The sequence below is a fragment of the Zootoca vivipara genome, chromosome 3, assembly GCF_965207765.1.
Source record: "Zootoca vivipara chromosome 3, rZooViv2.hap1.1, whole genome shotgun sequence".
Classification (NCBI taxonomy): Eukaryota; Metazoa; Chordata; class Lepidosauria; order Squamata; family Lacertidae; genus Zootoca; species Zootoca vivipara.
Window position 1 is genome coordinate 59773722 of NC_142586.1, and position 72089 is coordinate 59845810.

Sequence of the window (72089 nt, forward strand, 5' to 3'; positions counted from 1 at the left end):
ATATACAGATAATGGTTCATAGATATAATGGCATAATCCTACAAGGAAAATGGGATTCCGTAAACGGTAACTGGCCAAAATGTAATGGCTGATAATTGCTCCTTTTGTACAGTCAATATTTTCTAAAGCCTAGGTGCCACAAAATACCCATGCCCCCCCCCACTCCCCAGGCTTATCTATTGGCAAGAGTGGGGAGTTTCTGAGGAATGGCACTTTTGTTTTGCATTGAGGATTAAAAAATTATGTGGGCTATCAGCCAAAATAAAACGATTGGCAGATGGCTTTGTCCAGCTGATAAAATGAATGCCACCTAGCCAGGAAAAGGGACAGGGCCGAGAGGATGAAGCAAGCCAGGTGAAAATGGCATGGGATGGAGAAAGCATCCAGGTAATCATTATTGCTAGATCTGTCCAGATTTGCCTCCTCTCCTATTATTAATTAATTATTTCTGCTTATAGCCCTTGCATCAACCCAATCATCCCAGAGCAGTTACAAAAACGTCGCAATGAAAGCATGTGCAATTTACATTAACCTTAAAACAAAACCATAAGATTGACCAATGATGATGTTGACGTAACAGTCGCAACCAGGTGCAGCAATGCACAGCAATGCGGGAGGAGGGAGAGCAGTCACTCCACCAAAACCCTGGGGAAAGAGCTGTGTCTTGAAAGCAGACAAAGATGGTGCAAGATGTATCTTGGAAGATATATTCCTGCACCCTGGGTACCACAACAGAAAAGGCAATCTCACACACCGCTACCCCTCTAACCAAAGAGGGAAGTGGTTTTCCCTGAAGATCTTAACACGGGATGGTGTGGCATGCCTTCAGATATTTGGGGCCAAGTCATTTAGGGCTTTAAATGAAGAATCCCTCAAGATTTATTTGGAAAAGAACTATAAGTTAAAAAATGGACAATAAGGGTTGTGGAAGTACAAAGATGCTATAGAAGCAATAGTTTAAAGAAGTAAGGGGTAAGATCTGTGATTTTTAGAGTGTAAGAGTTAATGTATAAATGCATAGATTTAAAATAAGAACTGGGTTGATAATAGTTATAAGAAGTTTGGTATTAGAAGAAGTTAAGAATGGTGAAAACGTGAGCGCTGAAATAGTTATTATTAGAAACGTGAATGGGGGGGGGGGGTGGAGGAAGTCACCGATACAAGAATTACATTAGTAAATATTGTATGGAATTTTTGTTTTTCCTTATTTTTTGTCATTTTCTCATGTTGTGTTTTTCTTTTTCTTGTGTATTTTTCTATCTTTATTTTGTATCTTTTTTGAAAAATCAATAAAAATAATTATTAAAAAAATAAATAAAAAATAAATAAATGAAGAATCCCACCAGCACTGCTAGAATTAAGTGTCTCCATAACTAGGTGCTTACCTCCCTCCAAAAACAGTGAATTTCCCCGTTTAGTGGCTTGCATTCACCCTGCCCACACCAACATGGCGTAGACAATAACTTTCAAGGATCCTTGCCCTAGTGCTAGCAGAGGCAGGCTTGTTTATGTAGATGTCTGCTTGGATGCGGAACCATGCAAGCAAACAGATTCTGCATATATAATTTCTCTACAAAGGCTAGATATCAGTTCAGAGCATTGTTAGAAAGCTAATCATTAGGGCCAGCCCACCCCAAGGAAGGCTGAGGAATCCCATGGGGGCAGTGCCTTTGCATGTACTCCACTGCTTGCTACTGCTGAGGTTGCACAAAAAGATGTCAAAAGAGTTCTGATGGGTCTCTGGCCCATGAACAAGAGCTTTGACATATCTGTCCTGAGCCTGCTGATAGCAGTCTGTTGAGAAGTCTCAAGCTGCTATCAGCAGTATTATGGCTGAAAAAGGAACCAGCGGTCTCCTCTGTGGCAGCACCTGCTGTGTGACATGAGTGTGCTGATAGAGGCAGACACCAAAAACAGTTTGGATCCATCTCTGATTTGTATCCCACTTCCCCCCAGGCACCACCAAAATGCCCCCATTCTTTGTTCTAATGTGACATCTTCATAAGGAGGTAGCTGATACATCCACCTAGCTCCTAGTTTATCAGAATGTGACCCTGGGGTTTTGAGAATCAGTCTCACCAATTGTTTCCATCAGTAAACTGCGGCTGAAACATGTCAAAGCCTGATGGGAGCTTAACTTTCACACCTAAATTAACATTAGTTGACTGATCAGTATGGGGCATATTCGAATCTCATTCCAATCAAAATGTAAAATGGCTCTAGGCTGCAATTCGCGATCCTAGACCGTTAAACCAGGTTAATATGCAAATGAGAGCTAAAAGATATTGAGACTGACAGCCAAGTGACAAGAATATTTCTCAACTCTTTTTATTTCTCCTATATTGGTGATTGGGTCATGATTGAGAAAATCGTAAGAGATGAGGAAGACCCTGAAAGCCACTTAGTTCAACCCCTTGCCTGAGTGAAGGTGCTGGAGCAGGCATCCCCAAACTTCGGCCCTCCAGATGTTTTGGACTACAATTCCCATCATCCCTGACCACTTGTCCTGGTAGCTAGGGATCATGGGAGTTGTAGGCCAAAACATCTGGAGGGCCGCAGTTTGGTGATGCCTGTGCTGGAGCATCAACAGACTCCCTGAAGAATCCCAGTGAGAAAAAGTCCACAGCCTATATAAATAATTGGTTCCATTGTCCAACCACTCTTATCATCAATAGTTTTTACCTAATGTTTATCTGCTCTCCTGTAACTTAAGTCTCTTAGTTCTGTTTCTGATGTGTGACATTTTGCCATTAAGTAGCCTCATTGCATACATTCAGATCACCAGGTTGGAATGTATGTCTTCATCATCCCTGGAACATTTTTCCAATGAAAATAGGAATCCTATTTAATAATCCTATTTAATAATAATAATAATATTTATACCCCTCCCATCTGACTGGGTTGCCCCAGGCACTTGGGGCACCTTCAGACACATAACAGCATAATAAAACATTGAACATTAAAAAGCTTCCATATACAGGGCTGCCTTCAGATGGCTCAGTGGTTGGATAACTCCATACCTTCCAACATTCTCCGATGAAAATAGGGACGTGTTAAGGAAAAGTGGGGCACTGCACGATCAAATCAGAAACTGGGATTGCTTCTGTAAATCCAAAGCTGACCCTTGAAAAATGGGAAACTTGGGAGGGTCTGTCATGCTATGGTGTATTATTGTCATATTAGCCGAATTAAGCATGAATACCTTATTTTCACATAGTTGTGATTATGAAACTGGCCTGAGGTGACTTTGATAAATCAAACTGCAGGGCCTAAGTAGTCATCTGGATAGCTAATTTGCTGTTGTTGCCTAGGCCTACTGTGGAATGTATGTTAGGTGTTCGAAACTGGGGACAGTCAGGGAACCTAGCAGTGTGAGAGGCAGATAAAATAACCACGACAGCAAGTTAGTTGTGGAAGATGGGATGGAACAGGTGTAGACCATAAAAAAAAAATCATAATGGCTGTGCTCTCTTTTGCTTCTCTTCTTGCCCTTGATGTCCTTCACAGATAGCCCCTAATTGTTCTTCCTGAACAGGCATTGTATTGGGAGCACTGAAAACCAGCTTCAGGAATTTGTGCTACCGTACTAAGGGCTGGGAGGAAGGTTTGTTAGTTCCATAAAATGCTTCCTTTTGCCCGATCATAATGTGTGTTTGAAAGAAAATGGAATTCAAATAAATAATTAGTTAAACTAACAGAAACCAATGCAGAACACAGTGTTGGCCTTTGCCCCCTTTTTGCTGCTTTGGTTTAAAGAGACCCTGCTTGGAGGAGTGGGGGAGATGCAATTCAAGCACTTTCTTCTTACTCTCTCCTGCTGTGCTGTGACCATGATTCAGTCCAATTCATCTCCCATCCACAAAGCGACTTTTAACACCTCAGTGCTAAGTAGTATCACCTCTCTCAGTGCATTTAGCCAGCAAAGAACCCTCCCTCCCTCTTTCCCTTAAATAGGAACAAATGCTGAGCTGACAGTGTGGGAGGGACAGTGCTCTGGTTACACAGGGCAATTCTTCTCCATGAGATTTTCCAAACAGCCATAATGATAACAGAGGGCATTGTTTTGTAGGCTCAATAGATACTTCTCTTGCACAGGACAGCCTGCTATTTTAAAAGGCTAGTAGAGGGGTCAGGAGGAGGAGGAGGAGGAGGAGGAGGAGGAGGAGGAGGAGGAGGAGAAACCAAGCCACATTTGGAGTAATATAACCAAAGAACCCTATTGCAATATCATGAATCAAACTGATGTCTTATTAAAAATTAGCACATCTTCCTTACCGGTTCTGCCTGAAATATGTAGCCAAATAACATAGTTACCATCTCACTTACTTTAAGGCATCCTTCTCCAACCCAATAATAACAACAACAACAACAATAATTAAAGTAATAATTTATTATTTATACCCCACCCATCTGGCTGGGCCTCCCCTGCCACTCTGGGCGGCTTCCAACAAACATTAAAATACATCAAATATCACAGATTAAAACTAAACAAGGCTGCCTTTAGGTATTTTCTAAATGTCAGGTAGCTGTTTATCTCTCTAACCTCTGATGGGAGGGTGTCCACAGGGCGGGTGCCACTACCGAGAAGGCCCTCTGCCTGGTTCCCTGTAGCTTTGCTTCTCGCAGTGAGGGAACCGCCAGAAGGCCCTCGGCACTGGACCTGAGTGTCCGGGCAGAACGATGGGGGTGGAGACGCTCCTTCAGGTATACTGGACCGAGGCCGTTTAGGGCTTTAAAGGTCAGCACCAACACTGCTCTGGTCATCTGCCCATCTGCTCTGGTCAGCACTGAAAAGGATTGGGGATAATGGGAGTTATCCATAGGATATATGGTAAAGTTGGGCAATGCTGATCTAAGGATTGGTTCAGATATTAATCTAATTTCTATCCATCTACCCCAGGATTTGGGTATCTGGGACCCTCCAGATGTTGTGGGACTCCAGGTTGCATCATTCCAGGTAACTGAAATGTGCACATATGTTCCCTATCCCTAGTCTATATGCAGATAAATATGGAAGCATTCTGAGAAAACAAAAATGGAGTCTATCAGAAGAAGGGAGACTGCAGGAACGCTGGTAAGTTTTCCCCTCCCCTCAACACCATAAGTTGCCTGATGGGGAAAAAAGAGAGCTGGCAATGCCACCACTCTAAACTCGATAAAAATTATTCTAGAACAGGTGTGGGAAACCTGTGGACCTTTAGAAGTTGCTGAACTACAATTCCCATCATCCTCCTCAGCCATTGGCCATGCTTGCTAGGGCTGATGGGAATTGTAGTTCAGCAACACCGGAGGGCCACAGGTTCCCCACCTCTTTTCCAGAGCCTTACACTGAGGCCTCCTTGTCATGTTTCTGAAATGTCTGTTTAGGAACAAATAAGGCTTTGCACACAATGTGTAAATTTCAAAACAGAAGCTGTCTCTTTAAAAAATGTCCTTTCACCCATAAAAAGCTGAGCCAAGCCAAAGAGGTTTTAGATCATGCTGGAGAATTGCCTAGCCAGGCATTCTGTTTTGCTTTGTTGTTTCAGTGGACATCCTGCGTTTCAGAATACTTTAGCTGCCTTGTCCTCTTCCGAGCAGAGCACTATTGTTCCATAATTGTCCCTTATCTTTGAAATTTGATGCCCACTTGCACTACCCAAGTACAATCATTTAAAGTACAATCATTTAAATCATTTAAATTTAAATCATTTAAAGTACAATCATTTAAAGGAAGAGCGTGAGAATGCACACAGTGCAGCTGAACTCCTGGAAAAGTGAGGATTTGTCAAAGCTATTGTAAGGTAAGAGCTTCTATTTATAATCTCATTTAAAATAACTCCCGATGAAAAAAGAAGACGACAAACTTTCCATCACTCCACATCATTCCTTATGCTCTACACTGAATTCTGCCCCCGTGGAATCCTCCTCTGTGTTTTTCACTCTTCCAAAGGACAGGAGCTTCTAGTCTGACCATTAGTACATTTTCCAGAAATAATTTACTTTGCTCTTGCTTGTGCTATTTAGCGATCTATCTGCCATGTTGCAATGAAGTTTACAAGCTGTTCTTTAAGCCTACAGGGCACATTTTGACCTTTATTTTGTGGAGTGGGAGAGAGGGCTGGGCCAAGGAGCCCCAGATTTATGACCCTACAACTCTGAAAAACATATCCATTAGCGTCTATGCAGCTGTTTATCTGTGAAGATCTGCAGGCTGTATACTGTTTACACAGGAGGGGAACAAAACCTTATTTACCATCTCAGAAGGTGCTGTGTGTAAATAACAAAACCATGACACTGAATCCCAAAGATGAGTGAGATAAATAAATATCCCAGGGTGCCGAAGAAGGTGCCATTCCCATTTGCAGCTGTCCTAGTTGAAAACCTGGAAGGCCACATAAACAGTGTAATAGGGCACATGTTTACAAAGCTGGGAACTGGGAGACATAGCAGATTGACTAGCTGGCATATTTTTAGATCACTGCTTGTGATCTAATGATCATAGGAATGCTAGCCCCCTTGGACAGAATAAACTCATTTCTATTTTCTTCTTGCAGAAATCCAGTCATTTCAGGACACCCTGTTTTCCCCTTGCAGAAATTCGCCACAGAACTGTCCTCCCCAAGCCCAATATTCTTGTGAGTGGGGCAAAACTAGGATTATGCGGAGTCCTGACGTAGTATATTCTCTTTGCAAGAAATTCTCAACAGCTGACATGCATTTTTTTTTCATTAGGCTTCATTCAGGCATCTGCCATAAAATCTTATGCCATCATTCCATACATCTTATCGGTTTCTTATTTATACTTCCGTTTCTTCTAATTGTCATAATTTAGATTGTGGGTACGGATCTGTTTGTGTACAGACACAATCCTATCAGTCTAGTCTGTCCCTCAAACTGTATTTGCCATAATGTTCAGGATAAATCATTTAACTCTTTCGTAGCTTTGTTTAGCACTCTTTCCTCACAATGATTACTTTTTCTACAGATCCATGCATGTAAATGGCACTTAGAGCAGGGGTGGGGTACCTGGGCCCCTCCAGCTGTCATTAGACTGCAACTCCCTCCATCCCTGACCATTGGCCATGGTAGGTGGGGCTGATGGGAGTTGGAGTCCTGCTTGGCAGGGGGTTGGACTGGATGGCCCTTGTGGTCTCTTCCAGCTCTATGATTCTATGGACACCTGGAGGCTCAACGATTCTCCCTTCCTGCTCTACAACAGTGGTTCTACAAGGATACTTCTCAGCAGAAGAGGCTTCACAACTCTTTGCTGAATCCTGTGTGAATAATTCATTTGTCTTATATGTAACCTGCCCTTCATGCTTACAGCAGGCAGGAAGAAAAGCTAGTGATTTGATCAAGGCTACCAGTGAGCTTCACAGGAGAGCAGAATATCGCTCTCCAGCCTGGAGGAACGCTAGAGGTTTGGGGATTCGAACTAGGATTTCCCATATTCAAGCACAACATTCTTCAGTTAAGAAGAAATGTATAGCTTTTCTCCCCATGTTGGGTACACACACACACACACACACACACACACGGGCAATGGGAGTGATTTTGAGCAGGCAAATGGCTGGGAAGGAAAGGGTTAAGCAACTGTTTCGTAATGTCTTGATATCAATCTGGGCTGCATACTCACCAAACATTAAAAAAAAAACACCCTCCTGGGACCTGTAATTTGTTAAGGCTGCTGGGGATTGTCATTCTGTGAGGAATAAACTACAGTTCCCAGGATTCTTTGGAGGTAGGGGGAAATGTGCTTTAAAGCACATTTGTGTATTTGTATGTAGGCCTGGCAGGGACCCAGGTGGCACTGTGGGTTAAACCACTGAGCCTAGGGCTTGCTGATCAGAAGGTCGGCGGTTCAAATCCCTGTGACGGGGTGAGCCCCCGTTGCTTGGTCCCAGCTCCTGCCAACCTAGCAGTTTGAAAGCACATCAAAATGCAAGTAGATAAATAGGAACCACTATAGCGGGAAGGTAAACGGCGTTTCCATGTGCTGCTCTGGTTTGCCAGAAGCGGCTTTGTCATGCTGGCCACATGACCTGGAAGCTATATGCTGGCTCCCTTGGCCAATAATGCGAGATGAGCGCGCAACCCCAGAGTCGGTTTACTTTTATGTAGGCCTGGCATGGTTACTTTACCTAAAAAAAGATAACATTTTGGATATCTCACTACGTGGTAGGTAATAAAGATACATGCACTGTGTATTTTCAAACTAGGGATGGTGGGGGGAGATTTGATTCAGTTTGCATTTAAAGGCAAAATTATATAATTCACACTTTCATAAATAATACATAAACCAAAATGCAGTCATCCTTTAAAATCCACACTTTTCTGAATTTTGCAATATAGTTTTCCAGCCTTGCAATGTGTACAAAATTGCATATATTAGGGTGATGTGTACAGTGGTACCTCGACTTATGAAGACGATCCGTTCCGCGGTGCTCTTCGTAAGTCGAAGTCTTCACTCTTCTGCGCATGCGCGGGGCCGCACACGCCGCTTCTGCACAGGCACAGAACGCGTGTGCGGCAACAAGACTTCCAGGTTTGCTGACTTCGGAAGTCGAAACCTTTGGAAGTTGAGTCATTCGGATGTCGAGGTACAAGTGTACTTATACTGTAAATGCCTATCTTGATAAAAAATGACATACAAAGATGTGCTCTCTTTCTCTGTCTATATATATGGCAAAAAATATACCAAAATGTGCATATGGGGAGAAATTTGCACTACAATTTTGATGGATTTTCATGAGGACTTAAAAAAATAATAATCACAAACTAATTGGGAACATGGAGAACTGAACTTAAAGACTGGAAAAATGAGAAACTGAAATAGACAGATTTCCCCATCCCTATTCAAACTTTACGTCATTCATGACTTGAATATTTAAGCTGGTATTGAATTAGTCATCCCAGTTTCTCTGGTCTCAGTTTTTGGTTTGACTTTCATAGCATTAGGCCTACACAAGATCCATGAATTTCAACATGGAGAGCATTTATGCATTCCACTTAAAGGGGGCACTGAGTTGTGAGCCAATGCCACATTTTGACAAAACAAACAAACAAACAAACAAACAAACAAACAAACCTCAAATCACATATTCTGAAGCCATCTGATTCTGGAGTAATTGCTCTGGGAAAACCTCAGATCACATATTCTGGAGGAATCTGGAATAATTGCTTTATAGCTGCAGCCTTAGTATATTGCAAATATACTCACTTGACACTGAGTATCTGTGGAGTTAAAATAAAAAAACATCTGCAGATTGCGGCACAAGCTCTTTTCACCCTTGCTAACAAATCACAAAACAATCCATTTCATTCCTTTGTTTTGCCTCTTTGCAGTAGGTCGGGAAGGTTGGGGAAGATTGCACAGAGTGACAGCATCTCTCATGTTCTGTCACATTCCTGAAATAAGAATATATCATGCACTTATGAATTGGGGACAGTGTCTCATTACCAAAGGAAGCAAACAATTCCCGAGGTTTGAATAATAAAAGAGGATGAAGCTGCCACGGCTGCCAAGCGAGAGAAAAAAACCCGCTAATATTATGCCCAAGTGGCCTGACTTGCAAAAAATGTAAACACCCGCCAAAGCTGGTGGAATATGCAGGTGCTCTGTATCTCTGGAATTCAGGCCAATCTTGATTGACATTTTAAAAGTTCTTCTTATTTATATTCACTCACCCCCCCGCCACAGAAATACACAGCTTGCTTCCTTCTCCACCCCCTCCCCTCTGTATGTGCAGTATATTTGACAGAATGTAAAGTTGACAAAATGCCCATGAACTTTGGGCTTGCAATTAAATTCTTGGTTAACTCACAGTGTATAATATATCCAAATGGGTTATAGAAATAGACCTCATATGCAGTGTTGTGTATGTATTTGTGGAGGAAGGGATTCTTTTTACAAATCTATGCTACGTATAGCTAGGACACTGAAGAGATTGACATGCATGAATGTCAACCTGGTGCCCTCCAGATGTTGTTGGACTACAACTCCCATAAGCTTCACCAGCTTCGCCAGTGGTTAGGGATGATGAAAAATGGAGTCCAGCAACATTTGGCAGGTACCTTGTTGGCTTTCAGTATTTGAGGTAGTAGGCAGTTCCCCTCAAATAGTACCGTTAGGCTACTTGAACAGTATTGATTCCTTTGGAATCCTACCTAAGGTGGGATGTACTGATAAATTGCAGCATTTCAAGCTAACTGAAGAGGGTTGAGGGTTCAGAGTCCCTCATGACTTAAAAGTATGTCTCTCTGTGTGTGTGTGTGTGTGTGTGTGTGTGTGTTGCATCATTGTGAAGTCTTGCCACTGTCCCTCCTAAGCCAAGAGCTTTGGGGAGGATAGGTGAATAACAGGACTTTAGCTTGTTGGTTGGTTTGTATAAGTTACTGTATACTAGCTGGCCCTGCCACATGTTGCTGTGGCTCATCCATGGGATTCCCCCCACCCTGTGCCGATCCATGACATATCCCGCCCCCTCCTCCCCCCACCCCTGGCTTATCCCTGTGATTCCCCCCACCCTGTCCCGACCCATGATGTATCACGCCCCCTTTCCCCCCACCCCCAACATGCCTGTGGCTGGCCCCTCCATGTCCTGATCTATCCTGTTCCCTCCTCCCCCAACCCCCACCCAGGCGAGTCAGTACCTCCATTCGGCCTAGTCTGTAAAGGCTTCGGCCTAGTATGTAAATGGGAGCCAAGGTGCTGTTGAGAGAGAAGGTTTTATAGGTGCAGTACCTGTGTAGCCGCCACTAGAGGGCACTGGTTTGCACCCTGATTCTTTTCCCAGCATGCATTTTCGACTGAGTGGTGTGTTTTGAGACACAGGGTTTTAGGGGTTTTACATGGCACAGGTGAGACTTCTCTCTTAGCAAACTTTCCTATAGCCTTCGGACATTCGCATGTGATGTTGTGTCAAAATTTCACCTCAGTCGGTCAAGCGGTTTTGTTGAACATTGGACATGACGGAACATACCCAGTTTACATTTTTATATATAGAGATACTGCTTGTGATAACATTAAACTAATAAAATAACAACCAAAAAATGCGTAATAGCAAAGTACAATAAATATCCATTGCAATGTTAAGCAAAATATTAACACAGAAATATCAAGCAGTGTGATAAAAAAAATGTTCTTCATGTTCTGGCAAACAGAATGGGCATTCTTCATGTTCTGGCAAATTGTCTTAGGCAATGCATAGGAGACTGTAGTCACACTAAGGTTCTGGTTATGGGTTTCCCCTGGGCACCTGCATGGTTGCTGTGAGAGCCTGCTGGATCAGGCCCTTCTTATGTTCGTCTGTTTCTCTTTCCACCAGTCCCCCAACTTCTGAAGAAAACCAAGAAAAGACTATTTCCATTGCCTAGAGAACATAGTCAAGGCTATGGTTTTCCCAGTAGTGATGTATGGAAGTGAGAGCTGGACCATAAAGAAGGCTGATCGCCGAAGAATTGATGCTTTTGAATTATGGTGCTGGAGGAGACTCTTGAGAGTCCCATGGACTGCAAGAAGATCAAACCTATCCATTCTGAAGGAAATCAGCCCTGAGTGCTCACTGGAAGGACAGATCCTGAAGCTGAGGTTCAAATACTTTGGCCACCTCATGAGAAGAGAAGACGCCCTGGAAAAGACCCTGATGTTGGGAAAGATTGAGGGCACAAGGAGAAGGAGACGACAGAGGACAAGATGGTTGGACAGTGTTCTCGAAGCTACCAACATGAGTCTGACCAAACTGCGGGAGGCAGGAGTGCCTGGAGTGCTCTGGTCCATGGGGTCACAAAGAATCAGACATGACTAAACGACTAAACAACAAAGAGAACAAAGGGCAAAGCAATAATGATAAAAAAAAAATCAAAGTGAGTGCTTCAGAGAATTAGCAGCTATTCTGCAAAACATTCCACAGGAGCCAGATCCATCAAATGTAACCATTATGTGAGTGCACATCCATTTATTTCCACTAAAGGTTAATTGCAAAAAAAGAAAGAAAAAAGTTTTGCATTTGAAAAGTTCAAGGTGTAATAATTAGTTAGCTATTACTGGTTGGGGAAGTCACACAACACTGGAGTTGTTCCAGAAGAGGATAAGCATAAAATATTTGGCACTCTGAGGAGTACAATTTACATGTGAGAATGCAGACACATGGATTTCTGGACATGGCTTTCTGCAAATCTTTATAGGAAGTGCAGGGGGCAGAAATGATTAATTAGACAGTGACTCTTCTACTCTTCAGAGGAGGTTTATTGAGAAGCTAGAGAAAATTGCAACATGTTGCAACACAAAGTCAATACAAAAGCAAGAAAATGTTATTTTCTTTAACAATATAACACCTGATTCTCAATGCAAAACGAGTTTAGACCTTGCTATATGCTTTAGTAACCTTGCCAAACTTTTTAATGGCTAGGCATTTTCCTTATGATTGGCTTTTCCCCACACTAATTGTTATATAAGCATTTCAAATCACATTTCCCCATGTCATCTTTTGCTTCATGTTACATAAGTCAATTCAGGAACAGACTGGTAAGCCACTAAAAGCTTCACTGACACAAAGTTAAATGGAAACTATTTATAAGGAGACATGCATACATACATCTATTGAGAGATTTCCGAAGTGGGCCACTGGGGGGTGGGGGGTGGCAGAGAGAAGCAGCCTGACCAAAATCCCACAAAGAGCTCTGATCAGTATCCAATAGAGATGTCTAAAACCTGCTTTCTAAACACTCCCACATCCATATTGCTGCTGCCTTTTCCCAGTCCAGCCGCTAAAATCTTGCAGAAAAATAAAACAAAACCCTGCCTTTCTCTTAAACTTCAAGAATTTCAAATGCACTTCAGAGTACAGTAATATATATCTGCCCTGTATTGCGTTCCTGTGGGCTTAAATAAACAATAAATAGGGGGGTGTAAATGTGGGTGGGAAATGTATCCGGCACTGTTAAAGAACTCGATAGACCCTTCTTCCCTCCCCTCTCAGTAATGCAGATCTTTTTTCAAATAGCCATTAGGGATTGCACAACCAGCTTGAGACATTTTGCTGAAATTTTGCTGAAACTCCTCTGTCTCCCCTCCAATTTCCGCTTGTACCATGTCATTAAAAAATCCAGTGAGGTAACTAAAGCACAGAACTAGAATAAAGATACATCTCACCTTTAGTTTGGGATTCTTTCTCCTTGGATCAAACCTCAGCACCAGTTCCTATTTTGAAATGACATCTGTGAGCTCATGGGCTGCTTTTTTTTCTGAACCAGGGATATCTCTTGACAAAGCTCATTGATCATCGCTGCTCCATTGACTAACAGCTCATCCACACTGCCACTTGTTATGTCACCTTGCTCTTTACTGCTGAATCGGAGCAAACATCAGTGAGGTTTTCTGTGGACTGGCATTTGCTCTGATTCAGAGGTAAAGAACGGGTTTCCCTGGGGGAAACGGTGGGGCAAATGAAAAGCCACTTTGATGGAAGGCGCAAATGTTATGCCCCACCGTGCAATGAAAAAGTCTGCCCAGGCCCTCCTTGGATTGGATTGACATTTCCCCTGCTTGCCCTCATCGAAACTGGGGTGGGCAAGTGGGAATCTGAAGCCAATCAGATTGGGTAAGGCAATTCTGCTTCACCCACCCACCCATACCCCACCAAAGTCATTCATACCAGCCTCACAAACACTCCCCTCTTCCACTTACTTAGTGCATTGACTGGGAAGTAGGAGCAACAGTGGGGGTCACTGCAATTTGGGAAAACTCCCTGTACCTTCCACCAACCCTTCTAAGCATGCTTCTGAATACCAGTTACCGGAAGCCTAGGTGGGGAGAGCACTTGGGCCCTGCTTATGGGCTTTCCATAAGTCAGATGACAATGAGAACAGGATGCTGTCACAATGAGAACAGGATGCTGGGCTAGATTGGTCACTGGTCTGATCCAGAAGGCTCTTACTAGGTCAAGTGACAAGTGTACTACAGGAGGGTAGTTCTTGGTGTTCTTGCAACTGTAGTGCATTTTACCAGAAAGGGTTTCTTTCCCTTTTTCTTTTAAGAAAGGTATTGTTTTCTGGGTACTCATATAGTGTTTCATTAGAGGACATGGAAACATTCATAATACTCATAATCTGTTTTTAGATTAGGATTGCCCCACATTGCACATTTTAGCTTTATTTCTACCTGTTGCAACAAATGTCATGTATATCCTATGTCGGCACTTGATTTTTGGAGCATGTGTTTCAGTTGGGAATTGACTGTGTTTATCTAAAAAAATATGTGGTGTGTTAATCAATTAGGGCTTTTACCCAATAAGTGGAAACTTTATTTAAATATTGCTGAGTCAACAGCCCCATTCAGAAAGACTATATTGATTTAAGCAGTTCTATTGATCTCTTTCGTATCAAATCTGAGCTGCTAGCAAACTCACAGGTCGGTGATGTTCTCTTCAATTGATCCATGCTTGGCTCACTGCAAATGCTTTTCAACAATATTTTAAGTAACATCTGGTAAAAATCAATGTTTCAACCTTAGGGGGTTTAAAACACCAAGCGTTCAAATATTTTAGAACTTTTTGGTGCCATTCTAAAAAGTTACTTGGCAACTGTAATCCAAAGGGCCTATCCATATAATTCTAATGTAGGGGGTTAAAAGTACCAGTTAAGCATATCCTATCTCTGAATTTGGGTAGTATACTTTTCTCTCCTGGTCTAAACTGCCAACTGGGACCTAGTGTTCCTTCCTACTTAATACTAATACTGTCTGACAGGACAGTAAACAGCTGTCCTGGGTGAGGAATTCAATTTTTAATTCCAGTTTCCCAACCCCAAACAGTTGATTTCTGCAGAAAATCTGTGCGTTTGGATTTAGTCAGGATCCATTTACATTGCAGTTCCTTCAGTATCATGATGGAATTCTTCTACAGCTAGAATGGAAAGCCTATAGCCTTCCTGATACTGCTGAATTCTATCTCCCGTCAGCCCCAGCCAATATAGCCAGCAGTCAGGGACTAACGTAGCAGTAGCAGTTCAATAACATTTGGAGTGCCACAGATTCCCTCTCCTCCATTTTCCATTTTTTTTAAAAAAATACATTTTATTCCAATTTTCCAAATTCAACAAATTAACAAAACCAATCTTTTATACAAAATCTTATATTCACATCTTTTACCTTGCTCCGCCGAGCTATGACTTCCCCCCCTCCCTTCATGCGGGTTTCTTGTTAATTCCCTTTTTTGCAGTTCCTTTTTTGACATATTGGTCAATTCGTAAGGTTTATTTTAATCCTGCGAGAATTTTTAACGATCTACAGTTTTTCTCCATATAGTCCACATATTTACTCCAGTCCTTTTGAAACCTTGTCTCCCCCTGGTCACGAATCTTGCATGTCAATCTAGCAAGTTCAGCATAGTCCATCATTTTTGTCTGCCACTCCACAATTGTAGGTAATTCCTGTAATTTCCATTTTTGGGCTAACAAAGTCCTAGCCGCGGTTGTTGCATACATAAACAGTGTTTGATCTTCTTTTCTAATCTCTCCTCCCATTATTCCTAACAAAAATGCTTCTGGTTTTTTTGGAAAAGTATATCTAAACATCTTTTTCAATTCGTTATATAAACTTTCCCAAAATCTTTTAACTTTTTCGCATGTCCACCACATATGATAAAATTCACCATCTTTCTCTTTACATTTCCAGCAACTTTTGTCACTCATTCTATACATTTTAGCTAATTTAACTGGAGTTAAATACCATCTGTACATCATCTTATATACATTTTCTTTCAAGGCAGTACATGCTGTAAATCTTAAAGTTTGATTCCATAATTTCAACCACGCATCATATTCAATATTATGCCCCAAATCTTTTGCCCATTTAATCATCACTTCTTTTGTCAACTCATCTTTTGTATAGCACTCCAACAACAAATCATACATCTTTGCCAAAAGCTTTGTTTTGCCTTCTAGCACTTCTATTTGAAATTTGGATCTTTTATCCTCAAAACCTATTTTTCTATCTTCTTTAAGCACATCATTTATTTGATGGTATTCTATCCATCCTGTTAACACTCCTTTAATGTCCTCAAAAGGTTTTAAACTCCATCCTTTTTCAGTTTTCGTCAAGATTTCCTCATACGTGGCCCGCCTCTTCTCCATATTTACTTTCTTAACTGTTAATGCCTCTGCTGGTGAGACCCACCAGGGTGTTTTAGTCTCTAACAGCCTTTTATTTCTTTCCCACACCTCGTATAGAGATCTTCTTATCACATGATTCGTAAACCCGGTATGTGATTTCTTTTTGTCATAACATAAATATGCATGCCATCCAAATCTATTGTTAAAACCTTCCAAATCTAACAAGTCCGTATTCTCTAGAGTTATCCATTCTTTTATCCAACAGATACAAGACGCTTCATAATAAAGTCTCAAGTCTGGCAGGGCGAATCCACCTCTTTCTTTCTTATCTACCAAAATTTTATGTTTTATTCTAGGTTTTTTCCCCTGCCAGACAAATCTTGATAACTCTCCTCCATTTTCCAGGCACACATATATGTTGTTGCTGTTACTGTTGTTTAAACCTTAGATTTAAGCAGCAAGATACCTGTGGAAGAAGTAACTGACTTCACTGGGAACACCTTAGCTCTCCTAAGGTGCAGTCATGCTAAGAGTGAACATGGATTGACTGGGGTTGCAGGAATGTGCATTTAGTTCTGTCGCAGAGGCCATGTCATGTCTCCTGGCCCCTCATGTGATAATGTGAACTTCTACAGGTCAGCTAATTTGAGGCCAATCAGACACTTGCTAACAATTAAATTTTAAAAAGAGAACATTAGTAATTTTGTAAGATATCAAATACATGTGAAAATTTCAACTGTTTGATGCTCATTAGTCACATCCCTGGATCTCCATGTATGTTGAATACCACAATGTTCAATAGCTGAGACCCTAATAATGAAGTACCCGTGGCTAAAACTTTGGCTCTACAGTATCTTCAACTTATTTGGCCTACCAACAATGATAATGAATTGGTATTGAGCCCATATGGATAGGATGTGTGATAGATGTACCATTTATGTTCCAGATCTTGTCTGCTATAGAATTTAGTAGAATATTCAGACTTATTTTTGCTTCTGCCTCAGGCTTTGACCCTTCAATCTTCCAGGCTCACATTGTGCCTCAGATGTTGTAAGAGAAGATTTTTTATGAAAGAAGCTGAAATGTAGAAAACACACCAACCTTAGACCAACTATTCTCTTCTCATGAGGTGGCCAAAGTATTGGAGCCTCAGCTTCACGATCTGTCCTTCCAGTGAGCACATTGTTACAGATGTATAAAAATGTAAGGTTAATAAGGTCAGTTAAATCATAGAAGACACCCTATATATAATTTTAATTCTCCACCTATATTTCAGAGAAAAACTGAAGGGATATATAGGTCTCTTAAAAAAAATAAAATCCAAACCCACCAAGGTAAGAAATAAAGGAAGGAATTTTCTTCTGAACAAATGGCATTTTCAGTGTACTAATATATTTTTTCCCTGTGATCACCCTGACTTTATCTAATAATCTACCTCCTATTTACTGCAGCCTAATTTCATTTGCTTTTAGTGATCACTACTTTTCCATTTAAAGTGATCTGATTAGAACTTCAGATATTTCCATTTTTCAACATATTGCACATCTCCTGCAAGTCTCCCTACCATAGATTCAGGTGGAATTTGATTAAAGTGGACAATTTACTTATGATGCATGGTCGGTTTAAGACACTCGAGCAGGCAAGAAGGCGCCAGCACAATTTTGATCCAGCTTGGGCACCAGTTAACTTCTCTTTGTCCTTGATATATAATAAGGATTTTAGGAAATTGCATCAGATTTCTCTTATATAAGAGTGAGGCTGTGCTTCTTGATAAGCATCACAAATGTCTTGTCTCCCTCCTTTCCCTCTTCAGAAACGTATGCCTCCCTCCCCACTTCTTGGTATCTAAGCTAGATTATAGCACAGGCCTTTCTCATTGCATGTGCAATGAGGCTAGCAGATGTAATGATTTTGTGTCTTGTAATGTTGTTTATTGACAAGGTTTAGCGCAGTTCAGGGATGTGGCTAATTTCCTCCCTATACTGCAAAAGAAAACAAAATGCAACAAACAAACAAAAAGCCTTCTCGGTGGTTGATGACAGCAGCGCTGCAAACAAATAGCTCTGCACTGATGTTTTGTAATGTTGCTGATTTTAATGAAGAAACCTCACTAAAAATTCATGGTGAGTGGATAGTAAGCTCATTAGCACAATGGTAAGAAAAGATTTTTAAACACTACCTCTAGTAGGCAGAATAGCCATTGGGGTACAGTGTGCATTGACTGCAGTGCTGCGGATGTACCACACAGGTAAAGCACATTCGAAGTGCATTAAAAAAGGTAAAGGGACCCCTGACCATTAGGTCCAGTAGTGATCGACTCTTGGGTTGCGCGCTCATCTCGCATTATTGGCCGAGGGAGCCGGCGTATAGCTTCCAGGTCATGTGGCCAGCATGACAAAGCCTCTTCTGGCAAACCAGAGCAGCGCACGGAAACACCGTTTACCTTTCCACTGTAGCGGTTCCTATTTATCTACTTGCATTTTGACATGCTTTCGAACTGCTAGGTTGGCAGGAGCTGGGACCAAGCAACAGGAGCTCACCCTGTCACAGGGATTCGAACCGCCGACCTTCTGATCAGCAAGCCCTAGGCTCAGTGGTTTAACCCACAGCGCCACCTGGGTCCCCGCTCGAAGTGCATTATCCCCCCCCCAAATAATCCTGGGAATTGTAGTTTACCTTTCAAAGAGCTACAATTTTCAGAAACCCTAAAATAACTACCGTTCCCAAGGTCCTGTGGGGCAGGGAGTAATGTGCTTCAAATATCTTTTAAATGTAGGGTGTAATAAAAAAATTCCTTCAGTAGCACCTTAAAGACCAACTAAGTTTTTATTTTGGTATGAGCTTTCGTGTGCATGCACACTTCTTCAGATTTCGTGTGCATGCACACTTCTTCAAATGTAGGGTGTGTAAGCAGCAGGCTACTGCAACATCTTACTGGGTCATTTGCTTTAGTGCACATGCTCACTGTGGTCATGTAGCATGCCAGTATCAGTAGTGACTGGTGAACTTCCTTTAGCTCAACTTGTTTCCAAAAAGTTCCTCTAGGGGGGGGGGAACGGACTAAGAAAAATGTTAAAAGCTGTAACGGGAGATGATGATGATGATGATATTATTTATACCTATCCATCTGGCTGGGCTTCCCCCAGTGGAGTCAGCACTACAATGGTTTGGAAAATGCTCCTATTTTCACGACACTTCAAACTCTGTGAGCTTGCTCCAAAAGTGACTGCTTTCTGAGGAATTTATTGAAGCACCATTTCCTTTCCCCCCCTTTCACACTCAATTGAATCCACTGGAAAGTGGTCAGGACTTGGATCCAATTGTCAGTAAAGTCAAGAGGGGGAAAATATCCCATCTTTATACGAATGATTTCCATAAAGACTGAGATGTGTCCAACTTGCATAAAAATGCATGTTGTAGATGAACAAAGGCTGGCCGTAGAATGGGGAGGTTTTGACCTTTGCTCATTCTTGACTTAGGAGATCAAAGGAGATGATACGAACAGATCAGAGCTCCAGTTAGATTAAGATGCAAGGAATCTGAGTGATGCTGGTTGCCATTTGCTCAGAGATGCCAAAACAGAAATAGTTTACACAAAAAAGGCACAGAGTTGCATCTTAGGTTGGCAAGTGCAGATAAATACTGGGGAGATAATAATTCACCTCCTTCAACATGTACATGTTGGTGCATGAAAGGGACGGTGGAGAAACCGTTAAACCCCTCACTGGAGGCAGTAGTAATTATTTGATAAATTTGCAGGAGAAATATGAAGCCAACCTCCTAAATTAAGGCAGAAGCTGAATAATTTGTATAGTGCTATTAATACCATTTAAATTGATTGCCTTAAGATTTGTTGTTGTGCTGTTAGATTAAATGATACATCAATGTCAGTTTTGTAGTAGAGACCCTCCCCCTTCAAATCAATCATTGACTAGATTCAGTTCCTTTTCCTCTTGTGGTTTTAAAATGTTTTAAAACGAGTTATGCAGAGCCTAAATTGTCCTTAAGTTGCATCTCCTTTATACGAGTACTTTACTTGGGAATGATGGACTTGAGAAGTTGTATTTTCAAGTACAACAGAAGAATCCTATTATCAATGCACATACATTGTTTTAACTGGTCTTAATATGTTTTATATGTTGTTGTAACTGGCCCTGGGACCTTATGGTAAAGGGAAAGTAAGAAATCTAATTAATAGCAATCAATCAAACAAGAACTGAACCAGAATGTTTCTCATTTTAAAATTGAAATGGTGTTTAGCCTTGATAAAGTTAGAAAACAGCAATGTCAGGACTGCCAGATACAAACTATCACATCTATATGGTGATTCATTAATTCATTAATACTGAAGTTACCACAACCACAGTCATGGAAAATCTGTAATCACGGCCCCTTTAGCTTATACTGCAGTTCTCTCAATGTTTTATTTTTATTTAAAAGCAGTATTGTGTGAGAGAGGTTTTGATCAAAGCAGAAGAGGGGATGGGTCAATTCTTGCATCCCAGCAAATTGTTTCTCTGTGACTGTTGCTAAATAAGCAATTGAGATGCAGGCCTGATTTAACTCAGATTAGTTTACTGTATTCTGAACCAAATTTCCTAATTTGGGTGAAAAGTAGCTTAGCTTGTTCCAAACCAATCTAAGAATCCAGGGACTAGAGATTAGCCCCCTGCCACGCTACTCCATACTTCATTTTCACTTATTCCAAAACTGTTCTCCTCTTCAAACCTTACCTCCTCCTCACTTTTTTTTCTCCCCCATGTTTCCTATACTTACAGGTATTCACAACTTCCTTCTTTTAAGTTACAGTAGATTGGTCTAAAATACAGCCAACATAATTGTATTTGCAGTGGGTCTTCTGGGATAAGAACTTGCACACTTACTCAGCCTCTGATTTGTTTACAGGTTGCAAGGGTGCATCGGAGGTTGAAAGGAATGGGAAAAAGAATCAATAGCCACTGGCAAGATCGTGGCCTCTGTATTTATGTGCAAGGAAAGTAATATATAATAATCTTAACACAACACTTAACGTTCATGGTATAATTTTTTTAAAACCTGGAAACACGATCATGATTGATGGGAAGGAGAGGAAGTTATAGATAGGGCAAAATTAAATTTGCCCATGTGTCATAATGTATGGTGCTCCGTTAATGTATCTCCTATAGTTATTTATAATTCTAAAGGCTTAAGTGTGTGGTTGAAGTATAGTTCACAATGTTCATGTAGGTATGCAAGAGCATTGCCACATTTTCTAACCTTTTAGCATTTCTTCATAGCTGGAGATTTGTCATTGTTCATGACATTCCATAGGTCCTGAAAGGAGCTGGGACGGAGAAATGGGCCCATCCTTTTACGCTATGTTGCATCCTTTGCCTCTGCCATCTGTGTTTAGTATGGTGACTTATGGATCTCTCTCTCACTCACACAAAACTGAAAAAGGATAGGCAGACAAAAGAAGACACAATTTGACTAGCATTTGCAGGTATTAATTTATATATGTATGTATATGAAAGAAGGCTGATCGCCAAAGAATTGATGCTTTGGAATTATGGTGCTGGAGGAGACTCTTGAGAGTCCCATGGACTGCAAGAAGATCAAACCTATCCATTCCTAAGGAAATCAGGCCTGAGTGCTCACTGGAAGGACAGATCCTGAAGCTGATGCTCCAATATTTTGGCCACCTCATGAGAAGAGAAGACTCCCTGGAAAAGACCCTGATGTTGGGAAAGGTGGAGGGCACAAGGAGAAGGGGAACGACAGAGGACGAGATGGTTGGACAGTGTTCTCGAAGCTACCAACATGAGTTTGACCAAACTGCAGGAGGCAGTGGAAGACAGGAGTGCCTGGAGTACTCTGGTCCATGGGGTCATGAAGAGTTGGACACGACTAAACGACTAAATAGCAGCAACAACAATGTATATGAATGGCCACTCCATCCCTTTTCCCACTTGTCCCAGATCTTTCTCCTCTAGGGTTGAATCTTCCTCCTCATTTTTGCCATTCTCAAATATCTCAGGCCAGGCTTGGAGGGGAGTTAGAGCCTAAGATAGCAGCTTCTTGCCTGGCAGGCCCATTCATGTCCCCTTTTTCTGAAGCCAAGTCCCAATTTCTTATTTTCTACTGTCAACAGTGATAAAGTGTAACAAGAGGACAGAACACTGGGAACTGGCAATGTATTGTCATATGAACTGCATGTGCTGTACACATTGGATCTTGGGTACAATGAGGCACATTGATTGCTACACAAGTGTAATATCAGAAAGCAATCCAGTGTGCAGGTGCAATTGCCCATACACACATTTTGAGACGCGGGTGCTGCTCCATCTGCGCCGAGTCTATTAGAAATAATATACTGTGGTTGATTCTGCAACAGACTGACATGCTCAAGGGAATAAAGCAAACAAAACCGACAACCTCACAGCTCATTTTAATGGCTCCCCGAACAGTCACCTGGTTAAAAGATTACATTTGCAATGCTTTAATGCAACGATGAGTTAAGAAAGTTCAAGAAACTGCACTGTTTCTTTATGATGATGATTATAGAAATTGCTTCATGTTTCCCTGAGATGCATTCAAGCTGGTGACCTAGAGGTGGAAGCTTTGGTGTCTTATTACCATTCCCATGAGCCATGCATGAATTTGTGAACCTCTTCAGAGCAATTCCATGGTCTGCAGCAGCACACCTATCAGGGGAGGAAAGCTGATTAGCCGCAGCCTGCTTTGCACTGGAATTTAGATATCAAGCTTCTTGTGAGCTTGAAGAGGCCCTGTTTTGCTTTGCATTCCTGGATTTATTACTAAGCAAAACCATCCCTCCAGCAAGCTTACTCTTACCAGGGAGATATTTTAGCATCTTCCTTCTCGCCATTGAAATAGTTTTCTGCAGCAAAGGTGCCTGAATTTAGATCCAGCTAATTAAAGCAATGGGAATCTCCCCCCCCCCAAAAAAAACTCATTTCGTTATATTGAAATTGCCTTGCATTCTATCCCACACCTTCATTGTAATACCAAGTTTGTTTGTTTTTTTACAGACACACAACTTTAAAGGCTTTAGTGTTGTTTTTAAAAGTACATACAGTATATACATGCCCTGAAAGTACTACAAATAGATGAGAAAGTAGAACGTTGAACTAGAGCCTCTGGTATATTATACTTCTGCAAGGTTTTTCTTTTTGAAATGGGTAGTAACTCAGAAGGCTTTACTACATGAAGGCAATGAACAACTAGAAAAGTGAAGATAGTTTCTGGGCCAGATACGTGTTTGGTTTTTTAAAGTACAGATTTTTGATGTTTAACTTCCAAATCAAAGTTCATGAGTTGCTTTTTGGTAACTTGTTATTCAACGCTGCTACCAAAAAAATGACGAGAAACTGATCCTTCAGACATTCATCTGTTTGTCATGTTCCTAAAGCTCATAACTCAGGACAAGGTTACCTAAAAGACTGGTTGTCCCTCTGTAGACCCATAAGATCAATTAGATCATCTGGAGAAATTCTACTCATGGCATTTCACCCTGTAGAATATCATAGGGTGGTGATCCAGTAACTGCATTTTCTGCTCTTGTCTCTGTCCTGCAGAGTGTGCTTCCTTCTGCCATACAGCAGGCATCTGAAGCTCTTGTCTACTCAGAATTAAATTCCATTGTACTTATTTCCAAGCAAAGAACTATAGGATTGTCACTTAAACTATCTCCATTACTAGCTTCCTTGTACACACCTACCACATCCCACCTTATTGTGCTCTTAAGGTGGTCAGAGAGTATTCTGTTCCTTCTCTTCATCTGATGATCAGTATTCTGAAAACACCCACACCTTTGCTTTCCCTGTTTCTGATATGTGAACAGGCATCATCTTAGAAGCCACATGGATGTTAAAGAAATCCTCACTAGGGAGCAAGGCATGTGCAAATATTATTCACCCGGAAATTTCAGGTAATTAGGTCATGACAAAGGTTCTGACACAGCTAAGGTCTTATTCTGTAGAGTACTTAGTGTAATGCAGGGACAGAGAACCCTTTTCAGCTCAGGGGCCACATTCCCTCATGGACAGCCCTTTTGGAGGCTGCATGTCAATGGTAGGCAGGGCCAGGAGCAAAGTGGTTGGAGCAATGGATGTAAACACTTCCCTCTGCACACTTGGCTGGGTTCCAGTCAGCTATTTTGACACCTCGTCCACAAATACATCCACCAACCAGAAAAAATGAGAGGCAGGCAAGCACTGATTCCAGCCAGGCAAAACCACATGAGGGCGATGCAAAGCAAAGCTGGGCCTTGGGAGGGTCCAGGGCAGCAGAGATTCCTCTGCTCCTGGCATCATGTCTAATCCAGTCCTGAGAGGGAAAGGAAAGGATAGAGGCAAATGGATTGGGGCGGGTGGAGCGAGGACACTCACAGCATTTTGAAGCTGAAAAAATCTCTCAGCTAAATTATGCTTCATTATTCAAATGGCGCTCCTTTTGCATGGAGAGATCTTGTCTGGTGCTTATACGCAATCCTGCCTTGCACAATGTGGCTCTGGGTATGAGCTACATTCCATTTACAATAATTAACCTGCTCTTCCATTCTGCAGTGGAAGCTTCTGTGGTACACATTCTCTCCCTGAATTAGATATCCAGCTTTGGTGTATTTTTATACCTAATTAGACCTAACCTGTCACATAGCAAATAGCTCTATCTATTGTGTGATTTATAACGTCTTTTTCTATGCAACGGTATATTATCTCAACAATTCAAATCCTTGAATGTATTTTAAGTAGAGAGATGTAAACAGCTTGTTTAACTTGACCTTCAGATGCCATTTCCTGCTCAATCCTGAGCTGATTTCATTGGTATACAATATGCACTGTATTTTCAGCCTGTTACTATAGAAAAGAGCTGTGAAATGGCATTTTCCCTTCCCGTTTCTGATGCCTGTCATGCTTCGTCAATGCTGACAAGCAATTATTAGCCTTTGTTTCTTTTATACTGTATATTGGCAAAACAATCATTGCAAGGAATTGTAGAGGTAGAAGCCATTATCTTTGTACTGTAGTGGTAACATAGCTTTTAGGCTTACTGAAAATATCCATTAGGTTCTGTCCTCTTATCTTGAAATGCTTTTCTGCTCTGCTTTTGAGTTGCTCTGGGAGTTAAATCGCCAACTTCGTCGACACTAAGAAAGGATAGGATAACTTTATTCTCTCTCAAGTTGATTTTTATTTTTGACTAGCCTTTGTGTGGTGCTGAATACACCTTCTGTTCAGTTCATCCCTAGTTATGTTAGATTCCTTTTTCCCCTCCCCCCTTTTTAAATTAATTGATTTGTTTACACAAATAAGTTGTTTACAGTTTATCCAATATACATAAAACTGATAGGCAGATATACAGGTATGCAAATATCATTAAGCTTCTATTAAACACTCAAATGAAGCATATATGTTTCATGAAGTTCCCAACAATGAATGTTGATTAACATTAACTTGTGCCTTATTGTACCTACAAATTATAAAAATGCTGCATTTTTTCACATAAGGTTATCCAGCTGTCTTGGCGATCATCCATAATTCCTCTTGTTCCACTGCTTTCCCCTGGGGAAAACTAATCTTTAGCACTCAGTTGCAGCAAATTTGTCAGATTCTGGGGGGAAAATGGATATTCTTATTTGCAATGAAATACCATGCCTTTAAAAATAAATAAATTATTTTTTAAAAAGAGTTCATTCATGACAACCACATAATATATCACTGAATTCCTGTGTTTTGAATGATAAACCTACAGAAGACATGTGGAGGTGGAAAATAGATCTGACCCATGTGTGGGTCTATTAAAGGAAGCAGCTGGGCACTTGGATTCAAAACACAGGGCTTTGTTGTTACGGCTTTTTAAATATCCTGTTTAGTCGGCTTTAAAGCTCTCTCCCCCCCCCTCTAGCAATGAACAGACCACACATTATTAAGTAAGTTTAAAAGCTTTACTTACTAAAGCCAAAGGTCTGGTTCATGTGTTATTCCATTCAGCAGCAAGGAGAATACAGGTAGAATACAGATTATAGTTTCAAGCATGCAGCCTGAACTTTGGAGCAAGTTCAGACTCATCCAGTTAAAAAAAATCTCCCTTCTCTCCTTTTTCTTTTTGGTGTGGTTATTTAGAGGAATGGTGCCTGTATTGAGAAAGGACAGGGAAGCTTGGATAGTCATTTGAAGAACATAGCTGTTTTAGCACCCTGTTTGAGTTTATGTTTGATTTTGTTTTGAAGAATTTTGTTGTTGTGACCCTAGGGGGCACTAGGAATGAATTTATGGAACTAAAGTGGCAGTGGCCCCATAAAAGTTTGGGAACCACTTATTTACATGTATCTGATGGTTTGCAAAGAGTGGGCGAACTGATATGACTGTTTTGAAATGTGCTGCATCTTTCCAGGGCAGAGGCACCATTGGGCACCATTGTGTTCAAGGCTGCTTACTTTTTTCCTGCAGTTTTGCTCCCCAAATGACAAAGTAGACCGATGGGAAGATAAAAATGCTGGCCTTAGTACTTCTATAAAGTTCTCTCTCTCTCTCTCTCTCTCTCTCTCTCTCTCTCTCTCTCTCTCTCTCTCTGTGTGTGTGTGTGTGTGTGAGAGAGAGAGAGAGAGAGAGAGAGACTTCTCAGAGAGTAAGGTAAAGGTAAAGGGACCCCTGACCATTAGGTCCAGCCGTGGACGACTCTGGGGTTGCGGTGCTCTTCTCGCTTTATTGGCCGAGGGAGCGGGCGTACAGCTTCCAGGTCATGTGGTCAGCATGACTAAGCCGCTTCTGGCGAACCAGAGCAGCGCACAGAAACACTGTTTACCTTCCCACCGGAGCAGTACCTATTTACCTACTTGCACTTTGATGTGCTTTCGAACTGCTAGGTGGGCAGGAGCAGGGACTGAGCAACGGGAGCTCACCTCGTCATGGGGATTCAAACCGCCGACCTTCTGATCGGCAAGCCCTAGGCTCGGTGGTTTAACCCACAGCACCACCCGCGTCCCTTCTCAGAGAGTTAAAACAAACAAAAACAAACAAACCCTTGGGAAAATTATAAGTCTTTGTTTTATTCTACTTTGCAAGCCACTGCCCTAAATGAAGCTAATAAATGACTTTAGAAGGACAGTTTCCCAGCTGTGATCCCTGCATGCCAAATTTCAGCCTAAAGCCATTTTTACAGCTTAATTGTAGCACACTTGTAAATAGGGTGTTGCTTTTGGAAAGGCTGACAGACCCATTGGTCTTGTGTAGCTACACAGGTGCAGCTATAATAAACACCTTGAAAGCTGTAATAAGTTAAAGTTTTAGACTCCCTTTTGTGCTAATAGCAATGGCCTATTCCTTGAGTAGATAAGAGTGGCCCTCAAACACATGCTGCAGGTTCTGTTGGACAGGATTTTTTGCAGAAAATTTACTTTCAGCCCCATTCTTATAATTACACTCTTTTTACAGTGTTTGGTAAGACTGAGAAAATGACAGCCATTGTTTTTCTCCCAGTGTGTATGGTCCCTTTAAAAATAGAAAAATAGGCTAGAATCATGCCTTTTGATTGATTCTCAGAAAGGGGAAGCAAGGCGTGATGCTGAACCCAGTATCCCTCATCTCCTTGTTTTGCACCATTCTTGATAGTTTTTGCCTGACTGTGCCCTTGGCCACCGTTCTGACTTGCCTGGTTGAAGTATACAGAGGTGTGTGTAGAAACCAGTATACTTTTCCCTCTGCCCCTGTAGACCACTGGAGGCATGTGGGCTCCAGAAGGTAGTTCAGAAATGAATTTGACCCTCAGACTGAAAAGAGTTACAGGGAATGGCTGAAAGTGTGGAATTTAGCTCTTAAGAAAGGGTTTCAATATTATACTGCCTTAGGTTGAGATCATGCACAAAGTATCTAGATCCTATTATGCACATCCTGCCCCATATTGAGCGGGGCGGAAATGAGACAGAAATGACTGAGAAATTCCTCTCATTGCTATTTCTCCCCAAAGTGTACTTTGCCACAATATCACAATCAGGGGCTAACCTCAACATTGGAGGAGGTGATTTTTGTGTGTGGAAGAATGGTGTGAAGCAGGAAAGGGCTAAGCTTCCCACTTTGTACATCATGGTCTCTCTTCTCCAACTAGAACAAGCCTGGGAGATATGATCATATGGATGATGCGTCTCCTAGCATAGGTCTAACTGCACAGGAAATGGAAATACATAAGATAAACAACTGTGTGAATGGTTGAAGCTCCTCAGTAAACCAAATCTGCAGTTCTCCAACACTACTCCAGCGACTTCCCTGACATCTTGCCGGGTAGCACACCTGCACCATCTCTGTCTTTTCTCTTTGAGCCATCGCTGGGTTTAGTTCTTCAAACTTGGTTCCTGAATGCATGTGTCTCATGGGGTTAGAGATGGAATCTCTGTGGGTGACAACAATCCGGCTCCCTGCCTTCCAGCCTATGCTGGTGCTGAAACAGAGCTGTGTCTAATTAATTCATTCATTAATTAACTCCACCTAGATACCAGTAAAGCACCCTAGGTCAGCCTCCTCACCCATGATTTATATGTGAGATATAAGGAGGGCACACATCTTTTGTTCTCTACCTAACAGGGATGGGTATATTTGAAAGCATATAAGGCAAGATGGATCAAGGCATCATACTTGATAAACTATTGACTCTAAGCCCAATCAGGGCAGGTTTTTTGGTTCTTCTCCAAAGCCAACCTTCCCACCGAATCTGTCTTCTCCCACTTTGGCTGCTTGATAAGGGTACAACCAGCAACCTGGATCATTGTGACCAATTTTTCTTTTGGGAAGGGACTGCTGAGGGGAGAGTTGACCATCAATTATGGACCCCCTGATACAGGTATATATTTTTTTTGTAAAAAACTGTTTGGTCGGAGAACCACACCACAAATTTCAGGTGCTAATTTCAAAGGATGCCTGTGTTTCTGGTCATATTGTTTCAGAAAGTACTAATTTGATAGATTTGCCTTTAAATAGGAATTGAATCAAATTCCTCCCTCATACCTACATGAGAGCAATTATTAATGAAAAGGACAGAATTTTCCCGCATCTTTGAAAAGTATCATGTTTAGCTCAGTCATGAGGAAAAAAAGTTATCTCAAGTGATTTATTCATATGTCAGCTCACCTTAGCTTGCCACACATCCTGTATCTTTGGAAACTTCCTATTTTTAGTTCTGAGCTTTCTCTGCATTCAAAACTGCTGACAACACCGAAATCCTTCCTGCACAATTCATTTGGCAAATAATTAGGAGCAACCGTTGCTGATTTGCTTTATGTGCAAATTAATGAGCCGTATGTGGGCCACGTTAAATTTAAGATGTTGCATATTATCTGGGCAAGTGATATTATATAACACACTGTCATGTAGCATCTTGCAATATATTTAAGGTTTCTGTATCATCAGAAGCCTGAAATATTCAGTGGAATCTTTTATTGTGGTCTGAAGACTAGTCAGTCAAAACTGATTAGGCCCAAGTCCATTGACAGTGGTTGGCATGGTAAGCTAATTTTCTCTGTGCAGTAGGCCTGATCCAGGTCCAGTGGCCCCACAACTATGGGAAATGAGAGTGAACAGTTGTAAGCAAATGGTTTCATGTGTATTAAGCTCATCTAGTGTGCCTATAAGTGTCTGATCCTCCCCTTTAACATTTTTCTAAACCTTAACCCAAACTTTCAGGGGAAAACTGGGATAAAAATTCAAATTAGAAAACAATAGCAACCCAGAATGTAAACGCGCACCAATATCAGGATGCTAAAGTGATATCCAGCTTTTCAATTTTTGTGTTTTAAGTTCTGGTTCTAATGTTCTATTCAACTGCCATAGCGAAATACATTTTTAGTCACCCGAGGGAGTGGCTGTTCCAAAATTTCTAACAGTTTATAATGAGTTACAGGTAGGTAGCCGTGTTGGTCTGAGTCGAAACAAAATTAAAAAATTCCTTCAGTAGCACCTTAAAGACCAACTAAGTTTTTATTTTGGTATGAGCTTTCGTGTGCATACCTCATATCTGAAGAAGTGTGCATGCACACGAAAGCTCATACCAAAATACAAGCTTAGTTGGTCTTTAAGGTGCTACTGAAGGAATTTTTTTATTTAGTTTATAATGAGATTTTCATATAGTGGAAACCTTTAAAGATAACCGGGGGAACTTTGCCTGCCTGGTGTGGCCTAGAGGCCCCTGTCAAAACCATTTTCAGTCACCAGCTTTGTTATGTTAATTGTTGGCAAAATTTGATAAGAATTGTGGCCAGTTTACTTCCCTGTCCCTAAAATCAGACATGGAAAATTTGGCATGTGGGATTGGGTGGCTGGTTTAATCAAGTGTAAGCAATCTGGCTATGGGATATCAGGGGCTTCTCAAATAATTTCATATGCAATGCTTTTCGATGAAGCCAGCTGTCTGTTCATAGGAACACTTTTCACACAAACTTTCACCACATGTAGAGCAGAGAGCGTTACTACATCTAATGTCTCCTACTCCTATGCATGTGTAGTTGACAGTTTAGAATAGAAGTTGCACACATACAACTGGATGTGCCGGACATTTTGCTACACATATATAGTTATCTGCTGTCAGGGCTGGAGTCAGACGCAGGTCAGCAAGAAATGAAGCAAAGCTCCGATGTCAATGAAGTAAACTCTTTATTCAAGGAAACAAAATACAACACAGCCAATCCATGATATGTGCATGTGGGTTCTTTTCCAACCTTCAGTTGAATGCTACTGGTCACAGTAGAGCCTAGGGATGGAGGAGGAATTCAATTCAGTTTGCATTCAAATGCAAACTTTCATGAGTTGCAGATTCCGAAACAAGATGCAAACCAATCCAGGGGTAAAATATGGGGAGAAGCAAGTAAGCCCTGTGCCACATAGTCACATGACACGGTGTATAGACTCCATTTGAATGGCAATGCCCATCAACTTTGGGAGCTCCAGCCCCCTCAAATATTTTAGTGGCAGGCCAAAGGCCCCCAGCCCCTAGGAATTGGCTCCTATGAACCAATCACAGTCATCCTTCAGAAATTCACATTTCTCTGAATTTTGCAGTGCATTTCTCCAGCACACAAAAATGCATATATGGATGTAAAGTGTGCATAGAAATGCATATATCAGTTAAAATAACATAAAACACATATTTTTTTTCAAAGCAGTTTTCCCTTATGTGTATCTTAGGATAAATCTGCACTAAAGTGCTAATGAATTGTCATGAGGGCTTAAAAACTGCAACCCACAAACTGACGTGGGAATGTGGAGCACTGAATTTAAAATTAGAAAAAAAAGAGAAATGGAGAGAAACCAAAACTGAGTATAAGTGGGGTTCAAGTGAAGAAAAATCAAACCTTGTCAAAGCACGGTCAAAACTGAGAGACTGTTTGGATTGGTTGAGATCCAATTCAGTGTTGTCTGTGTGCTTCTAGCCTTGTATCCCATGTCTTAACAAACAAACAAACACCAGTCTATTCAGCCCCAAAATTCAAGGGTGAATGCTGATCCTTATGTAGCAAAAATGGCAGCATCCATGCAAAAAGAAAAAGGAGAAAGGAGGTGTGAAACTTTGCAAGGGGGAGGGAAGTCTAGAAAAAAAAACTTAAGCGGGTGGACACCCAAATCAGCGCCCTGAGGACTGAGACAGAATGCTGATTGAACCTGCTGGAAAATAGGGAGAAGGGGGCATAGAATTGATTATCTGGCTAGAAAGAAAAGAGCATGGCTGTGGAAACATCTGAGGCTAGAGGAGGAAGGAGAAAGAACAAACTCATTTTTGGTCAAATTGGGAGAGCTGGAAGTCTGTATCGGCCATGTTTACACCCCACTATTCCCATAACTATTGGAATTATTACTAGCTGTACATAGCACTGACAGATTCACTGTACTCTTTTCTACATAGCAAGAATAGATCAGTCAGGATCTTTGCACGATATTTGTGGTACAGCCACATGCATAATAAACAGGAACACCATGGGTTTTTTTAAGAGGGAAAGAAGGAGGAGGAGATAATTTCAAATAGCATGGAAGTCCATGTTGGGGTTAGAGAGCAAGTTTGTTAAACTGGTTTGGGTTCTCATTAGTGGTAAATACGTGTGGGTCAGGAGAGGAAGTGGAAAACCACCTCCCTCCCTCAAACTTTCTTTCATGGTTGTAAGAAGGGCTTAGCATAATTCATCGCTCAAAGAAGCTCCTTTACAAAACTACTTGCAGATGGAAAAATTTGTCTTGTCTTGTTTATTCACTCTGGGTTCTTGAGCTTGTTTTGTTGCATTTGGAAGGGAATTGTTTGCCTTTTTGGTGCAGGTAACACTGGTCAACATTTTGACCCATTTGAAGAGGGGACCCATTCATCTGAAGTGTTGTGGAACTAACAATATGACTCAGACTGAGGAATGTGTGTGGTATATGTTGTGCTTTTTCTTCTGCTCATGAGCGTTAAAAGAGAAGAGCAAGAAGGAAGAGTGGAGAGGGGCTGAAAAAAAAAATATTCCCCTCTAGATAAATATTAATGCTGGACTCGAGGGGGAACAAACTTTATTTTAAAAAATGTCAATATTCAACATATAATGAACATAACACTCTATTGACTATTCACTAATGAAACTACTATTCTAATCTAGGCTTCTGGCATTGGCAGCTCATGAAAAATGTCCATATTAAGGTTCCCCACCCCCACAGTCAGTCTACCAGTAATAAACATCCTTGTTAGAACAGCTTGGAGGACTTAATGATAGATTATTTGTGATACTGGTCCCATTTGTGAAATGGCCCAAATGTAACTTGCCGAAGATACAACTTCTGGGATCTGATAGATTAATCATCTGTCAATTCAAGTTTTTCCCCTTCTTCCAAAGAAGGAAGTATCTGTTGTAGGTTTGTTAGTTTTGGTTCAGTAGCATCTTCATAGTTACAAGTTGTCAATGTCTTCCAACACCCCTGAGATTCTAGCTCTCTTCCCTCCTCCACATTAGCCCAAGTTCTCCCTAGTTGTTTTTCTCTTTTATCACAGAAAGCTCTGAGCTGCCCTTGTAACTGCTCTGGTGGGACTGATGGCCTGACAAGCCAAAACCCAGTGAACTAAGCACTAATGGGGGCTTGTGAGAGGTGCAGAATTTTAACTTCGAGGATTTTGAGAAAATACTAAATCGCTGCGACAAAATGTTGCAATGTGGGGTGCTTCTGTAGTGTTCAAGCCACTCTTTACCACCCACCTACATCTGGTCTTCCTTAGCCCACTCACCCAACATTTAGTAGCCAGTGACATTGAGCATGCTCAGTCCTCATTAGGCAGGGTGTGTGTGTGTGTGTGGTTTTAGGAAGTTTCCTCTATTTGGGAGGGTGACATGGTGGTGTCCACCTTTTTGGAGGGTGGAGTGAACGTGTCCCAGCTACATGAAATTAATTAATTTCACCCTTGAAACAGCTCTCTCTCCTGCCCTGGGAACATTTTAAAATAGTTTCTCAGTGTGAACTAGGAAGTGATGTACAGAGACAAGGAAATGAGCCTGTAGTTTGTTTCGTTGCTCTCCTTTTCCAGCCAGTCCATTCTACTTACCCCCTGAGAGGGTAAGGGCTATGCACCCAATCTACTAAGCATTCTACTTCTCCCCTCTTACGTTGTCAAGTGTTCTGTATTAACCAATCTGGCATAAATACTGCTCTGCTTCAATTCTTAGCATGGCTACTCAGTTGAGGATTGCCAATACTACGCTGGTCTACTCAAAAGTAAGGCCCACTGAGTTTGATTTGTTTACTCTCAAAAAATACAAAGAGATTTAAAAATTAAAAAAATAGTATAACACACCGATACTGTTCTAGAAAGCAAGTTTAAGCAATTCTTTTCAGACCTTAGTGGGCTACCAGCTTGTTCCTAAACAAGTGCAGCAAATACTCCCCTCGCCCTGCCACACAACCAGGAGAAAGTTATTAAAAGACACCATCATTTTATCCTCTTCCAATTGCCTCTTCCAATTTTTCTGAAACTACACGAAGCGGGGAGCACTTTGAAAAGCAATGAAAAAATAAAGAGAAAACTAATAGGAAAGAAGGGGTAGCTCACTCAGTAGAGCACGAGGCTCTTAATCTCAGGGTCATAGGTTTGAGCCCCACATTGGGTACAAGATCCCTGAATTGCAGGCCATTGGACTAGATGGCCCTTGGTGTCCCTTCCAATTGTACAATTCTATGAATTTTGATGGTATGGAAGAATGAGGCAGCTTGGGGATGCATAAAATGAAGTTGAGGGCTTCATATGCCCCCCCCCCCGGCTTCTCAAATGTGACATAACCTATTCTTTAAAGCTGTGATGCATATGAAGAACTGGATTGTGTCTTTTCCAAAAAAGATTGCCAGTTCCCCTCCCTCTAAAATCCTATATTAAGTATGATTTACATAACATTCACATTACTTAATAGATACTCTAAAAGATACTGAGTTTGGCATTCCTGAAGTGGGGAGTCTAAGAGGGCAAAAGATGTCAGGCCAGTCAAAGCCATTATTGGAGAATGATGAACATACATATACAGAGCTGCATAACTGATAAAGTCAGGAAGAGTGAATGTTGACATTTCTGTGTTTCTGTCTGTTTCGATTGCATTTTAAAACTTGATATCTGTGGGGATTTTGCTGTTTTGTCTACATGTGATATGCGCAGTGGGGAAACAGCGATCCACTGGATCAATCAATTCCTTGAAGGTTATACGCTTTGCTGGTGGTTTCAGGGTGGATAATTAAAAAAATATGCCTTACTGCAGGCTGGTGAAAGATATGTTGGCTGACAGGGGCTTGTGGGAAGAGGTGGACTTCAAAGTGGCTGCTTGTTCAGAGCATGGAAAATGTATCAGTGAAGACAAATATTGTCAGAGTACAGAGCTTGTGGTTTAAGCTCAGATGAATGAACACATCACTTCTGTAATGATGCAAAGGAGAAAAGATTGTAAATCTGGCTTCTCTGGGAAAAGTGAACTTTGAGTGAATTCTGAAGGCATTATTTCTACAGAAAGTGCTTTCAAATTTACATCAAAAGCAGAGCACAAAGCGCCTTCTTCTTTCTCTTTTTCTCAGCTCCATCCACACAGCTCAGCAAGTAAACATGGGAAGGCATTTTAATAGCTGGCAGTGCACTGTTTACCCACCGCTTTATCAAACAGGATGGCTGCAGAGAGTAATCAAGGCTTCATATGGATTGCATTATTTTGATGCATGGTGTCATATTTTCTTACTGGTTCTGATACATCAGTGACTTTCAGTTCCTTATCTCAGTTTTGTGGCTTATAAACTGTAATTGACTGTCTCCAGGGACAACAGTAAACTATTTTTCCCTTTGCTGTTGTCATTTTTTGCCCTAAACCTTTATTGTGTGCTCTTTCCCTCCTTGAAATAATAGTAATAGTAATAGTAATTATTATAATTATTATAATTGTTGTTGTTATTATTATTTCAGCTTGGTAGTCTATGTGTGTATTAATGTAACAGGCAACATTTCATTCTGTTGATCTGCAAATTCTGATTTTTAAAGCAACAACTGAAGCTGTTTCATGTGTTTTACTCATGTTACAATATTCATTGGGGGCATTTAAAATAAGCAGATCTTAACTTGTTTCACCTACAAGAACACAGTGCATTTTTCACCCTTATTTGAACCATGCATATCCCATCAAGAATCCTAATATGATCTGGGGGCCATTTCCCCCAAAGCACACCCACTTGCCCTCCCCTGATGTCACTTGTGATGTCAGGTGTGAGGCAGATAAAGGCATGGTAGCCATCACTTTGAAGTCTGTTTGATAGGGGTTTGTACTGAAAAACTTGTAAGTGGACTACAAAGGTGATCTCCTTTCAAGTTTTAACCTGATATCAATTCCTACATCTGTCAAAGTTCACCTATAGGGAGAAGGGAGGAAGGATCTGGTCCCATGGCCATATCCAGTTTGTTCGTTTATCATAAAATCCAAATGCTTCAGGAGCTAGTTGCAAACACTCACCCTTTCACACCCTTTCTTTGACTGGGGCTGCCGCAGTCCTTTCAACAAAAGGAGTTGGATGAAGCCCATCTTGGAATCTTCAGTCATGAAACTGAGGAGCTAGTGAATTTAAAGAGTGGCTTCTTGTTGCTAGCTTTTAAAAAACTATGTCTGTGTAAATATTAATAATATATAATATAATATAAATTTCTGGTTCACACCTCATAGCTATCATAGAGGGACAATGGCTTTCTGGGAGATATGTCTTCTCAATCTCAACTCCCCATCTCTAATGCAGGTTTAGTAATATGGTAATCACTAGAGGTGGGCAGCAACCACAAGATTTACCTTGTATCTGTAGTTTGGGGGAGCAGCCTGATCTGTTTCAGATGTGCTCTGATTTAATTCATTATTTGGGGACCTCTTTTCTGTTAAATCTGAAGCTCCGTCCCACCTCCATTAACTAGAATGGGGAATCCAAAATGGCTATAACTTTTATGAAGGCGCGCTTAGGTAAGAAATCTGCCAAAGTTCAAGCAAATAGGTTGTGGGGCTATCAAGTCAATTTACCTTTGTTTATAGCAAAATTAGAAAAGTCATAGTTTGTTTTTTGCTGCCCACCTCTTTTCTGGAAGCACCTTCCAGGAACAAAAAAAGGAGAGAGATCTAGGATTTTTAATTGTTGCTTGGGACAAGGAACACCTAGAGAAGAAGCAGGTCACCCCAATAGCCTAACACCACTGATTATGCCTTGCTCTCACAGCCAAAACTCTGGAAAGAATGATGCGGAACAACCCTGCTTATTTACTTCAAGATTCCTCCTGCAAATCATTGGGATTGGAGTGGCCTCATAAAATATTTTGTTGTGGTTAAAATCAGTCATGTCCATCAAAATGAAAAATCCTCCCCTCTCCCCCACTTCTTGAGTTTTGGGGATTTCTTAAAGTCAGTATGGTTTCTTTTCTCAGGAGAAAAAAAAAGGGCATTTAACTTTTTTTTGGGGGGGGACAACTCAGAAATTTAGAGGGGGGGCTGATCTGCCTCAAGACACTGTGTTAATGTGCACTCTGACTCATGAATGCGAGGACATGACCTGAATCACGCCCATTTGTCTTGTTGTTTGGGGTACACACAAAGCCAATGCACACCCCTAGTAATCACCAAATGAGGTTGTGGATTCAAGCCCCACGTTGGGCAAAAGATTCCTGTATTGAAGGGGGTTGGACTTAGATGACCCCCATGGTCCCTGCCAACTCTACAAGTCTATGATTGATGCAAGAGTTGCAAGATAATGAGTACGAACAGTGCTTTGACCACTTGACAGTGCTTTACAAATGTTAAATGATGTGATATTAGTACTTGAAACAAGTACTAGTACAAGGCCATTTGGCTTGGGAACTGTGTTGCCCGTCAGCAAACACAAATCCTAGGATGGGAGCCCTTCTACCACAGACTGATGACACATTCTAGAAGAATACTGTGCTGTTGGGACCACTGATCATGTTGTTTTGATATCGGAGTACAGAATTGTGGCCTATAAGTCCCAAAAACATTTGTCTTCTTCAGGATTCTGAGTTAGATGGCCAAACTTGAAGTTGGCAGTCCCACTTCACAGAAAAGAAACTGGAGTTCATGGACAGTTAAGTTACCCTAGCGGGGTGGCCTTTGAATGAGGGATAGAAAAATGTGACAATTAGGTTCTCCACATTAGGGTGCATTTAAAAAAAAGTCCTTATGAAAATTTGTCAGCATTTTAGTGCTTATTTCTCCTAATACGTTTTTTTTACATGCAAGTTTTCTTAATACATTTAATACATTTTCACTAAAATAGGCATCTTTATGCACACTTTCTCCCAATGCACATGTTTTAATACAGTTTATGGATAGAGAACTGCATGGCAAAATTCAGAGAAGTGTGCATTTCAAAGGACAGCTGCATTTCCCTTGGCAAATTGTTTCTGGAAGTGTGAATTAGATAGGTTCTCATTAAAATGCAAACCAAACTGAATTTCTCCTGCATCTTTACTTTGAACTCGGGGCTTCTTTCCACCTTCACATCCACAGTCTGTACCCAAGAATGAATGAGCTTATACGGACATAGCATACCTCTGTGAACTTTCCAAGAGAAGTTGGGTATTATTCTCAGCATTTTAAAGCAGGAAGCAATTAAGGCTGGCCTTATAAACATAGGGACAGGAATGAACCTAGATGTCCTGACTCACTCTGCAATTTACTAAATCTAATAGTTTTTCCCAGCATAAGAAAAACCACCAGATGGGGACTGTACCATCATCAAATAAATGAGGGATCTTCACTTAATGATTTGCCATTGCTTATAAGCATAGCATTCTTAAACTGAGGGAGACTGGAAAATTCAGGATGTGATTACCCTGGCTGAACTCTTAGGAGCTTTTATGAGCTTCAGATTGAGACATTCTTAACACCAGTCCAGGCCATCCTTAGATAGTCAAGTAAAACAGACTATTAGTGGTTAGTGGAGAGGATACTGAGGTATTGGCCTTGGTTACTTTGGGCATGAAATATATGCTGTCAAAAATCCAAGGCAGTCAAATGTAAACTTTGCATGTTGTTGATTTTTTTTTTTAATAAATTGCTTTATTTGTCCTCAGGCTATTGAGAAGGAATCTTAGTTACTGGCTGTATTTTTCCAGTATTCCAGCTGTTTGAGATTGTTGCTGCAATCCTGTTCACAGGCTGTAATACTCTGGATACTTTCCTGAGAGTAATCCCCATCAAACTCTTAGTATTGCATCCAAAGACACATGCATAGGGTTGCCCTGCATATTTTTTTATATTGATATTACTAAGTGCATGGTTGCTGCCTTTATTTTTCTTTTCTTCTTCTCCCACATTATAATTTCCTAATCCTGAAGGTTCATACAAGACCTTGTATTTCCCCTCGCGTACAACACTGTTACAATTTCACATCTGGCAAGGTACTGAGGAGGGAATCTTTTAAAGCTGTTTGTCTTAAGGTGCTAAAAAAACATGCAGCTGTACTGTAGTGCTTATAGACTCTTACTGCTCTTCTGAAACCTTTTGACAAAAACCCAAACTGCTCCAGACCAGCCCTGTTTAACACCACAAGACAGATTGTTGTTGTTGTTGTTGTACTAAAGATGAAATATTCAGGTGAGAAGATTACTTCATTGAACTTGATTTATGTATAGAATGCCCTTGGAAATTGACAGTCTGATTTGTTTTTCATCCTTCTAGTTTTACCATTGTGACAATTGAAGGGGGAGGGCAGAGAATAGAAAAAGGAGGCCAGTGGGCAAAGAGTTGGGGTGGGCGAGACACCTGGAGTATTAAAGTATTTAACCTGTATTAGGTTATTATTAGGTTATCCTATATTAATGGTATAGGAGGGAGGTTTTTTTTGGGGGGGGGTCCTCAAAGCATAGCAGGCAATTGATGTGCCATATTGCTGTATGGTTTCAGCCATCAACATGTCTAAATTTAGTTTTGCTGTTAACATTTTATGATTTAGAAGGCTATAACTGCAGCATAGTAGCAAAACAGTCATCATTCCCTTGGCTCTATTTATCAGGCTTCCTCTCTGCAAGGCTTCCCGTTATAAAACAAATGGGGGGGGGGGAGAAAGTGAACAGGATTGAAGGGAGAGACAGGTACTATTTCAGTCTTTCATTTTTTTGTTCCATCTGGCAAGTTATAAGAATAAAGATATGGATAAGCCACTTTTGAATAGTCTGTTTTTCAGGTGAAAGTGGAATCCAAATATGTAGCTTATTGGCTTCACCAGTGACAGCTAAAGATAGCCCAAGAAGCATGTGTGTGAGATGTAGTTTGACATCTGCTACTCAAAAACTAGCTGGATGTTTATTATGCTGCAGGGAAGATATTCCACGTGCTGCAGTCGTTTGCTAAGTAGAAAGCAGATATAACATGCAAAGGTCTAGCACAGCATGGCCAAACTTGGCCCTCCAGCTGTTTTGGGACTACAACTCCCATGATCCCTAGCTAACAGGACCAGTGGTCAGGGATGATGGGAATGGCAGTCCCAAAACATCTGAAGTAGCAAGTTTGGCCATGCCTGGTCTAGCATTAACCATGAAGCTAGTTGAACCAGTGCTTTAGGCAACCAATGCCATGGGGGTTCTTAGCTCCAACCTAACTCTTCATGTGTAATTCAAGAAAAGAGGCAGACTCTCATTCGTTGCTACAGGTGTGGAATTGCTTAAGGTAGCAATCTTAACTCTAATAGCATAAGATAACCCTGCTGGATCAAACAGACAGCCCATCTAGTCTAGTATCCCGTTCTCACAATGGCCAACCATATGCCTGTGGGAAGCCTGCAAGTTGGACGACAGCACTCTGCCCAACCAAAATTCCCCACAACAGGTATTCAGAGGCATGGTGTGTTTGATAGTGGACACAGAGCATAGCCATTCTGGCTAGTAACTCTATTTACCTGGGAGAACTGAATTCAATAAGAATTACTTCTGAGTGGGCATGGCTAGGATTGCACTGGAAGGCATTAGCACTGAACTTGGAGATAGCCATATATGGGAGAGGGAAATCAGTAGAACTTCTAACAAATCTTTCCATGACTTCCTTATGAATTGTGAAAACTTACAATATATGATAGCCAGACTTTGCTCCCTTAATAGCTAGGAACAGTCTCTCCCAGCACCGAAACTAATTATTCAGTGTGCGGAAAAGGAAATCCCAAATGCCATGCACTCAACTAAAGGTTTGCTCCCTCAAGTCAAACATTTATGATCCCTTCTGCCTTTCAGGATCACAACTTAACAGAACAGCTGCTGCATGCAGAGTTCCATTGCCACTCCCTACAGGGAACGAGTACGTATAACCCCAATGGAAACAGCTAGCGCAATGTCTATTCCAGGTAAACCACTGGAAAATACGATTAAAGCTTGCATTATTAGGTATATAGAAGGACAAAACCTCTTGTGGAAGATCCATCAAAAAGATTGTGTACTTCACCAACCTTGTGGCATTATTAAAGAGTGTCAGCAAGTTTGGAGGTAGGACTGATCCAGGCTTGTAAGTCCAAAAGGTTCTATTTGGTTTGATGGTTGTTTTTATTGTAATGTGATTTTTATTGTTGTATTGACACCCCGCCCCCCTATAAGCCATCTTGACCTTTGGAACAGAATCATGTTTTTAAAAGGTTTTAACAGAGCAATCCTAGGGAGGGGCATATGAGACAGAGAAAGAGTTGGTGGCAGTAGGACCACTGTTTCCTAAGCCCTGCTGGGCTCCCACCAACCGGGGTGGAAGATAGAGGGCCAGCTTTCAACCTCTTGCCACCTTTTTAAATTACCCATTTCTTTCTTTCCAAATACCAGGGAAAATAATTAAGCCAGCTCAAGGTCCGGCAGAGTTTTCCCCATTGCACTGGATGTGCATTTCTGGAAAATTAGGGAGTTTTTGAATGGGTAGATCTAAAGGTCCCTCTCAGTCCATCTCTGACATGCCCCCAGAACATGGGGCACTGTTGGTGAAGTACCTATAGTGGCAGAGGTTACCCCTGCCAGTCAAGGGAAGACTGCTGCAGTAGCTTAGAAACCTATTATAGTACTAATAAATAACAACAATAGGTGGGATCCCAAAAAGTAGATCCACTTGTGCAAGAATGCCTGCTTGCACCATGGAATTTTCCCTCCCTATTCTCTGCCCAGGCACCCTCTCCAAATCTGCTCCAGGGGATCAAGGAACCCATAGTGGGCTGCAGGGCAGGGGCATAGCAAGGCGCTGTGACACCCGGAGTGGCAAATTGCCATGCAACCGGGGGCTCTGCTTCGCTACGTAACGACGCATACGTGTTATGTAATGAAGCATGCGTCATTACGTAGCGCCGGATCCAGCGCGTGTGCAGTCAGCACAGGGTCACGGTGACGTCACAATGACCCTGTGCTGACTGCGCACGCGCTACATCCAATGCTTGCGCAGTCCGATCATGGTGCCGCTGGCACACGGCGCCCCGTTAAGGGGTGCTGCGCGAGAGCTGCACCCCATAAGGGCCGCCGAGCACGTGCGGAACACTGTGGAGCCGCTGCACGCCAGCGGCACCCCGAACGGACTGCGCATTTGTGGGCGGAGGTGAGGGGTGGGCCAGGGAGGCCGAGTGCCTGTCACCCCCCCAAGGGTGTCACTCAGGGCAGACCACCCCCCCGCTTGCTCCGCCGCTGCTGCAGGGGCATGAGAGGAGAGGGAAAGGAGGTTCTGTTGCACAGCTGTATAATGATTATTATGAGGATGGTGAAATTAATCATCTTAATAGTAGTAGACCTGTGTCCTGGTAACTTTCCAAGGACCACAGACTTGCACCCTTAAATAAATGAATAATATTCAGTAAACATGCACTGAGGGACAGGGTAACTGAGATTTCAACATTATTCTCAGACCAAAATGGCCTCCACTTACACTCGCCTCCAGATTTTTCTTTTTTAAAAAATTTGTTCCTAAAAGTGGAGGGTGGGGGAGGGCACCGATAACTCATAATAATTCATATGAGTTCATATTAAGGAAATATGTTGTTTGTATTCTCTATGGAAATTAGGCTGTGTGTTTTCACTTTATGCATCAAATTTAGCTTTCCCCCAGATAACCCTGAGGGAAGCGGGTGCAGCTGATTTCTTCATTTGCAAGCCAAAAACCTGACAGCCCCAGATGTGAGCCAGTCCAGCTTTAGGTGTGAAAGCTGTTTTTGAAAGCCAAAATACAGGCAATTAAGGAGATTCTCCTCGTATTGAGCTCCTCTTTAACCAGGCTGTCAGTCCTGGATGTGGTGTTCCAGACAGAGCAAGGATGAACATGATAGACAGAACACCTGGAGCCTTTCCCAAGAGAAACAAAGCAGAAGGACAAATAAAATGAAAGCAATGACCACCTACTGTAAAGAATTGCTGAGCAACAATGGCAAGGAATGAACTAATGAGGAAATGCATAATGAGGCAAAGGAGAACAGATAGCAGGATAGCTGGGCAAATGCTGTGCACCACCTCAAAAATACAACAACCTGCACACACATTATCCTGAAAGCTATCCTTAAGTCAGAGAAGTGTTTACCTTATTGATACAGTGCAGCCTTATTTGTGCATTTAAAAATGCCATTTTGATTCTTAGAGAAAATACACCCACCCATGCAAATTTATGAAAATGCCTGAAATCACCCCAAATGTGTAGTTCAATATTTTGATTGTTTTGGTTGAGGGGGGAAAACCCATCAGTCAAGCTTCTTTTGCCATAGTTGTGCCATGATAGCAACCTTTTGGTGAATGCAGGGGGCACCAACCTGGGATCTGTGGGGACAAATGCACCCACAGAGGCCTGCCCTGGTGTCCACAGGGCTCCTATCCTCACCACTCACCACTGATATTAAACTTTCAAGAAACATTATATTGCAGCCAATAAAATAGATTGTGGTGTGTGGTGTGTGTGGTGCCCACATCCGTTTCTCAGCTTTGCAAAGGTGGCCCCAGGCCAAGAATTCAATAACTCTGTTAACTTTGAAGTAGGCAGAAACTGCCTCAGACTTCCCTCCTCCTCCTTGCAGATTTCCAAATGTCTGTTTGTGAGGTGGAAACATGGATGAAAGGGCTTTCCTTTTCTAAATATCTCCACTTATGTAGAGTGAGGGAAGAAAGCAAATATGAAAACAGGAAAAGAAATATTAGCTGTCCATGTAGTGATCTCTAGTTTAGATTTGTAGGGAGAAATAACCAATAAGAGAAGAGTAGATTCTCCTCCCCTCAAAACAAACAAACAAGAACAAAAACACTCACAAGTTGTGCAAATAATCACCTTTTGTTTAATTGTTTCCCCTGGGTGTTGCCTTTGTCCTGGCTTGCACATTCAAGGTGGGTGGATGAAATGAGGAAGTTCATAGAGCATTGAACAATATGGAACCCTGTGTGACCAAACTAAGCATAAATTAACTTGAGCGTTATGCTTCAGCAGATGCAAACACCACCATTTCCTTTAAAAAAAAAAAGTTTATGAAATAAAATGTTGCATTGGAGAAAGGACTTAACTCTGTTACGCTAATTGAAGGAGAGTGCCTGTAAAGGTTTAATGTGCCCGCAGGAATGTATGCAATCCAAGAAACAAAGAGCAAAACATCAACAGGATGTTAAACTGTCCTTCTCTGATACTTGAGTTAGGGAACCAAGACAGGATTAAGTTTATAGTTAACTTAACAAGGCTGCAATCCTAATCATACTTGTTGTTGTTGTTTAGTCATTTAGTCGTGTCTGACTCTTCATGACCCCATGGACCAGAGCACGCCAGGCACTCCTGTCTTCCACTGCCTCCCGCAGTTTGGTCAGACTCATGTTGGTAGGTTCGAGAACACTGTCCAACCATCTCGTCCTCTGTTGTCCCCTTCTCCTTGTGCCCTCCATCTTTCCCAACATCAGGGTCTTTTCCAGGGAGTCTTCTCTTCTCATGAGGTGGCCAAAGTATTGGAGCCTCAGCTTCAGGATCTGTCCTTCCAGTGAGCACTCAGGGCTGATTTCCTTCAGAATGGATAGGTTTGATCTTCTTGCAGTCCATTGGACTCTCAAGAGTCTCCTCCAGCACCATAATTCAAAAGCATCAATTCTTCGGCAATCAGCCTTCTTTATGGTCCAGCTCTCACTTCCATACATCACTACTGGGAAAACCATAGCTTTAACTATACGGACCTTTGTCGGCAAGGTGATGTCTCTGCTTTTTAAGATGCTGTCTAGGTTTGTCATGGCTTTTCTCCCAAGAAGCAGGTGTCTTTTAATTTCGTGACTGCTGTCACCATCTGCAGTGATCATGGAACACAAGAAAGTAAAATCTCCCACTGCCTCCATTTCTTCCCCTTCTATTTGCCAGGTGGTGATGGGACCAGTGGCCATGATCTTAGTTTTTTTGATGTTGAGCTTCAGACCATATTTTGCGCTCTCCTCTTTCACACTACTTACTTGGGAATAAACCCAATTGAATTCAATGAGACTTACTTCTGAGTGTTTGGTGTCTGTCTGTTTCATGAAACAACGTTTCATGCATCTTTGAGTGGTGGAGCGTTACGGTGCCTGCTGTGGCTGTAAAGACCCGTACATAGGGTTGCCATACATCCGGATTTTCCCGGGTATTTTTTGAGCAGTGTCTGGCCAGAAACTGGGGAAATGTCTGGGAAAATCCAGACAGCCCATGTTGGCAGTGCCGGTTTTTGGCTGTTTTTCCATTAAAGTAGCTCAAAAATGGCCAATTTTTTGGGGGGGGGGAGGCTGGCAGCAATTTTGCCCAAAGAGCTAAACAACTTTGGGCAAAACTAAAAGAAGCTCAACAACTGCCTAGGTTTTCACAGTTCGAAATATGGCAACCCTACCTATATGGAAGAGACATGTTTTGTTGCAGCCAGGGGAGATGAAGGCATCCGCTTACACAGATGCATTCGTATTCGGAAGTGTTAGAAAAATGAGAGTGAGAAGAAGTCAGGGCATGGAAAAGGTGTATAGAAACATATCAAAGGACTGATTCACATAGATCCCAGAGCAGATGACCAATCTTGGAGATGTGGGACAACGGGAGTGGAAATATCACATGTTTGGTGTATGTGTACTAAGTTGGTCTGGGAGTTAGTATTGGTGTACACCAAGGAAATGACAGGTTGTAACAAAGCAGGACCCATTAATCATTTTGTTTGGTAACACAGAAAATGAAGTGAACAGGGTGGATAGAGAAATGCTTACTTATGTATTTACGGCTGTCAGGATGGCAGTCTGCCAAAAGTGGAAACAGAAAGAATCTCCGACACAAGAGGATGGTTGAATGGGATATGGGATACATGCTGAAGCTGACGGAAAGGATCAAAAACAGAGAAGGTTGGCAAGAGAGTAAGAGCTTTATTGATAGATTGTCATTGTTTATTATGGATTGGAATAACAAAGTGCAACTTGCTGGGAGATGGGTAATAGATGATGGCAAATGTTCATTACTTCTCTTCAGTTTCCCTCATCCCTTGTATAAAGCATATGGCATTTACTCTGTATGTTTTTTAACCTCTGTACCTCACTTATGTTATGGATTAACACAAACAATTATAAGCTTGTATTACAACTTACTGCCATTTATTTTCAGTTTTAAAAATGGGTTTGTTTGTTTTTAAAGAGTGTTTTAGAAGGGAGGCGTTTTTCAGGACTGCCAAAAATGTTCACAGGAAACTGAACCTCTAGTTTCCATGACTTGCTAGAAGACTTTTAAAACACTTATGTTTTAGTGACCTTTAAAAGTCCCATCTGAAAACATTCTTGCTGACTCTTCTGCAATTCTTTTTTATTCACTGTATGCTACCTTTTACAGCCTCGGTGATGAACACAAAGCTAAAGGGATTAAAATGGAGTTGATGGGTTGCCAAGCCACTGGGTGTTCTTTTTCTAAACTACATTTATTTTTGTTTCCCTAGTTGTCCTTTGTCACCCATCTGCTGGGATCCTCTTCTATTACAACCAAGTATTAGGCCATGGACTGTGCCTAGTCATTGACTATCTTCTTTGTGCAGAACAATGGGCAGGAATGTTACTCTCTAGCTACACATCTAGACCTTGAGGAGTAACAGGAAGCACTGTGGGAAAAGGCATGCTGGAGCCTGGTATTTTTTGTGGTAATTTTTTTATATAAACTGTGCTATTCATGCAGAAATGTTAAGCCAAGTAAATAAATCAAATCCAACTGTAATATTCTTACCAATACAGAGGTACCTTGGTTTATGAACTTAATCCGTTCCGGAAGTCTGTTCTTAAACCAAAGCATTCTTAAACCAAGGCATGCTTTCCCATAGCAGCGGGGGACTCAATTTACAAATGGAACACACTCAACAGGAAGCGAAACATGTTCTGCTTCCAAGGCAAAGTTCACAAACCAAAATACCTACTTCGGGGTTTGCAGCGTTCTTAATCCAAGTTGTTCATAAACTAAGCTGTTCTTAAATCAAAGTACCACTGTAGCTTGCAAGTTTGGGTGAGTTGTGGAAACTGGAAGAAATATATTTGGGTATCCTTTTGTCATTAACTATAAACTACATTCATAAAATGTGTTCAATGAATTCCAGTCATTCTCTTTATAACTGGGACCTCCACAACTTTATTATTATTATTTGTATAGCACCCTTTATCCACAGATCTCAGGGTGGTACACTGCAATGTAAAAACCACAAAGTACATAGTAAAAACAAGAACAACAACAAATCCACAATCCCCCCCTTAAGGCTGCTCTACTCGGCCAACCTGAACACAGCTCAGCAACCATATACTGGGATTTGCCTATTGCTTTACACCTCTCCTCGCCATTTTTCAGTACTGCTTGGGCAACAAAACCAGCTCCTGGTAGGCTCCTGCTACATGTGATATTTTCTTCTTGATTTTCTGAAGCAATGTGGGAGTCTTGCTAGAATAAAATTATAAAAGAAGAAGAAGAAGAAGAAGAAGAAGAAGAAGAAGAAGAAGAAGAAGAAGAAGAAGAAGAAGAAGAAGAAGACAGTCCCCGGCAGGACCCCCCAAGCTGGCTTAGCCCTCCAAGGCCTGGGGCAAGTGTACTTGGCCGCCCCCCATCCCCTGCACAGGGCTGCCTGGAGTACAGTAAGCCCACAACTTACACACATTTAACTTACTTGCATTCAGCTTTACACGCTTGGCAAAAGATATTTTAAAAAATTAAAAGGGGGTGGAAAGGAAGCAGATATCTGGAGAAGAAAGACTTTGTCAATACCACCTGCCATTGGACCAATGTGTTCTGACTATATGTGATTTTAGCTTTAGGCGTGATCCCGGAATGTAACTCAGACCTTCCAAGTGTCCCTATTTTTCTAGGGATGTACAGTACCTCATTTAGATAAGCTGTCCTGGTTTCTGATTCGATCCCAGAATGTCCCACTTTCCTTTAGGACGTCCCTATTTTCATTGGTGAAATGTTGGAGGTTATGGTAACCCCCATATAAGTTGCAGGCTTATTGTGTCTGAAAAGAATAAATTGCTACAGGGGGCAAAAGAACACTGTTCAAAATGAAAATCTCAGGCAACTCGAGCTAGAGTAGCAGTGCTTGGAGTGAACGTGATGCTACTCTTGGAGGCCTTAATTCTGCTGTGCTGGATTTGAAATTATTAGCTTTCAATTAAACCTTTTATTAGCTGAAGACAGTGAGCACGGTAAATGTGAAAAGCCCTTTTCTCTCCCCTCTTTTTCTGATTTAGGAAATAATTACCCAGGTTTCATGACAAGGACCCAGGTATCGGCAGGTTACATCAATTTTATCGCATTAAAGGAATGCTAGAATCACAGCTGGTTTTCCCAAAGCAACAGAGCTGTCATTCACAGGGAATCTCATTGAAGTGCAAATGCTGTCAATCCTTGCTTCAGTCCATTCATTTTGGAAGAAAATGTATTTGATGCCTGAGGGATGGGGACAAATTAAGAGAGATTTTTCTTTATGCGATGGACCCAGCAAGGCCCTGCATACAGCACAGCAAACTGCACTACCTGCAGGGTGCTCATCCCCCATGAAAGTCCTCTATTATCTCATTCTTTACATGAATGAAATGTGAATACAGTTCCTCGTTCTCAAAAACCATTACACTGATTGGATTTTGTCTGGAAGCCACCGAATGAGTTTTTCCACACAATTATTTTCAACAGATTGAAAATGTGCGCCTCTCTTCTGTCAGGTGGTGATGGAAGCCGCTCTTGGGTTTTAAGGATCTAAAAAAAAAATAGCAATGTTTTGTAACCTTTTTTTAAAAAAAAAATAAAGTCTTCAGCCTGCAGGAGATGGGGAAGAAAATCAACAATCTAACAAATTCCTTTCTTTTTCTTTTGCCAGAATATTTTTTTCTGGAACACTTACTGGGTTTATTGTGTTCGGTGACTGGAATTGATTTCAACATAAACACACATGTGTTGAAGACATTCATTCATAAGGAAAAGATCAAGGGGCCAAAACTATGTTGGATTAACATATATAGCAACAACACAGAAGCCTCGAGAGGCAGGGAAATTTAGTGGACGGGGTGTGGGACTTGCACTGGGAAATGTAAGTTCAGATCCTTGCTTGGACATGAAGCTACTGGGGCAGTGACTGTTTCAGTGGTCATGAGGAAGAGGAAATTGCCGATATGAGCTCTTTGGATGACTGGCAATGTTTTATTAAATTAGTTAACATAGTATTCTAGGAAGCCTGTAGTTTTGAATCAAATGCCGTGGCCTCAGGAATTTTCAACAACATAAGCAACCACCTTTTGGTTTAAGAAATAATAATAAAATCACAGAACTTTAGAGTTGGAAGGGACCACGAGGGTCATTTAGACCAACCCCCTGCAATGCAGGAATCTTTTGCTCAAAGTTAGGCTCGAGCCCACATTGAAAAGAAAAGTGGGTGGCAGGGGCATAGAGCTTGGAGAGGAAGAAATTCCATGGACAAGGCACAAAAACCAGCAGTGTACCAGAATTGGTTTTGTATTCTTAAATGGTGTGTCTGCACTTTGTTAAACAAAAGACAGTTGTTTTGAAGCTCTGAATCTTGTAAGAAAGGTGCAGTCTGTGATCTGAAAACCTGCCCTACAACAGTGGCTCATTTAGGAGGAAATTGCACTCTGCACATTTTCAAAAGAAATCTTTGTTTATGGTAAATCATTTCCCAGAATGCTTTTGTCCACCATGTATGTAGGGTGGAGGGAAGTCAATGGATTCAGGGAATCCTAAATGATGATGTGGATGGTTTGTTTGAATTTAAATTTGTTGTGTAAATCTTAATAAAAATATTTTTTTTTAAAAAAAAATCTTTGTTTATAGTCTGTATACTACAGAGCTGAGTCCTGGCACTGAAAATGATTACCACAATACTGCTCTGAATATGAAGACAGCACCTCCACTGTGAGCACAGCATTATTCTCCAACCTGTCCATTCTCTCACTCAATTGACTACAGGCAAATATTGTTTGTAATGCTTTTCTTTGGCAGGAGGTTGGGCTAGATGACCTTTGGCTGTGGTCTGATAATTTAGCTGGAAGTAGATTCAATTTCTTTTTAGTTGAAGTGGATTCAATTGATTTCATTGACATGTGCTTTGTGCTTAGGACTGCAACATAACATAGACACTTATTTTTGCAGCCTTAGTTTTAGGAAATCCTAAGGATGTTTGTGTGTGAGAGAGAGAGTGAAATGAAAGCAGTTTAACTTTTGATCCAATACGCGGCAGGGCAGAAGGGGGGGGGCAGAGGAACACTCAAATCGGAGTATCTCCAATTATACAAAAACAATTTAGTTTAGTGGGGGACAGAGGTTTAGACATGCTTAGAAGCATTTCCCAATTTCTCTCTGGTTGTTGGAGGCATGGCAAGGTATTGGAAGGGCTTGGGGTCATTTGGATGCCAGCAGCTTCCTGGCATGCTCTCTTCTTAGCCTTTTTGACACCAGAGCCCCATCAGTTGGACCACAGCATTGGAGGAGCTGTCACCACCAGAGTGGTGGGATCTAGCACTGGATCTGTTTCACCAACATCAGACCTCTGTTCATGATTTCAGGATGGTGGCTCCTGTCCATCCACTCACTGGTGGAGGAAGAGGGGGGCAGGGGGAGCGCACCCCCACCACCATGATCCCAGTGGGGTGCCATTGTGGCTGCCCCCCCCCGGCTGGGTGCCACGCCCCTGCGGGTAGTGTGCCACACCCCCAGGACACGCACCACGCCCCTGCGGGCAGTGTGCCATGCCCCCAGGATGCGCACTAGGCATGCCCCCGCCTGCTCTCCACCACTGCATTCACTGACCCCTTAAACGCTGCCCTAGGGATCATAGGACTGCACCCTTCTAGGATGGCAGATCTCTGCCTTTTCTCATGGTGGAGAAGGAAGCAAAATAATCAGGGACTCTGTCTTGCACACTTTTAGCCTTGTGTGCATTCGATTTAAGTGTGGGTGTTCAGGGTTAGGGTGTAACTGTCTTTGAAAATGCTTATTTCTCTGGCACATGCATTTTTTTGGGTGGGTGGAAAAGCAATAGAATGAAGCTTTAGAGTTGTTGGGTTAAAAACAAAGCAAAATTGAGGCGATGCCCATTATAATAAAGAGTGTGAATGTGTGTGCACAATGAACATATGTTTATATTCCAAAACACATGTAATTAAAGCGGCTAAACTGAAGGAGAGGAAGGAAGATATAATTAAGCACGAAGGTTGTTCATGCTAGTTGTTCCTCCTCCTTACTTATCCGATCAGCCTGTTAATCATATCCCCCCCTCTGTTTCAAGATGTTTGAAACTTTCCTAATTTGAGCTGGCATCTCTTCCCTTAATGTTATTTTAATAGACCTTGTCTTGCTTTCAGAGAGCAATGAAAGCAAAGGTTTCGTCAAGAAAGAAAATTGCCTTATCCCTGCTGAGTTGTTGATTTAGTACAGCTATTAATGACTAAAAGAAGTTAGAAAAAAGATCTTCCTACTCCATCTTAAAAGCAACTATAGAGGTAGAAGTCATCAGGGTCATTCCTGCAATGGGCAAAGTACCCTAAGACCTTCCTTCTCCATTCTGGTTGGCTCCATATGATTTGAACTACACTTATCACCAGCTCCACCCATCACAGACAAATACATCCTTGTAGGCTGGCTATCTTGACTACTGTGAATAAATGAATGGTAAGGGAACTGGAAGGGCAGGTCCTGAAGCTGAGGCTCCAATACTTTGGCCACCTCATGAGAAGAGAAGACTCCCTGGAAAAGACCCTGATGTTGGGAAAAATTGAGGGCACTAGGAGAAGGGGACGACAGAGGACAAGATGGTTGGACAGTGTTCTTGAACCTACCAACATGAGTCTGACCAAACTGCAGGAGGCAGTGGAAGACAGGAGTGTCTGGCGTGCTCTGGTCCATGGGGTTGCGAAGAGTCGGACACGACTAAATGACTAAACAACAACAACAAGGGTACTGGGGTGGGGGTGGGGTATCTGTGGATATCTGCAGATACTTTCCTGAATGGGCAATTCACTTGCATGTATAGTGTCTGAGATGAACATTCTACAGGGTGCTCTATATATGAAATGGAAGTGAAAGATGAAACTAGGGGCAGCCACCTTGTGGGAGGCTGTTCAAGTTGCTCTCTGCTGCCTGCATTTATGGGCCTGCTTTCTTCCAGCAGATGACCTCCGATGACTCCCATCTCATCGGTCTGATTGCATTGCTTTGTAGTATTACTGTAAAACTTACTTTGCTGAGAATACTCATTTGCATTTGAAATATCTCAGCTTTGCATTACCTAAGATCAGACTCCCACACTGTTAGATCAGAAGGAGGTTTAAACCAGTTACAGAAAAGCTGTTATTCCAGAGCTCTAAATTACATTTTCCTATGTAACTGTTCATATGGTCAGAGGAATGTAAAAGTGTGTGTTAACTGTATTATTTGGATGCTGAAAAACAAGGTCATCATGACATTGACAGCAGTATTGACAGATCTTGAAAAGTTTAAAGTCAACTGAAAGGTAGAATTGAAATTCTTTTCCTCCCCCAAGGAACATGTTGGATAATGCCATATCTTTATTCCTGTTCAGCTTGCAAAAAAAAATTACTTTTTATTATTCTTCCAAACAATAAACTTGCAAAGTAGGCCAGTGTTCTCATTTTACGGGAAAAGGAGTTGTATTTAAGGCTGCAATCTTTTGCACAATTTTGCACAATTATATCTGTGTAAGCATGTGCAACTCAATGAGCTACATATGTGGCCAAAATCCAAACCTTTGAATCATTAGGACATATTTGTAAATAAACTTACTAAGGCTCCCACAGCAGGACAGGAGAGGAAGGAGCTATCTCAACTTCAACTACAAAGTCAATTTTTAAAATGGTTGGATTGAACCCATGTTTCACAGGTCCATGCTCAGTATCCTGTTCTCCCTGAATTGTGCAAAAGAGAATCACAGAGGAATATACCTTGACTGGAATTCAAAAAGAATGCATGGAGATTTTGCTTTCGGGGTTGGGGAGTGGATTAAGCAGCCTGATTTCTTTGGAATTCATTGGGAGTTGGTTTTTCTCCTTCCTTCCTCAGGCTGCTTTTGAATGTCCTAGTTCATAACAAAATAACACAAGCCTGTACATCCTTGTTTTTACTGCATTTTGTCAGATTGTTCATGACTGGAATATTGATTGTGAGATTGCATCTGCAACTGCCAAGCACTCACCTCCCATCAGTCTAGTTCTCCTTTTCCATTATGCCATAAATAGATTGCCCAGCACAATAGACTGCACAAATATGCAATATCAGTCAAGTTGCATGAGCCTGTTTCTGTGTGTCAGTGTGGTTTAAAAGAAAAAGAAAAAGACACAAAAGCGGACTCAGTGTATAGAATTTTGAAAGGCATTATAATTAATAATAGTAACAAGGAAGGCGGAGATCCTTAACATTTAACACCCCAGGCTTGAACACATTCGTTGGAAATAAAGCCCATTGATTGTAATGGAAATTACTTCCAGGGTACTGGGGGTAAGGGCCCAATGACCCGAATGTAAAAATAATCTCTATTGGCTTCAAAATAACCAAACTAACTTGCCACCTCATCATTTTACTCTGTATGCACAAATGAGGGCTGTGAATGCTGCTTGAAGTAGAACATGATGGATACCCCCTTACATAACTCCACCCCCACCCCCATGGCGGATAAGATACAGTAGCTCACTTTGCACTCGTTACAAACAGTTGAACCCAAAGTGAATGCTATGCCCCTGTCCCCAGCTTTCATATTCCTCATACCCTGTATTAGAATGTTCTTCCAATTGGGGAGCATGCACTAATTTATATGTAGATATGAGAATTAAGAAGTAATGTAATGCCTATAATTTCAACAGAAATACATTTCACCATGTTAAGTAAGTCTGTGACGAGGTGCTATATGTGCCCACTCAGTACTTGGGAAAGAGAGGAAACTTCAAGGGCCCTGATCCACCTTATTGTGGCTCATTGTCTTTAAAACAGGCTTTCGGTGGACAGCATTTCAAACAGAAGACTCCTTCCAACAGGATTGTCCTCTGACAGCCCTACCAATAAAGTAGGACAATGGCCGATGTCAATGCAAGAAAGAGACCAAACCAAACACTAAAGAAATTAGCCGGCTTTGCTCTTTCCGGAAGAGATTTATCATTGCTTGCATGATGTATGTGGCAAATAGCTATGATGCTATATATTAAAGCTGTGGGATAATTTTTTTAAAACGGAATATGAAACATGTACTGTTCTTTTAAGCAAGGTCAAATTCAGATGAAAACCACCAGAAGTGGGATGAGGGGCAGCATGAAAAGATACGCCCAGGAATGGGTTTAGTGAAAACAACAATTTTAAAAATGGATGCTTAGTTTCATTTTCTAGCTTGCTTATGCATTCTTCAACAAATGGACCATGACAAAAAAACCCACTAAAATGATAATAAATTCTATAATAAGATACACTGATGTAGCAGCCTGCAGATCATCTTCAAATATTTAGTTTAATGAGTGAGCTGTTATTTCCTATTACTGCTGCTTCTCCTGCTAGGAAGTTGAGCCTGATTCCCAAAGCCAGTGGGAAGGAACCAGGACAAATCAGCATAATTAGAGATGTGCATTGTGCTTCATTTTCATTTATGTTTACTCCTTGTTATTACAATTTTTCTTAATTGTGTTCTGCAGTAATTCTAGAAGATGCTAATGGAGCTGGCCTTACCTCCAGGCTACTGTAGGCAACATGAGAGCAGCACTTTTAATGCAGCAAATGGGGAACAAGAGACTTTCCTTTTCCAGTGCCAGCTTTTTCCTTGCTGCTATTGCTCCTTAAGAAGAGGCTCTTCTTATAGATAAGTCTGTAAACAAATAACAGTGTACAAAATGAACAAAGACAATGCAAATAATTTAAAAGCGACATAAAGAAATCAGAAGAAGGAAGAAGGGAAGTCAGCTCGTATGAGCAAGCTACAAATGTACAATGTAATCTATATATATATATATATATATATATATATATATATATATATATATATATGTATAAATGTAAAAAGGGCATGTGGGTGGGTGTCCACCTTTCTCCAAAACTGCTTGACAGATGACGTTCAAATTTTGACACAACGTCCAAAGTGAATATGAGAGTGACCATATACAGGTTGTGTAGACAGATGTCACACCTGGGCCACGTAAAAAACCCCAAACCCCGTGTTCCAGAACTCACAAATCACCCTCAAGTGCATGCTGGGAGCACAGGAGATGTTGCAAAACAGTGCCCTCTAGCGACGGCTACACTGGTACTGCACCTAGGAAAGCTTCCCTCTCCACAGCATCTTGGCTCACCTTTCCACACTGGGCCGAGTGGAGGTGGGGGCTCGCCTGGGAGGAGGGGGCGGGATAGGTCATGGGTCAGGACAGGGTGGGGCCAATCACAGGGATGAGCCAGGGGGAGGGGACGGCATAGCTCATGGGTTGGGACAGGGTGGGGGGCAATCACAGGGACGACCCTGTGTAAACAGAACACGCGTAAAACATTTCAACAAAATGAAGGGGGACTCTGAAGGTGAGGGGAGTCTGAAGGAGGACTCTGAGGGTCCATTTAACAGACTGAGCCACAGCAACCCGTGGTTAGGCCAGCTAGTGTAATATATATGGCAGGCATGTCCAAAAGGTAGATCGTGATCTACTGGTAGATCACTGGACGTCTGTGGTAGATCACTGGCTCCACCCAAAGAAGCTACCTCTACATCTTTGCCCTGAAGCCCCCAAAACAGGGCTTTCCTTCCTAAAAAAAAGAGCTCAACTTTGATCTGAACCCCCCAAAACATGGATGGCTTTCCTTCCTAAAAAAGCTCAACAACCTCGACCTGAACCCCCCCAAAAAGGGGTAGATCCCTGCCAGTTTTTAACTCTGTGAGTAGATCACAGTCTCTTGGAAGTTGGCCACCCCTGATATATGGGAAGGAGGCAGGGGCATACCCAGGATCACAACTGGGGGGGGGGGCAAGCCATGGTCGTTCAGGGGAGGGGCCAAGGCACGGGAGGGGAGGGGCCACAAAGTGGGAATGTGGGCGGGGCTACAGGGCCAGCGGGCCCGGCGACTCTGCGGTGGTGGCTGCAGCCGCTAAATGAACCCCCTAAACTCTCTCACACCAAATTCCCCTGCTCTATAGCAGGGCCGTCTCTAGGCCCGGGTCCGGTGGTGTGGGGCGCCAGGCCACCAGGGGTGCCACTCCGCCCGCTGAGAGGCGCGGCAGAGGCCGCCCCAGGCGCGCCTCTCAGCTGTTCAGCGGCTTCAGGCTGCTTTCTGGAGGTGCGCGGGCCTGGGGCCGCCTCCGCCGCGTGCAGGGGCATCGCAACAGGGGGCGGGGAGCACCCCCTGGCCCAGGGTTGGCCCTACGGCCAGACTGGGTTGCGCAGGGCTCCGGCCCTCCAGGCAGCAGCCGCGCAGTGAGCTGCGCCCGCCGCGCCGGGAAGCGGGGCGGGGTGGGAGTGCCAGAGGGATCCGTCACACCATGGTGCCAGGGCGCCAGGTATGCTTAAGACGCCAGACGCCCCTGCTCTGAAAACACCGCTCCCATCCATTTACGGCTAGCCACCCCCCTGAAAAACCCCTTTGGGCCCCGCTTTCCCTCCTCCAGGTCCCCCCGAAGCATTGCCAGTTCCCACCCTATATATCTGGGATGGGGAAGGAGCTCAGAGGTCTGCTAGTCCTGGGGGGCCATCCCCCCGTGGCCTGGGAGGATACTGGGGACCCCCCTGCCAAGCTGAGACCCTCAAAGAAGAAGAAGAAGTAGCTGCCACCGCCGCCTCCCCATCGCAAGGGAGCAAAAGATGGAAAAGGTGGGGTGGCGCAGCGCAGGCGAGCGAGCCCCCCCCAGCTGCGACCCTACGGCGGCGGCGGCTCCCCCGCCCTCAACGTTCCTCTCTCGGCAGGGGCAGCAAGGGAGAGTGGCTGGGGGGGGGCGCATTGCAAAGAAGGAAACAGCAGCCAATGCCCGGAGAGGGCAATGCATGCAGGGGGAGCGGAGAGCTGTGCCGCCCCCCAAGGCAGCTCCTTTCCTATTGCCGGGGGTGGGGGGCGGCGAGGAAGGGTCACTGCCGCTGGGCTACTCCTGCCACTGACAATCCAGCGCAAATGCCCCCACGCAGCTTCCTTGCAGCAGCCACGACCACTGCCTTCGGGCGCCGCCCCCCACTCCGCCTTTGCTTCTGCCCACCGAGGCTGAACTGGCTCCTGTCGGTGCACTTCCTCTCCTGACCCAGGAGGAGTCTCAGTAGCAACTCCTAACTCGGGGGGGGGTAGGGGGGTGAGAAGGGGGGAAGGGGGTGATTCCCAGCCCATGGTGCTGACGATCGCAGTGCAGCCTACCGGGAGGCAGAGCGTGGCAGCGGCTACAACCAATGCAGGGAGCCGCGTCTCCTTCGCTTGCCAGCCCAGCAGAACTCTTAGGCAGGAGAGGTTGCCGCCCAGCAGGGCTTTCCATTGGGAGGCGCAAAGGCTTTAGTGGGCGGGAATTGGTGCAAATGTAGGCAGGGCGGGCTGAGAGGAGGAGCCGCCGTCGAGGAGCCACGGCACCAGCAGCATTTCCTCTCCCCCTCCCCTCCCGTGTCAACAAGCGGGGCACCTGCGCAGGGTATTTGCTTCCCTAGTCGGGCCCGTGGTTTGGCCTTCTAGGGGGGGGCAGCTGCACCCCCTGCCCCATGCTGGGTACACCCATGGAAGGAGGTAGTTTGGAAAACCAAAAAATATTATATTACCAAAAAAGAAAAGAAAAGAAGAGGCTCTTCTTAAAAGAGCCCTCCTGGATCTAGCTGAGCATTCTGTTTTCGCGGCAGCAAACCAAATGCCTATAGGAAGCCTGCAAGCAAGCAGGACCTGAGTGCAACATCATTCATCCAACTTGTGATTCCCAGGCCTCTGTGAGTGTGTGTGTGTGTGTGTGTGTGAGAGAGAGAGAGAGAGAGAGAGAGAGAGAGAGAGAGAGAGAGAGAGAGGGAGAGAAAATGTGTCTAATACCCCCTTAAAACTGTCACAATCACAAAAGGACATGGACTAGGGCTGAGAGTATATGAAAATGGTTGGGATGTGAATAAATGGTAGTAGAGGATATATTTATTAGATATAAGCCTTCCTTCCTCACATTTGTGAGTTCAGCAGAGTGCCACCCCTTTGCAGCTTAAAAGGAAGCTTAGATAGGCCAGTTTTAGCTTTTTAGTTTAAGTAATCCAGGATGCTTTAAGGCAGACTGGATTTTGCTGCTATTTACCCCTTTTCTTCTCCTTAAAGCAATAACAGCAAAACGTAAAAATAGCATTTACTCACTCGGAATACCTGCTGAAGAGTAACAGATACAGTACAGCAGCTTTGTTCAAGCAGGCTTAAAATGTTAATTCAGTTGAGTCTAGCTTAAAATGTCAATTCACTTGAGTCTAGCTTAAAATGTGGAGCTGAGGCATGGCAGATGTTCTCACATTGCTGGCAGAGCAGAAAGAGTTGGAAAGAGAAAAGGGGTGTGCCCAGGCAGGTAGGAGAATATATAGCTACGCCCTACCCCTGCCAATGCACAGTGGGAGTGTCTCTCACAGAGTTCTGTCTAGCAAGTTTACAGGGAAAACTCTGTGAGCTTCAGCTCCTATCAGGTGCTTACCATATCCAGCAAAACATGAATTGTTGGTTTGACTGTGTTTTAAATATCCCACAGGGTCAGCTGGCAGTTGTATGCTGGCCTGGTGTTCTCTGTCATCCTGGAGAATTCAGTGTTTTAAGGTTCTGCCTCAGTTACCAAATTGCCCTTTTAAACCCGGAGATTATGGAGGGATACTCTGTGTGTGTGTGTGTGTGTGTGTGTGTGTGGTGTTTATTTTATTTTTCCTCTTTGTTGTTTTCAGTGCAGCGGGTCAGAAGAAGCACAAAGTGAATGGTGATGCTTTGGATTACCCTATAGAGAAATTAAACGTGTGTTTAGGACACCCACAAAGTAGGGTCAGCAAAACAAAATAGAGACATTTTAAAATAAAAGTTGAGGTTTGATATTGCATTTTTTTTTACTCATGTGAAATTGGATATGTCTGGTTTATGTAATGTATGAGATAGGGGAGGAAATCAATTCATTGTTATAATAAAAGTAACAACATAGACAATCAGATACCTTATCTTAACCCCTAAACATTGACCTCAAATTTTTCTGTTTAAAATTTCCTCATGTTCATCAGAAACCGCATGCAAACTTTATTAATGACCTGTTTCTTCAAGATAGTCAAGCCATTATTCATCTATAATTCTGATACAGTATTCATTAATTAGCTGTCTTAACATTTAATAAATTTATTACAAGTATTCCGTGGCTGAATATTCCACTGGCTGGGCTTTTTTGTCAGTGTGGTTTGATCAGCCATAAGTTATTAACATTTAAATCTGCTAACAGCATAATGTGATTTTGTTTGTGGCAAAATCATTAGTGCAACTTGATGCAGATCAAAGGCAAGTTTTTTCAGTAAAGTGAATACAAATAAAAGAAAATAGAGTTAATACGACTTTCATTAATGTGTTAGTGAGGGCGATGATAAGGACAAAATCGAGAGCCGAAGACAGAAGGAATTATTTGCTAGAACAAAAAAGTGAAAAAAGACGATAACAATCTATACTCCTGAAAGTGAGAACATTTGATAGGACTAAGATAAAATCCTTTGTAAAGCTGTTTGAAGTTTTTGCAAATAATTAGATATAATTTACAATGGCAATTTAAACAATGTGGTCATTAACAAAAATGATTGCTTGTTAGCTCATTCCTATATGGGCAGTAAGAGTCTTCCACATCTAGTCTGAAATTCTTGAGTCTTTAACTGAGTGAGAATTTGGTTCTGCCTCAGTTTCATGCAGTCTTTCGCAACCTGGTGCCTTTCAGCTGTTTTGGACTAAAGCCCCAGCCAACAATACCTAGGGTCAGGGATGATGGGAGTTGTAGTCCAGCACATTCAGGGGTAGCAGGTTGGGGGAGCTTGGTTTATCACACTATAAAATGGTGTTGGGCTGGAGCAGGGGGAAGCCTTGCACAACCCATGAGGGACTTGGGCCTGTCCAGATATTGCTGGACTCCAACTCCTACCAGCCCCAGCCAGCATGGTTCATGGTACTGGTAGTCTAGCAATGTCAGAAGGGCCACAAGTTCTCCACCCCAAGGATCTAATGGGGCTTGGTGTCTTCTCCAAGGAACAGAACTAGTTAAGTGCAGAAATTGGACACACAATTGAACATTTGAAAATGCAGACTTTTTAATGAATCAAGATCTGAAGGTGTACAAGCAAAGTCAGATGGTGGGGGCCAGGGAGCAGATTTATTCCGTGTACCTAACTACCACATCTCAGTTAGTGGAGGTCCATGGAAGAGGGCTTTATCTCATCATGGAAGCACCCAAGTAACTTCATATTGGTCCTTTAGACATGAAAATAGGAAGCTGTGTTATACCATCTGAGGGTAGATGACAGGCAAACGCTTTCTGTGGTGGGTTACATGTCTAAGATAGCACAAGTTCTCATTTTTTTGCCATTTGCTCATACTCCACTATTTTACAGGAGGAGGAGCAGAGCAAAAATGTATTACAAAATCTGATCACACAAACTGTTCTGTGCTTGTATTACTTTGCCACACAGGGGTTACAATGCCCAAGTGGATACTACACCTGGTGTCCAGTCTCATCTAATGATGATCATTATTAAAAAAATTTGCATGATTTCCTACGACCCAGAAACCTGCAAGCCTGTTGCAACAGAGGAAAGGAGGCTAAAAGAAACAGAACATGCGTACATGGGAACAAAGCAACGCTACAATAAGGAAGCTACTTCAAACAGAGTCAAACAATTGGTCCATTTAGCTCAGTATTGTCTACAGCTGACTAGTAGTGGCACTGCAGGGTTTCCAACAGGGAACATTTCCTGTCTCATAATCTAACAATCTATATTTTACGTAGACCTAATTGTCTCCTGCAAAATTTAACTCTAGTCTTATTATGTATGATTCTCAAGGATGGTGAATCTTAAACGCTCTCCATTTTGTTCAAAATGAATGCTGTAATGAGTTGTTTACGGCAAAGAGAGCTACCCAGTGCTGGGTTCTGCAGTGTGCCAGCTAAGTGGTATTTCTAGATGGTTCATTGTGTCTTGTACTTTGTTGATTTTTTCTTGTTCAGTGTTCTTGAACTGCTGTTGCTGGAAGTACTTAGCTGAGAGATTCACAGGAAAAAAGCACATAGCATGGGGTGGATGACCTATGAAGTCAGACATGAAAGGCTTCTGTTTCATTCTCTTTTTCTCTCCAATGCTGTTCCACTTGATTCTGAAGGATTAGTAGCTGTGTGACACTACACAGCAGTCATTCTGCTCCCTAGAGTAGCCAGTTAGATTCATCAATCTCTCCCTCTCCCCTCCTTTGCCAGCTCTATTTTTTAAAGGCTTTTTTTTTCAAAAAAAAAAAAAAGGTTCAGTCAGCTACATCTGAAGACAAATTCATTATCCAATTTCATTTGCAGCTTGCAGTACTCTGGAAAAGGTTCACACATTATACAAATATCTGAGATGAGAGGCTTTTAATTGAATTTGGTGGCGAGTAGAAAGCAGTTAGACAACCTTCCCTCCATCATCAATTTACTAAAGAAAAAATGTATAAAAAGAAGCAATGGGGGTCAAGACGTTCCTGCTACTTGTGCTCACCTGGTTTGTATCTGGAGAAATGAGCACAGTAGGGTGTAATCCACTCCATTATAGTCAGTGAGAACTTTGCTTGGGCTTCAATGGGATAAGATAGTGCTGCAAGGAGCAAACATGGGATGGGAGAGTTAAAGATAGATGATGTCTCTTTTATCATTGGTGAGATTTAAAGGCCGACGGTCCGAGAACAGAGATCTCTTTAACAGCAAGGAATGATCAGAAATGTGATGAACTATCTTCACCAACCGGATGAAGCATAGCTTGGCAGAGCTGATTCTTGAGATAAAATGCGATTCAGATCTAATCACAATTCAGTCTTCAAAACTACAAGTTACAGTACTAATTTCGATTCTATTGTGATCGTACTTGGCTTATGAATAGGGCAACAATCTCCACCAGTGTCCTAAACCACATCTGGATCTCAGAACTAAGGAACTTAGTTTATTAGACAAAGGGACTCCCTGGGAAAGACCCTGATGTTGGGAAAGATGGAGGGCACAAGGAGAAGGGGACGGCAGAGGATGAGATGGTTGGACAGTGTTCTCGAAGCTATGAACATGAGTTTGACCAAACTGTGGGAGGCAGTGGAAGACAGGAGTGCCTGGCGTGCTATGGTCCACGGGGTCACGAAGAGTCGGACACGACTAAATGACTAAACAACAACAACAACAACAACAAAGTCAACCTATGCTGACCTATTGTGTGAGCTGACTGGGGCTGATGGGAGTTGTAGCTCAAAACACCTGGGCACCAGGTTGGCATATGCTGTGGTAGGTGGTGATGGGAAGGACCTCTGACAAATATATTGGGGAGCCTTGGTAGAAGGTCTCTTCCTACGCTGTCATGTTAAAGAGCATTATAATAATGAAGTGAATGATTACATGCTACAGTAATTATTTATACTATAATTTAAGAAAAATCATGGTTTCATAGTCTGAAGGGGTTTTGAAAGTTCCTCATTGTGGAATTGAGGTAGAATCTTTTGCAGTCAAAGATTCCTATATGTCATTCTGAGCTAAGGAAATCCCTACATGTCTCTTTAAGAACTCCAAAGAATCTTTCTTCCATTTCATCAAAGCAAGCAAAACATATAGACTTTGTGCTAAATACACAAAGAGTTCCTTGCAGGCAGGAAAGGTGAAGCTCTCCTCAGCTTTCCAGCTTCTAAGCTACTTAGCAAGGTGTTAAGTGGTGGGATCTGCGCACCTGTCCTGGATCTGGCCAGCCTATCTCATTGGATGCTTTGCCCTCATCTGTCAGCTGAGACCCAAACATCAAATAAATGTTTTTCATTAGGTTGGATTGCTACAACACAGTCTATGTGAAACTTCCTTTTTTATTGATATAGAAACCATAGTTAGTACAGCATGCTCCTCACAAGAGAGGAATTATGTGGTAACATTGGAGAGTAAATGGCAGGCCAATCTAGGGCAGCCTCTGCCCGCCAGATGGTGCTGGACTACAACTCTCATCATCCTTGACCCTTTGGCTATGTTGGCCAGGGCTAATGGGAGTTGGGACTCTAGCACATAGCTGCCAAGTTTTCCCTTTTCTCGCGAGGAAGCCTATTCAGCATAAGGGAAAATCCCTTAAAAAAAGGGATAACTTGGCAGCTATGCTCTAGCACCTCAAATACAACAGCTTGGGGAAGGCTGATCTAGATATAATTAAATAAAATAAATATCATATTTTTCTGTGTATAACACGCCTCCATGTATAAGACGACCACTCTTTTTTTGGACCACAAAAAAAAAAAATAGAGGGGAGATTACTCAGAGTTGTTGAGCTTTTGGAGGCAGCCAAAGGCAGGGGGACACAGGGGGACGCATACCCCTAAACATTTTGTGAATCTTTGTACTTTTGTCCATTTACTGTATTTATTTCCCCCAATTTGAACTATAAAATGGTGGCTTTCTTGAGTCAAAATGGGAGTGCCCCTAAACATTTTTTAAAAGAAAAAAAGCACTGGGCCTAGTAGAAGAGGAATGTTTTTGCCTGGCACCAGAGATATTTAATGAAGGCACCAGGTGAGCCTCTCTGAGGAGAGTATTCCACAAGTGGGGAAAAGGCCCGTTCTTGTGTTGCCACTCTCCAGATGGAGAAAGGCCTCAGGTGATGATTGAAAGACCCAGGTTGGTTCCTATGGGGAGATGTGGTCTTTGTTAACAGTGTATCTGGAGATACCAGGCACATACGCCATATGTGGAACAACTGCACAGCAGCATGTAAACTGATAAAATGTAGGTCTTCTATGCAGTCTCTTCACAGCAGCACTGTTTCTAGAGATTTCAGTGCAGCAGTATGAAGATGCAGTCCAAGAGCTGTGCTCATTTGTTCCATGGCCTTGCCAGGGATCTTAATGCATACTCTTATATCACGTGCTGCAGCAAGATGTCTTAGTCCAGCTCTGAAGTTTTCTCAAGTCACAATTAGGGCAGTTCAAAACTGGATTAGAAAGGTTGTGTTTCTCTGGCTGCTCTTTCAGTGTAGGAATATGGGTGAAGAGAGAATGAAGAAGACCTAGAAAATGGGAGTATAGCCTCAAGGGTTCCTATGCCCTTGGTGGAAACAGTTCCAAAAGCTTAAAATCACTTAAAATCAGCTCAACAATTTGGGCAGTTTCGTTAACGGCAACCCTAGGGTATTTGGACTACTACACTGGGAAATATATAATATTTGAAGACTAAATAAGTGTACTGAATAAATTGTTTGAGATTGTTTGTAAATCCTTTCGTGCTTTCCATGGGTTACATTTTAATTAGGAAGCATTATTCTATATAAAGAGTTCAACACACTTTAATGACTTAACATTTCTTCGGAAAAGAGTCTTATGCAATTAGTTACCATTTCCTTTGTACTACACCCACATTATTTTACATAATTTTAAATAGCTATATAGATTTCATAGATCATATTTAATAGGAAGTTCTAAAAATTGAGAAAGCTAATTACTTGTAGGTTAATAATTGACTTGCTTAAATTTAACTATCTTTCCGGGCTTGCCTGTGATTAAAATCATTTTGTTAATTTCTATTTTCAGTACCCAAAAAAATAATAATCTGTTGCTAATGAATTCAAATGAATAGCAGCTACTTTCGAGATTTAACATGAAAGCTAAAATTGTAAGAATACTGTTAGCTCATCGTGTCCTTTATAAAATAGTAGCACTGTTTATCTACATAACTGAGCTTGCCATCTGATATTACAAACTACTAAGAGCTATTTATGCACTCCTGTTTATTATTTTCATTCAATAACCTCTCACCAGGGGAAAAACCTGTTGTTTCTGGCTGACCTAAGAAAAAGTCTAAATTAGCCAGGAGAAGTAAAGTTTATGCATAATTTTCTTTCTTCTTCCATTTCTGCTTTTTGTGTTTTCCACCATGTTGCCCTGGCCGGGAATTAGTAATGAGACAGACATTCGTTCAGTTCCCCAATTCTCAACTAATAAGAACAAGTGTTTGCTTATTCAATCAATCTATCAAACACTGCTGTCCTTTGAAATTTGCAGTTTTCCAAATTTTGGAAGTCAGTTCACAACCATAAAAGGCATTATATATTCAGGGAAAGTATGCACAAAAGAACAAAAAATGACCATGAGTACATTATATTACAGGAAATATCTTGTAAAAATGTGTATTTTAGGTAAAATTGCATTTCATGAAATGCACATGAAAAAGATTTTGTTCATCATCGCCATCATCATCATCTCATGTGGAAATGGGGAGTAATGAAATCATAAAAAGTAAAATGGAAATATGCATCTATCCCTACAGACATACCTTGGTTTACGACTGCCTCCGTTTGCGACTGATCGGTTTGCGACTGCCGCGGACCCGGAAGTGTTTACATCTGGGTTCCGTGGCGCGCGCATGCACAGAAGCAATCTGCTCAGCGTGTGCAGAAGTGTTCTATCGGCGCTTTGTGCACGGACAGAAGAGCCCCTCCGTTTACGATGAACTTGGGGAGCGACCGGCTCCCCGGAACAAACTGTGGTCACAAACCGAGGTATGACTGTACTTGGAACAATCTTCAGTCACAACTACCCTACAATTCTCTTAAACCCATCGTTTATTGGAACTAAATGCACATTAAATGCACCAGTGATGCCTCAAGCAGCACCTCGCTTCTTCACAGTGCCAGTGACTCCGACATCCCAACATCAAATAATTTCATGATGAGAGGGTAGTTCACAAAATATTCAGCAAAGATTTTAGTTGTGAACTCTGAATTTTGAGACTGAAACTTGATTCTAATTTAGAAAGGAATTTGTCATTAAAATGTGGTTGTGATGTGTTGGACTAGAACCTGGTAGATCAGGGTTCAAATCCCCACTCAGCCATGAAGCTCACTGGGTGATCTTGAGCAGCCACTGTCTCGCAGCCTAACCTACCTCACAGGGTTGATGTGGAAACAGTGAGATTCTTGGAAGAGAGAATAGAAGTGTAATAATAACTATTGAAACAATTACTAAACTATATTACAGTTGCCACATACAGATTGTTCCTTCATGTCTGCAGGGTTGTATATATACAGGGTTGTGTGTGTGTATATATATATTACAAGAAGCCACAAAGTGCAGACTACATAAGAAGATACTGGAATACTAGACATGCTGCGCTGCCTCTAATACGTATGATTGAACTAGAACTCTGTCTGGGGCACCAAGTATGGATGTTTTAAACTGATGTTTCAGTGCCTGCTGATGATGGCCAAAGTGATTAGCCCACCCTGGAAAATCCATAGTCACATTTTCAGCTGTGAATATGTAATTAAGAAGGAAGAAAAATATTTGATAAAAGTTGAATGGTGGAGACAGAAGTAAAATGTCTTCCTGACAATATTTCCTTTATCGCATTTCTGGGCACCATGCCTACAAGTTCATATATCTGCTTTCCTTCTGAATATATTTGAAATTGATACCACCAGCGATGCATTATTCCCTTGATTGATCTTCATTCAGTTTGGGAAGAAGCTCAAGTATTACAAAATGATTTCACACTGATGGTTCTGCTTGCCTCACTTTTGTGGAGGTCATCTGCTCTCTGTTCCCATGAATGGCAAATGATTTCAAGTGGCCACAGAAAGCACTTGTCGAATGATTGAAATATTTGCATCCTGTGCATAATGCCACCAAACAGGAGATGAACTTTGCAATACCTATAAATGGCTGAGAAGTCTCAGGCTGAAATGAAAGCCTGCTGGCTATTTATTGCTGCACTGACTTCCGTGTGATTCTTGCTCAATATACTTACAGGAAGCATGATGTGCCATCAACCGTTCATGACAATTTTATTTCACTGTTGATTACGTATAATTTGTTAACACAATTTGGTGCATTCCTTTGTGTTCAGGGGTTTCAAACGGGTTTTTCTGAGCCCAGTATGTTGTGTGTGGATTGCTGCACTTGCAAAAGAAGACACACATTTACATAACATTTGCATACACTTTACATCATATGCAAATGTGTGCCTTCTTTTGCAGATGGGATTTATCCAAAAATAAATCAAGGCTCACACACAAGTAATAAGATGCCCAACAGGCAGAATATCAAGAGTTGAAGCTTTCCCCATAATTGCATACTAGCAATGCCTACCACATCACTGTTAAAAGGCATGCAAGTCTTGGTCTCCTGCAATGCCAACCCTCAACCATGCATAGAACCCAAGTTTCATGAGCTGTAAATCAGTTATGATGCCACAACTCTTTCATCTGCTGGTCTTACGTTGCCAATACTACATTCAGTGCAAGACCAGGCATTTCAGGTGGAGGGAGTAAAATGCAATTCAATCCTGTTCAGATGCTCATGAGCTATTTCAATATTCACACTTAAAGGTAGAAGACCCCTGACAGTTAAGTCCAGTCGCAGACGACTCTGGGGTTGCGGCATTCATCTCGCTTTACAGGCCGAGGGAGCCAGTGTTTGTCCGCAGACAGTTTTTCTGGGTCATGTGGCCAGCATGACTAAGCCGCTTCTGGCGAAACCAGAGCAGCGCACGGAAATGCCGTTTACCTTCCTGCCGGAGCGGTACCTAATTATATACTTGTACTTTTTGGCGTGCTTTCGAACTGCTAGGTTGGCAGGAGCTGGGACCGAGCAATGGGAGCTCACCCCATCATGGGGATTCGAACTGCTGACCTTCTGATCGGAAGCCCAAGAGGCTCGGTGGTTTAGACCACAGCACCACCTGGGTCCCTTTCTATTATTTATTTTCTTCACAATTTTTATACTACCTTTCATATGATATCACAAGGCAGTAGCAGCACTCATGAGGCAGCTAACATGGGGGGGGGGGCACTCCTCCTACCCTTGCTGATATGCCAGAAGTGAAAAGTGGCTTTAGCAAGATCTTATGAAACTGTCACGAAATCTCACTGGAAGGCTTCGGTGGCGGGGTGGTGGTGGTGGTGGTGGTGGAATGGAATGGCACCTTCCCATTTTGCCTCAGGTAGTGAAATGCTGTGGGCTGCCTCTGAGTACCAGAAAAAGCCTAGGTACATAAATAAAAATTGCACTGTAGTAGCAATAATATGAGTACCTGTCTGAGATCTAGAGGGAGGCGATTCCACAAAGAGGGTGCCACCATAAAAGACCTCCCCCCCCCTGCTTGCTACTAAATGCATCTCCCCAAAATTCAGCACTGCCAGGAAGGCTTTATTGAACAATCAAGTGGGACGCAGGTGGCACTGAGCCTCTTGGGCTTGCTGATTGGAAGGTTGGTGGTTCGAATCCCCACGACAGGGTGAGCTCCCATTGCTTGGTCCCAGCTCCTGCCAACCTAGCCATTCGAAAGCATGCCAGTGCAAGTAGATAAAGAGGTACCGCAGCAGAGGGAAGGTAATTGGCGTTTCCGTGCACTCTGGCACTCGTCACTGTCTTCCGTGCGCCAGTAGCAGTTTAGTCCTGCTGGCCACATGACCCAGAAAGCTGCCTGTGGACAAACGCCGGCTCCCTCAGCCTGAAAACGAGTTGAGCGCCACAACCCCATAGTCACCTTTGACTGGACTTCACCATCCAGGGGGTCCTTTACCTTTTTTTAAAACCTATTGAACAATCAAAGCCAGCAACACACACACACACACACACACACACACACACACACACAGTGTACCTATTCATGTTTAGCCTGCCATAGCTCTTTTTTTTTTTGCCTTCACTCTGGCCAAATCTGATGCACAGATGGGAACACAGCATGGCCTTTTCTCATACTTTCTCTAGGCTGGTGATATTTAACCTGTAAGTGAATGGAAGATTCCAGGAACAGCAGTTTAATAACATTGGCCGGCCTTGTTCTTTTGAAGAGAATGCTTAAATCCTGTTTTCTATGTCTGTGGTGCAGCGGTGGTGGAATGTGAACTCCTCTTACATAAGGAACTCCTCCAAACTATTTTTAAATGCTGTTTGGACTTTTGGGGAAAGCTGCTTGCATCCTACAACGCCAACACTGGGCTTAAAACAAATGGAGAGAGAGAGAGAGAGAGGGAACAAAAATCCAGCTTTGGAACACTTTGATCTATAAAGGAATCCAAAAATTTACTTACATAGTCAAGAATGTGACTGGCTTGACTTTTGTATTATGTTACACATCATGGTTTAGGCATCTTGTTTGCCTTACAAGGTTTTACAGGCAACATCGGGGATGTTGTCCTGCGCTGCTGTAGTAACTATGAGTGCAGCTAAACAGCTGATTTAATGAGGTAGGAATTTAGCACAATGCTGTATTCAAAGAATTCAGGCACCAAAGGCCAGTTGTCAGCAGTATTTCCCTCTGGCTGTATATCCACAAGCAAAACAACTTTCCATATTATCTTAACCCAAATGTCAATTACGTTATGGTTGCAAATTATACATTCCCAGATTCATCGACTTTCCCTCCTTTTTATGGTATACTCAGAGAAATTATCTTCGCATCCATAAATGCATGCTGTAAATAATCTCCTGGAAACATTTAAGTGATAAAAATAATAGTAAAAAATGCTACGAAGCAATTGCAAGTGGATAGCATAATCTCGGTAGAAATAAAGTGGCATTATTTCCTAAAACATTTCCTGCTATCCAATATAAGCAGTTTCCCAGCATATGATTGCACCAGTTTCTCTGCTTGTCCATGCAGTAAATGTCTCTGGCAGCATTAAAGCTATTGGTTGGCTGCTCTACCACTGGAGCGGCAGCCTCTGCCTGGGGAGTGGCTGGGCTCAGTAGACAGTCTTCACAATGTTGTTTGTTTATTATTTATTTATTGCATTTATATGCCACCCTGTACCTGGAGGCCTTAGGGTGGTTCACAGAAAAGATCACAATGTATCGAATCAAAATAAAAACAATATCCCAATAACGCCCCCCCCAAAAGTCACATTTTAAAAGGGTATAGGATGTCAATCAAATCAACCAAAGGGCTGGTTAAAAGGGGGTGTTTTTGCCCGGTGCCTAAAGGTGTATAATGAAGGTGTCAGGCGAACTTCCCTGGGGAGAGCATTACACAGATGGGGAGCCACTGCAGATAAGACCTGTTCTCGTGTTGCCACCCTCTGGACCTCTCGAGGAGGAGGCACATGAAGAAGGGCCTCAGAAGATGATCTCAAGGTCTGGGTAGGTCCTTATGGAAAGAGGCAGTCCTTGACGTATTGCGGTCCTGAGCCATTTAAGGCTTTATACGTCAAAACCAGCACTTTGAATTGGAAACTAATTGGTAGCCAGTGCAGTCGGCCCAAGATCTAAATTACTCAATTCATTGCAACCAAATTCCAGTGCCATTTTCATCAGGCCAACGACCCATCTAGTCTGTTCTCACAGTGGCCAACCAGGTGCCTATGAGAAGCCCACACGCAGGGCCTGAGCACAGCAGCAATCTTCCCATTTGTGACTCTCAGCAAGCGACCTTCAGAGACTTATTGCCCCAAACAGTGCAGGCAGGACTTAGCCACTGTGACTACTGTGATTCTATGATTCTAATCCAATTATTAAGGTAGAGTTGCTGGAATGGAAACCTTTATAATGGTTAGGATCTCAAGTTAGGCTTGCTTAAGAGCTTGGATATGCTCATTGTAACATTGTTCTAAAATGGAGTGCCGCTCCCCATCCCCTATCACAAACTACTGTTTAAGTTTTCATTTTCAAAAGAGTTTAGCATGCTGCATGGGAAACTGTTCTGGAAACACACACTGAACGCTAGCTTTGGGTTCATGGAACCAGGTGTATGGTTCTATGCCTCCCAGAGACCCTGGTGCTGCTGCAGAACATGGTTTTGCTGGCCTGACTTGCTATTCATAGGATGCTAGTGTAGCATTAGTTCAAGTCATTGCACCATGGCTAAAGAGCCTGTAGTCTTCCCAAAGTTCTTAGAATCATAGAATCATAGAGTTGGAAGAGACCACAAGGGCCATCCAGTCCAACCCCCTGCCAAGCAGGAAACACCATCAAAGCATTCTTGACATATGCCTGTCAAGCCTCTGCTTAAAGACCTCCAAAGAAGGAGACTCCACCACACTCCTTGGTAGCAAATTCCACTGCCAAACAGCTCTTACTGTCAGGAAGTTCTTCCTAATGTTTAGGTGGAAGCTTCTTTCTTGTAGTTTGAATCCATTGCTCCGTGTCCGCTTCTCTGGAGCAGCAGAAAACAACCTTTCTCCCTCCTCTATATGACATCCTTTTATATATTTGAACATGGCTATCATATCACCCCTTAACCTTCTCTTCTCCAGGCTAAACATACCCAGCTCCCTAAGCCGTTCCTCATAAGGCGTCATTTCCAGGCCTTTGACCATTTTGGTTGCCCTCCTCTGGACACGTTCCAGCTTGTCAGTATCCTTCTTGAACTGTGGTGCCCAGAACTGGACACAGTACTCCAGGTGAGGTCTGACCAGAGCAGAATACAGTGGTACTATTACTTCCCTTCTTGGATCCCTTCTTAGTCTCGGACAGCATCCCTCATGCCTAGGCATAATGGGAGTTGTAGTACAGCAACAGCTTGAGGGCCCATGCATTATTCCTAGCCATATAATCCTAGGTGGAATCCTATACCTACATACCTGGCAGTATGCTCCAGTGAACTGGAGTGGGATTTATTTATGAGTAGACATCAATAGGAAATGCTCTGTAACACAACCAATTATACAGGCAGCTATATATTCCATAATTGCTCCCCTAGAAAACTGTACTTGATTTCATCTATTAAACAGAGAGGTAAAAGTCTCTGGCTCCATTTAGCAGTCCTTTGAGCAACAGGGTGCATAATTAGCTTTGCAATTCCCTTTTTTAATGTTGGATAATTTGTTAGCCTTAAATCATTGTATTTTAATTTATTTTCAAAACATTAAATATTAAATATGGTACCACATGACCCCCTAGATGTGATTAA

The 72089-nt window shown here is 42.3% G+C and overlaps 2 long non-coding RNA genes across 3 annotated transcripts; one reads left to right on the forward strand and one right to left on the reverse strand.

Moving 5' to 3' along the window:
* Positions 1-5535: 5535 nt before the first annotated feature.
* LOC148686270 (uncharacterized) lies at positions 5536-50194 on the forward strand. Of its 2 annotated transcripts, XR_015948982.1 has the most exons (3): positions 5536-5783; positions 11310-11923; positions 46485-50194. It is a non-coding gene; the product is annotated as an uncharacterized LOC148686270 (long non-coding RNA). The 2 variants fall into 2 exon arrangements; XR_015948983.1 differs by lacking the exon at positions 46485-50194 and having other exon boundaries at positions 11310-13140.
* A 3043-nt stretch (positions 50195-53237) lies between these two features.
* On the reverse strand, positions 53238-58488 carry LOC148686271 (uncharacterized). The gene is made up of 3 exons (XR_015948984.1): positions 58352-58488; positions 54752-54887; positions 53238-53341 (listed from the first exon to the last, which is right to left on the reverse strand). It is a non-coding gene; the product is annotated as an uncharacterized LOC148686271 (long non-coding RNA).
* Between the last annotated feature and the right edge of the window lie 13601 nt (positions 58489-72089).